Here is a 72089-nt window from a genome sequence, read left to right on the forward strand (position 1 = left end):
GAAGGGTTATCATTTTGGAAGTTTGTTCAGGTGCAATTTTAGTATGTAAATATAAGTGCTGTTTTCAGAGGGTGGCAGCAGGCTCAAGTTAAAGATTTTGAAATGTAGAGTGCCACGTAAAAAGGCGGTCCCTATCAGTCACTGGCAGCTAGAAGTCACTTCTTGCTGTTAAACCAGGGAGTGCATTTGTAGTTATCCTTCCCTTTATCCAAATTACAATTGAAAAAGTAGGAAAAGTACTTTGCTTTATGTGGAGTGGAAGATGGTTCTGCAGAGGTAGACTTCTTTGTGCTATATAACTATCCCTCCAATATGTTCTAGTTATGCTGCAGGAGAGACTGTGATACATTCAGCTGGTGTTTATGCCACCACTGAACTCATGAATGTGCAAACCTTCTAATAGAACAGGGTCTGTTGAGGCTCTATACATGAGGCAGAAGTTGTCTCTAAGTAGCCTGTATGATACTGTGAAGAAGGACAAGACTTTGACATGGTCTGCACATTTTTTAAGGTTTAGGCTGTTATATTTTGTTAATGAGGAATTGTTATGGTCATTACAGTTTGGAGAACTGTATGGTTTATATATATATATATATATATATATATATATATATATATAAATATATAAATGTATTATACTCAATGATCAACCTAATGAGTGCTGAGTACATTGGGATGATTACATCCCAGGACCTGAATGCAATACCTATAGTTATAAGCTGTGCAATGCAAAATACTTCCTATCAATAGCAGATTTTTGGTGATCAAAGGATGGTTTGTTGATCAAAGGGCATTTTGACAGAAATTTGAGGCAAGTAGTCGAGAACAAAATAGCAGTAACTATCCTATTATTACTTGAACATTATACACATGACAGTTTGAAAGTTTTTTCTGATTTTTTTTTATATCACAGAATGATGTGGCAGACATTTGTTATATCTGAATATGTATGTTGGGAGTATGCCTAACATACGACACTATTTTTCTGGAAAAAGAATGAGCCAATGTAAGATTTAATATTAAAATATACTTAAGCAATAAACCTTGCTTGTGTGTTAGGAATACAGCATTTGCCAGTGGATGGAGTGGGTTGGTGATGGGGATGAAGTCTGAGTGAATAAACAAAAGCATTTGCTTTTAAACCTGCACCATCTACACCAAGGCATGAGATATTGCCATGATAAACTGACATTTTTATAGAAAGAAATATACTTTTTTTAAATGTGCCATTGATTGATTTTACTTGATTTCTTTTCCAACACTTGCCACAAATTTGGATACATTTTTCAAAGAAACAAGGGAGAGTTAAAGAGACTCATCAATTTTATTTTATCAAAGGTAGACACAGCATGTGTCCGTACAGCCTATGAAAATAATCAGCTGATGAACACCCCAAAAATAGGCTCATGTAGTGCCCCCAAATAACACTCTCAGCTCTGTCCAAATGAAATAATAATCCAAAAAAAGGAACCGGCTTGCACCATAAAGGATCAAAAAGAATGTATTTAATTAAAAAACACATAAAAAACATAGGTTAAGTGCTTTCGTCCATTAAAATACTGGACTTCATCAAAATCTCGATACTTAAAAATACATACGTTTAAATAATCATTTTAAACAGGATCACATATTTGAATTCATCCTGTCACAGCACACATTTAATTAAAAAGCAAATGATGTTAACATACTGCAAGAGGGTCTCACAGCAACTAATGACTGGTGCCAAAGTCATGGCCTCAAGTTAAAGGCAAAAAATGAATCATCATACCATTTGGCAAAATCATGGCCCCTACTGATTACTACATCAATGGCAACCTCCTAAGGACACAACCTGTGGACAGAGACCTGATTACTCAGATTGACGACAACAATCGCACATTCAACCATCATGTAGCAGCAGTGGTCAGAAAAGCCTTTAACTTGGTTCATCTCATAAGTAAAGGGACTGCATCCAGAAAAAAGGAGGTCATTACCTCTCTATACTCCTCCCTGAATAGACCAATAATTGAGCATAATGCACTGTTTGGCATGTACTTCTCCAAACATCTGTACCAACTGGAAAGGCCACATAAATACCTCACAAAGAGAATACATGGCTCACAACATCTGTCCTATGTGGACAGGCTCAAACCACTATCACTCTATCCGGTATCATACAGATTGCTCTGAGGTGATCTGTGTCTCGCCTACAAGGCAGTCTTGGACCATACCCTACTAGAAATGCTCCATATCTGTAAGTCTAACTCCTCGTGCATTACCCACTTGAAAGGCCTGAATCTAATATGCAACATCAACAAAACTTGCTGCAGAGACAGGTTTGTCTCCCAGGGGATGCCCTGGAATAGACTTCCCATACATGTCAAACAGAGCACCTCACTGACCCTCTTCAAGTGCTACCTTGATGAGTAGATGGGAAACCACAATTTTGTCCCAGGGGTTCCACCTGTGTCCCTCACTGAAAGGGGTGGCAGGTGCTGACTGAGGTATCTTTTTGGGGATAAACTCTCAGTTAGGCTTGTAAGGGCCCCAAGGCCATTAGCCTAGTAACCTCCTATGATCAATGAATTCAACATACTCTGTCATAAAACTGAATCTAACTTGAATGTATAATATAAATATAAATACTAGTGCATAAAAAAAACTAATGAAGTCCAGTATTTTAATGGATTATTATTTCTTTTGGACAGAGCTAAGAGTGTTATTTGGGGACACTATGTGAGCCTATTTTTGTTTTGTTTATCAGATGATTTTATCAAAGGTACATATTAATTCACTAGATGTGTCTTACCTCAAAAATTTGCATTGTATGCTTCCATCAATCATTTCTGCTATTAGAGTCCATACACAGTAAGAAAAACAACACTGAAGTATCTTACATGCCCAAACATCAATGAAAGAAAACACAAATTACTACTATTGCACCTCTAAACTGAATTTCTGGGAATTTATGTGTGAGTGTTTATTGGAAGTACATCAAAGTGTTTTGCATCAATTGTGCTACATTTGTTAATGTTACTTATTCAGCAGGACCTTTCAAGTTGACTCCAGCAACCAGCCGTCCATTAATGGAACACTAAACGCAGCTGTCCTTAAAGGCTCTTTTCTAGGTCCATTACTGTTTTCTCATTCATTAATGACATTACTCTTGACATAACCTAAACTTAACCTTATCCTCTACGTAGATATTTCTTACTCCAAACAAACACACTCCTGCAATCTCAACTACATAACTCCTTCTCTTTGTTAATGGTCTGAACAAAATAAATTCCAAATTAACTGCAAAAAACAATGTTATGTTTTTTCTTGCCCTCAAAGTGTCTTTCCACTTTCTGACTATACTATTTCAGATAATAACAAAATTATTATTCCTTTTCTAACTGATTACAAATATTTAGGCCCAACCTTTCTTTCTAAATCAATTGTTATACCCCACACTGATTATATCATTAATAAAGTCCTCTCACAACTAAAGCTTTGCAATAAGATATCACATGTATTATCTACTACTGCTGGCAAAGTACTACTCAATAATGCCCTTCTTTGTAAACTGGAATATCTGTTCCTATTCTCTCTTTACACTCACTTTAAAATATTCAAAGACTACAAGTCACTGAATAAAACTAAGAGTTTTGCCTTACTGGCTGACAACAGCTTACATCATTGCAACCTTTTTTTCCAACATTTATTTATATTGTTTTTACAATTATTTATTACACAAGCCATAAACCATAAATAACAGTAGGTTGACATTACCATATAAGAGAAAGCACCTTAATAGAACAACAATAGAAGTGTACATGTTAACCTCCTATCATAAAATTACAGATAGTAATTTAAAAAAGAACAAGTGAAGATAAAAGAAGAAAGGAGGTTGTAAACATATTCAATTACTCATTTATAAGGGGTACAGGATTAGAGACAGGTGGTTGATAAAGGATAATTCTAACCACGCTATGTACAATTATTTACATACAGTGCTACGAGTCAAAATTTTAGATATACACAAGACTACTAAAAACCAGTAATAAATTGACATAGTCATTCATTCTTTATTTACCAGGAGGAAACAGAGAGGAAGAGGATTCCAAGCTAAGTAGGGCTAAGTTGATGGATGTGCTCATGCTATACCTTAATTCAAAATGTGTTTGAGAATAAGGTTCCAAATACAATATCTCACATGCTTGATTCTATTGCCTGTGATCACTTTATGGGATGTAATGTATTTAGAGGCCATGTTTGTAAAATCCTTCCATTCAATTTTTGTCCTATCCAGACAGTTTTGGGTAATATAAAGTTTGACTAACTCAAAGAGAGCAATATGGGTGCAAAGGTCAAATTTGGGCATATCAACTGCACTAACATGCAGGATAACAAACTCCAATTGTAAGGGTGGATTTCCTATAGCCCATTTTTTAAGCTTGATCCTTAATGAGTTCCAAAGATTTTTTGCATATTTATAGTACCAAAGTACATGTAAGATGTGAGCCGTCTTTGAAGGACAGAATGGACAAAGAGGTGATATGTTTGGGTTAAATTTGTTTGGACTTTCTGGCATGTAATAGCCATTATTATTTATCATTAGCTGAGTATAAATGAGTTTTTATAGGGAGAGAATCTGATCGTATTATTTATAGCCTGAGATAATTGGACATCAGTTAGTCTGTTATTCTTCACCTTCCAATAATGTGCATATGTGAGAGTAGATTATCTAATAGAAGAAATCAACTTGTATGTAATTATTGTATTTCAATAAGGTTTGTGTAAGATTTACCTCCTCAAATACCTTTTCAGGGATGCCTTTAATCACTGAAACAACTTCTTTAATTTGTCTCAGCATTATAGTATATTTGTTGTCTAGACTGAGATTTTTTTAATATTGTTTACTGAACTGTCTTTTAATTTGTAGAAGTCCCAGATGGTATAATTCTTAATTTTGGGGTATTGGTCTAGGTTAATCAATGTAGTACCTATTTTAAGATATGGCTTTAAATTAATTGGCCACAGTAAAATAAGTGTGTGTGTGTTAATTGTAGGGGAAAAAAAACAGGTTTTGAAATGAATTGATTTTACGTTTGATTAATTTATGTAACTTAAGACTTTTTAATATGGATTTATCCATGAAAGGTAGAGCTTTGGGATTAATATTTGCTGTTTTGACATGAACATACCATAATTTGATCCAAAGTGGAGACCAAGAACTGTTTTTGGGGTCATGCTCTGATATTAAGGTGATTCGACTGGAACAAATTATGTCGTAGTATAATTTAAAATCTGGCAGTCTAAGTCCTCCCCTGTTTTTTGGAAGCATTAGCTTTGAAAAAGCAATTCTAGGAATTTTTGGAAACTAGATGAATTTCGTTAGAGTTCTAATAATTCTTCTAAAGAAGCACAAAGGGATGATAGAATTAGTTGCATTGAGTTGATAAAGTATTTTGGGAAGAATGTTCATTTTTATAACTATTTTGGATAGGACAGAAATGTTCATGTTTTTCTATCGATCCAGATCATGTTCGATATTCATCCAAGACCTAAGAAGATTGTTTTGAAAAGAGTTTTTATGATTGTGTTCCAACTTTATACCCAGGTATTTGAGTGAATAGTTGAGTTTAATTTCAGATTCTGGAAAAAGAGATGAGCTATGTCCCAGCGGATTAATTGGAAAGATGAGAGATTTGAAGGGATTTATTTCTTAATTGGATGTTTTCATGAAAACATCAATAGATTTTAAGATTTTGTTTAAATCTGTGTCAGGTAATTTGAGATAAAGGTTTAGGTCATCTGCATAGGCTTATAGTAAAAGGTTATTGTTCAACATTTTGGGTATATGGTGAAAGGTTTTTTGTGACAGATATAGGAATAAGGGTTCAATGTATATGTTAAAAATATAAAGTGAAAGGGGGCAGCCTTTCCTTGTACCATTAACAAGTTTTATTTGCTTAGAGTATGTTTTATTGATGACCGAGTGGTATAATAAGATTTGTATAATATTTTAATTATGTTTCTGAAATCATTTGGGATTTTAAAATGTAATGTTAGAAATAAGAAATTTAAATCAACTCTATCAAATGCTTTAGTTGCATCCAGTGCCGGAAGATATCTGGGAAATGTATCTTTCACCAGTAGTTGTATAGCTGCATCCAATGTAAGGGTATAGTTCCATGTTTGTCTTCCTTGCTTGAGACCCGACTGCTCTGGGGATATAATTGTAGGTACAATTTGTTTAAGTCTGTTTGTTAGCATTACAGTAACAATTTTAATATCTACATTGATGAGTGACATTTGCCTATAATTTGTTGGATTCCCTTTGTCAATATTGGGTTTTAGAATGAAAATGTTTTTGGAGTTATTTAAATACAAGTCCTTAAATCCAAATTCTCTAATATGGTTAAAGACGAACAGGAATCAGTTTGGGAGCAAAGGTTTTGTAGAAATGTGAGGTAAAACCATCTGGATCAGGGGCTTTGTTCTTTTTTTTAAGCTTCTGACTGCATCCGTAATTTCCTCCAACAAGAAAGGGACCTCCAGGGAATCGGCTTGGTGTTTGTCAATAATTGAAAAATTTAGATTATTAAAGAAATTATTGTAGGTTTCTAGAGAAGGCATACTTTAGGGTCCATACAATTTCCTGTACATTGTTTAAAATATATGAATAATCTCTTGATTGGTAATGAATATTTTGCTGTTATAATTTATCTGTGCAATTGTGGGAGGTTTTTAATAGATGTTTATGAGTCTAGCAGGTAACTGTGAGGGCTGCTGAGCCCATTCTGCATGATTTGCAATGAATTTCATTTCCAGGAATGAAACATTTTATGAGTATAATATGTATAAATCTTTTGGTAGGCTGAGGAGCTGGTTTCTCAAATCTAATGTGAAGTTTTTCTGGAGTGATTTTTCAGCTTCCTGAATTTTATATTCTATATTAGTTTATTTCTCTTTAGACAGTTTTTTTTTTTTATAGTAGGAAGCTTTTTGGATCAGCAACCCTCTTATTTTGACTTTACTTGCTGCCCATATAAAATCAAGTGGAATGTTAGGGTTTAAAAGATTGGTTTCCAGATCATCAGGAGCACTATTAATTTTTTTCACTATTTCTAGTTTATCAAGAACATTTGGGTTTAAGAACCATGATAGGAAATTGTTAGTTTTTTGGGAGGTTTTTAGAGGGAGTGACTTTTAGTGTTATTTTATTATGGTTAGAAAGGAATCTAGGGCTAGTTGAGTACATAATCTTTTCATTTAGGATGACTTCTGTGATTAAAAAAAATAATCAATTCTGGACTACAACTTATAGCAGGGGGAATAATATGTGTATTTTCCAGTAGAATTAGAGTTATCTTTTAAGTAAAATAGGTCAACTAGGGTGAAATTTAACATTACATCTTCCAAAACCAGTGATGCTTGAGCATTGTGTGTATTATGTGAGTTACGTCTGGAGGATCTATCCATTAAAGGTTCAATAACTGTATTCCAATCCCCTCCTATAACATAATCATGATTGGGAAATCTTAAGAGAAAATTATAAATTTGTAAAATAAACTCATGCTGTCTTGCACATGGACCATAAATATTAAAAAAGAGTGTGGGTCTACATGATGTAGAGTTTATACAATGAAAATTGCACCATCTGCCAGGAATATCTGATCCATGGTCAATAATATCCACACTGAATGAGTTTTTAATGAGGATTGCTGTTCCTTTCAGGTTAGTATTGCTAGCAGCGGCAATAATTGAGGTCAGTCATGTTTTATCTCTATCTTTATTCCAATTGTCATTGAGTAAATGAGTTTCTTGGAGAAATATAACATTCGCCTCTGATTGAAAACATGGATGCAAAAGTAGTTTCTTTTTTTTTTAATCCTGTAGCCCTCGGATGTTCCATGAGTCCATCACCCAAATTATCTTTTAATGTTGTATATATGGTTTTAAAAGTGGTTTTGGAAGGCTCTTTCTCCATCAGTTGTTGAAAACAAAGAATAAACATGTATCTTATTTTTTTATTTTCTGTAACACACAATTCTCTCAGAACAACCACTGTGCCTAACCACATAACTACTAAGTCTGAGCGAAAATAAAACTTGGTACCGAGCGTATTTATTAACATAAAGACATTTAATATAAGGGTATCTAAGTAACTTACAAAAACAAACTTTTACAATTAAACACAGCAACATAATATACATTAGTTATCAAACCCAAAACGGGGTTGACCTCAGCATCAAATCTCTCTACAGTCGCACTCCTCACTAGCTAGATGCAAGCAAAGTTTTAGTTTAGAAAGCTTTAGACAGTATATAAAACTAGTATACATAGTACAGCAACTAAATATGTGAAATAACTTGAGTAAAGAAAAACATAAAAGTTAACAGCTTGCGATTATATTTGATCAATTGCTATAAAAGTTAGAGTCTAATAAAATGACTAGGTGAAAACAGGGTTTATATTTAACATTTTTTCCCAGTAAAATAATACATTTCTAGTCTGGGAAGGTACCGATTCAATCTATATTGACTTAAGTTTAATAACAGTTTGGTTAGATTGACTCAGTTGTGTTGTTGTATATAATATTCTATGTCACATTAAGCAGGCATTACTACAACTTCAAGCTGCTGTCATTTTAATAGGTTTTATGTAAAGCAGTCCTAGAGTGCTTAGTATTAATCAAGTAGTCAGTATTAGTAAAGCACAAACCATCCAGTTTTCAGAACCACCGTACTGCCATACAGAAATAGCACTAGTTGAAGATATACAGTCTGCTTCTTAGCTGACACCACAGCATTCATAAAAAAAATGCATATATCTCTATGCAAGCCTATTATCTATCTGCTTAAAAGTTAAGACATTGCTGGAAGAAGACAGCAAGATTATATCACAGACATAATATACAGACATTGACTTGTAAATATGCAAATCAAATCTTATTTTGCAGAGTCTGCTGGCATTTGTGACATGGATACAGTTATTTAGCTTGTACTTGCCTAGGAATACAGTTGAAAAGTCCATTGTCCAAGCCTTCTTCCTTAAATCATTAGAAACAAAATGCATAGAAAACTGTGATTCTGTAGTTTTCTTGGCTAAGGACATGATGCGGATGTATCTAAGCATGGATTGCCACCATATAAGCAGAACTGACAGGAACAGAGACAGGTCGGGCCGAAGGAGCCGACAACACATTTCCCAGATTGCCCACTTTACTGTAAGAATTAGTAAACTTAGAACTTTGAGACGGAGGTCCAGGCCGATTAATGTGGGCTTATACGAAGATATATAATGCAAATTAGGGAACTTTTCACAAAAGAAGACAGCCAAGGAACAGTAGACTACCTGGATTGCCTTTATTTCTGCAATTTGCATCCTGGTGTTCTTCCACATACTCACAAGAAACCCTTATTCTGGGGGATTTCAACCTAGATTGGTTTACCTGCATATCAGAACCACCAAGTAATCTAATCAATCTCCATGGCTACCAGCAGCTAATCCAAATTCCAACTAGATATTATAAAAAAATCTAAAAGGGAATCCATCCTTGACTGGGTCCTAACAACCCCACATTGTACCCCCATGCAGGCAGTCTGCCAGACACCTTAAGTGACCACAACATAATATAACTTATACATAGTAGAACATGCATATGCAAAACCACTAACTATATATATCCACTAGAAACAAAAAAAAATTCTCTCCTGAGGTCTTCAATACTTTTTCTGTGTAACTGTGACTGGACCCCCCCTAAAAACCCTCCCACTTGACCAGGCTGTAGCATATTTCAACAAAACATTTCTACAATACCTAGACACTGTCGCTCCATTGCGCAAAATCAAGGTTAAAACCTCTACAAACCCCTGGCTCAGTAAAGAAACCAAACAAATCCTCAAGTCCAGAGACACTGCCTGGCTTTACTATCAAAAAAACAAAGAAACACAAAGCTTAAGTACAAAGAACTGTGCAACCTTGCAAAAAAATGCATTAGGCTGGACAAAAAATCCTACTACATGACATTACAAACTAAATACCAACACGACCCCCAAATATTTTGGAAAAATGTAAACCAGCTACTAAAACCTACCCAAAAGGCTACCCCCTAACTAACCACCCGACACTAAAGTTCCCATCAAAACAGAATTCAACTCCCACTTTGTGAACTCAATTCTATCCTTAGTATCACAGGACAGTTCCTTCCTCATTATCCCCCCAACACAAATAACACTAATACAAGCGTTACCCTCAAAACAGTTTCCAGCACTTCAATCAAAAGCATGCTCTCCAAACTAAAAACCTCAACAGCTGCCAACTTACTCCCCACCTATTTCTTGAAACTCACAGCAGATGCTATTGCTATCCCAATCTCCACTCTCATAAACAGATCAGTTGTTGAAAACTATGTGCCCAAACTCTGGAATATATCCTATGTTACACCCATACATAAAGGCGGGACCTCCACTGAACTTAATAACTACAGACCCATTGCTTTACTCTCCCCCCTGGCCAAAATCCTAGAAAAATGCATCCATACCCAGGTGCTAAAATATCTCCTAGACAGCAACATCCTGTCACCTACTCAGCATGGTTTCAGACCTGCCCATAGTACCACTACAGCCCTCCTCTGCTTCACAGACACAGTAAATCGTCTCAAAAATGAAGGCCTGCAGGTGTCAACTCTTTTTTTGGATATTTCCAAAGCATTTGAAACAGTCTCCCACCAAATCCTGCTAAACAAACTAAACCAATGTCACCTATCAAATTCCACTCTTACCTGGTTCAAAAGCTACTTAACTGGCAGGTACCAAGCTGTAAAATGGGACAATTCTCTCTCTCTCCTCAGCTGCCCATAACTATAGGAGTCCCACAGGGTTCTAATCTTAGGACCACTACTATTCACAATCTTCACAAATGGCCTCCATACATCCACACAGCATGCATCTATCATTCAGTATGCAGATGACACTACCTTAATCTGTGCTGCACAAAATATTCCCATCCTCCTGCAAACAACTCAACTAGCATTCTCTGACATTGAAAACTACCTTACCAAAGCCCAACTTATCCTTAATCCAAAGAAAACTCAGCTTATGATTATAACCAGTTCTAACAAAAACACTGATAACAGTCAATTCACTATATACTCCACAAATGCTACTCCAATCGCTCCAGTGGCACAGGCTAAGCTATTGGGAATAACCATAGACTCCCACCTAAAATGTGATAGTCATCTCAACTTAACTATTAAAAAAGTACATGCCAAACTGGGATCACTCTACCATATCAAACCATTTCTTACCAACAACACAAGATCAGCCATTGCTCGCTCCCAACTTCTATCCACCCTACTCTATGCATCTCCCATTCTGACTAATCTCAACAAAACTGAACTAAGCAAAACGGAAGCCTGCAATAACAGAATTGCCAGCTTTGCTGCAGATTGTTCATATAGAACTCATCACTGTACTGCTTTGAGACAGCTCCACTGGCTTGAACTGCCCAACCTCCTAACCTACAATCAGCTCTGCCTGTGTCATTTTATTACCTCCCCAATAAGTGTCCTGCCCTCAAAAACCTAGTACAACTTCACTCAGCCAAAAGGCCTCTTAGATCATCAAGCAAACTAATACTAGAAATCACCAACAGCTACAACAGCTTTGGAGACACACTATACAGAAGTTCAGTGGCTAAAAAATGGAACTCTCTCCCCACTAGCATACAAAACACATCATCCAAAGCCTCCTTTAAAGATCTCATCCGGCAACATCTCAAGCAAATTTGGCAGTGCCATGATTGCTCCCCAGGGTAGTAAAAGCGGATAACATATACATACTAAATCTAGAGCACTTGATAATAGTTTTCAGTTTTATTCACAAACACTGGCTAATCTACAATGTATGTACTGTACCTGTGTACTATGTATGTATTCTACCTGTGTTCCAAATTTCAGCTGTACACCACAAATCTATTCATTACCTTTATTTTTAAATTAATATTTTTTGTTTGTTCTCTCCACTGTAACTGTTGGTGTGCTGCATACCACTGTAAAAACATGTCTTTTGTAATTTGTGTGTATACTGATCATGTCTAAACAACTAAATGTATCTGTAATTTTTCTATGTGGAGCTTTTCTCCCTGGGCCTCTGTTGAAAAAGTACCTTTTCGGCTCAGTCAGACACCCCCGGTTAACAAATATAAAATAAATAAATAAAAAGAAGACTGACACTGAACAGTACCCAGGTGAAGATAATGCTTGAATTCACTGCTTTGGTAATTCTCCAAAAAGCTTTGAAAAGGTCATTTTGGCTTCAGTAGGTGTGCTTACTGTGTATTTTTGACTGTTTTGTGTAAAGGACAAGTAACTCGGATATCTCATCTGGAATTTAATTCCTTTGGTAATTAGAAAGGTACAGTGCGGGCCTGCATTGGCAGATCCTGTGCAAATGTGATTTTGTGGCCGCTCCAGGAAATTAATTTTTTTTGTTTTTCCCATAGTAGAATTTCTTGAATGTGCTGATAATTTAATAATTTTGCATACACTTGTCGGGGGGGGGGGTGCTCGGGTTATGAGACTTTTGCAGTGCTCTGCGTGCTCTTTCTATTGTGATTTCCTTGGCAAGAGACTTGTTATCTAGCAGAGAGCTAAAGATCTGTTTTAAAGTATCCTGAAGCTGGGGTTGCTCACATGTTTCAGGGATTCCTTTTACTAGAATGTTAATTCTCCTACTTCGAGCCTCGAGTTTTTTATGTATTTCTTCTAAGGCAGAGTCTTTGGATTTTAATTGTTTTTGCAATTATTCAATCTTGTTGATTTGGCTTCTGCATGATCCAGGCGGAAACTATTTGCTCCAGGGTAATTCCAAAATTTGACAGTTGGTCAGAGAACTTCTGAATGACAGTTTGTATAGGCAGTAGTGCTGTTTTGAGATCATCCATACTGTAGGCCATCTCTGACTTAGTTTTAGGATTAGTCTTGACTATTTCTTGTTGTTTTAGGGTTCATTGCCTTTTCGACTAAGTTTCTTTTCAGGTGAAGCAATTTGTGAAAGGTTAGTTTTTGTTGTTTTTAAGTCCATATTTTCCAGATCATTAGGCATGTCCAGTTTTTGCCAGAGTACTGCTTGTTTACTACCTTTTCTGCTAGTAGAACCAGGCCTCAAAATACCACGTTGTCTGTATTTGTAGTAGTTCCCAGGATACCGATGGATGCTGATTACGAAGTTTCAATTAAAGAGATCAGGAGCTGGAAGGAGAGAGTGTTCACAAGCTATCCTCCATCTTGAAAGTCCCATCATTGTGATCTTCTAAATTAGTTAAATGTGTCCAGTTATCTTCTATGCACCCTACTTTATAAAACTTTAAATGACAGCTACTGCCCCCCCCCCCCCCATGAAAGGAAAACTCCCAAGCAGAGAACAGTCCTATTCTCTAAGGAATCCCCAGGAGAAATTAATATTACTCAGATGTCCCCTATTTAAAACAGTCCTTGGTGGAACAGCCTTCTCACAACCAGGCCCACCATTTTGGAACAAATACCACCATAAACAAGGCACCAAAATACTCTTACCAACTTTAATAAGTTCCTAAGTACCTAGTACATGGGCATTGCTTATAACTACTTTAGGGATAATGGTTAAACTCTTTAAAAGGTTTTAAATGATAAAAATGCTTAATGTTTTCCTTTGCTGTTTAACTTGTCTTATACCGGAGGTCTCTCATTAGTCTCCAGTCCTACCTCTCTGTCTGTATCTATTTTTACTCATTTCCATTTGACATTTTTTTGTTGTGAGGAAATTCAAATTTCAACTTTTAAGAATCAATTTATTGCACCAAACCATGCTGCAACCAGTGTAATCTGATAAAACCTAATGTAAGTCTTTGTAACATTCTACTTTACAATAATGTATAATAACTGTATATGAACTTTCATGTTGTTGTGTCTTTTGGCTTTTCCCAGTTAGGGGTTGCCACAGCAGAACTCCGGTCCGCTAATGATTGGCAGTAGATTTTTACATGCCGAGTTGCCAGCCCTGACGCACAACCTTCAACGAAGGTACGCCCATTCACGCATGCCTCAACACAGAAGATGCTCTAGCTGAGAATCGAACATTGCAAATAAGTAAACATAACACTTTATTATGTCTGAAGTATATAACTTGAGTTTACTTGGTACTGTTTGTGACTCTGAGCCTGAGTTACAGCTGAAAATGGTCTCTTGCCCAGTCTACCTGTCTAGTTACCAGTTAATAAATACATAAAAACATACCTATTTTGAAATCATCAGGTAACTGTAGAGAAAGAAATGTTTCAGTTATGAAATTAACTTGATAAACAGTTTATGATTACTTGTATGTGCTGTCAGTGTTACAGTAAATTATGCCAAATTTTGCAACACGTATATATGGATTTGAACAAGAACTATTCATGTCATGTTGGCAGTATATTTATGTACATACATACATACATACATACATACATGCATGCATAGAGAGCAACACACCCACACACATATATATGTATATTTAAAAATGTATTAGGAAAAGAAATGCCTGATTGCTACATTTATGTTTGTCTCACCTGTCAAGGTCAGTGTTCTGATGATGCATTACTGGTCAGCTATCTTGTTGTTGCCTTTTCTTTCTTTCTGTCCTATACCAAGTTTTAGAGCTACGTATGCCTTCTATTGCATAAAATCACTAAGTTAAGACTATCCTGAAATTCATGTTGCTGTCATAAATGTTCACTCCCCCTCTTCATCTTTTTCAAACTCCTGACAGGCCAAACCATCATAATATATTATAGACGGATGTCCTTTTATCTTTCATTTTCATTCGCCTGTCAGACTGCATGATGCAGAAGTTCTGACTCACAGGCTTTACCATCTCTTATTTATCCACTTCCGTCTGCAATTCCATACAGAAATGAAAAAAAAAAATGTCCAAGCTCAATTTGGTTATTCACCCTTCTACTTCAGGCCTCCAGTTACAATTTTCCAATGCTACTTTCCCCTGAAAAAAAATTAACATACATAGAAACAAAAGTACTTTGAAACATTCTCTGAATTTGATGCACATGGCGACTTTGTGTATTTTTATAGAAACATTACCGTTAAAGTTGCATACTCCAAAACACTTATAAATCACATGATGGCAGACATATATTTCCCTTCAGATAACTAGTATTAAATGCATGCTGAAAAAAATAGAAATGGCTAATAAATACTTCTGTTACTATACTATATATATAAATACTACAATGTTAATGGTTATTTCAAGAAATAAATGCTATTGTTTTAAAATAGGCATTTAAAAACAAGGACATTCATAAATCTAGCTTTGGTCTCTCGCAGGTATCTCCACCCAGTTCAGTATAAAGCTATAGGTGAGTGTTCCTAATTACCACACATTCACTAAGATGTACTTTTAAAAAATACACCTGTTCATACATAATGCAATATGATTTAAATAAGTTCTACCACTCATGGAACCTTTGGGAAATAATGGTGCTACAGTATTTGCTATAAGATGTAGTTTAATTATGCACCTTTATGTATATATGCAATATTACTTAAATACTGTCTACCAGTTATGAAATGTTTGGGAATTTATGTTGATGCAGTAATTTAATTTACTATTTATTCACTGGTGTGGGCTGGTCAATTGATCCTATTGATCCTTTTCAGTCACAACCCAAATATTGACTACATGTTGTTGTTGTTGTGTCTTTCAGCTTTTCCTGGTTAGGGGTCGCCACAGCGGAACTCTGGTCCGCTAATGATTGGCAGTAGATTTTTACGTGCCGAGTTGCCGGCCCTGACGCACAACCTTCAACGAAGGAATGCCCATTCATGCATGTCTCCACATAGAAGACGTTCTAGCTGAGAATCGAATCGGACAAAGTCTTACTGTGAGGTGACAACTCTACCGCAGCATCACCACTACATGGTGTAGCTTTAGAAATGTACTTGTGCATACATAAATATGTCTTAAATAATGTCTGCTACATGTGGAATGTTTGGGAAATTACGCAGATGCAGTACTGATTATGTAATGCAGTTTTAAAAATATACTTGTGCATACATAATTTATATAATGGGTCTAATTCCAAATGAGTTGCTCTTAGTATAACTGACTTATTCAGTGTAAGCCTGTCCCAGTTCCAAAAATTTGCTCTTTATGTAAAGGATTACTGCAATGTAATGCCTATCTACAAACAGACTTACAGCTGGGGACAGATTTTAAAAGATCTGTTGTGAGTGTAACTGACTTGGTCATGGTAGCACAAGGTGTGAGTGCAGTGAGCTTAGACAAAAAAGAATATGTAATACATCGAGGTAAGCTACTTATGCTGAAAGTCCTTTGGAATTGGGTCCAATGTCACCTACTCATGCGGCTGCGTAAGTGACTTATTCTGGTGTATGCCTTTCTTATAGATAGGCCTGATATCAAGTAAGTCTTTTGGAATCAGGGTTGGCTTATACTGGAGTAAGTCCCTTGCACAGAAAGCAAGTCATTTGGAATCTGGCCATTGGAATGTTTGGGAAATAATGCTGATCTTCACCAGAAACCCGACATGGTACTGGAATGTGATGCTGCAGTACCTAGTTAATTGCTTTATGAACTCCTATCACAATTTTATGCAGCATTCCCAAGAAAATGACTGCAAAGTATTTATACAGATAATATGCCAGCATTCTACAACTTAACAGAAGAAAGATGATATATGCATGTTGTACAGAACTATTCACTCAAGCATTTCTGCTGAGGTGTGAAAATGTTAACAACAATTTGATAAGGAATAACAAAATACAACATGCCTTCTGAAAATGTGGGCAACAGGTAAAAAATGAAACAGAAACAGATATACTTGAGCAAGACAGACAATGACTGTTAATATTCATAGACTGTGAAATATGCTTTGTGAAGAGACAGCCTTGAAACTGACCATTGACTGGATACAGCGACAGTCACTGAGTCATAGTACACAGAGAAACATGAATGGGATGTTAACTTATAAAGCAGATAAAGTCTAACATACCATCACTTATCAAGGAAATCACATACAGCATTGTTTTCTTGTTGCCTAGAAAACGTCAGAAGCACAGAAATCAGATGAATTTTAGTGAACATCCTAACTGCTATATACTGTCCTAAAACAATAACAAAGACAATTAAACAAGAGACATGTGAATCCTTACTTATCTGCTGGGGTGCAACAATCAATCTTACAACGCAGCATACATTACTGCAATGTCCATGAACACTTATATCCAGGGATCAATCTAACAAGATCATCAGAGGTAATGACGATATGATAAAAAACTGCTCATTTTCATATCATGACTGTAAGTTGTCTTAGTGCGGAAGTTTCCAAAGCTTTTACAGCAGCCAGGATATCAAGCACATCAGACATCATGGCTTTCAACTAACCGCTATCATTTCTTTGATATTTCTTTTACATGTGACATGTACTACACATGTTCATGCACACATTAGATAAATGGGCAACTTTGCAGTCTCAGGATTCTAAGACAGAAAGTTGTCACAACCTGCAAGTTGTCTCATAAGAGCCTTGGCCTTGACTAGCCATTTCAGTGTGTGTGTGTGTGTGTGTGTGTGTGTGTGTGTGTCTAAGTTCTTCTATGGTCATCTCGTTTTTACAAAAAAAATGAGTGTGTGTCGAAATTGGTGCCATAATGCATCACAGCAGTTGAATTTTTGTGATTTGTTGAGAAGGAAACAAATGTTTATTGGTAAACCTAATCAGTACCAGTAACAGTATAATCCTTAAGGGCAGCCATATTAGAACTGATCCCTCACAAGGAATGACTTCTCAGTATATGGGCTACCACTTTGTGAGCTGATATCTCATAGAAGTAACGCACATCATTGAAATTCTTTAACATATGGTTGCTCTTCCTTTTTCTTTACCTTTCTAAATACACTGTTTTCCTACTTATGTTTTTTAATATTTATACATTTTTATACTCTGTAAATTCTACAATTATACATTTTGTGATTCTTCTGGTAAAGTACATATAACTGAATATGTATATATATATAAACGTCTGTTTGTGGAATGAAAAAGAAAGTGTATTCAGTTAAAGAGCAGAAGCATATTTAAATATCCAGAGAAATGGTGTTGAAAAAAATTGTTAGAATCCAGTATGATTAAACAGAATACAAATCTCTTCTGCTATTTATAACAGTTTGGAAGTGTTTTCCATGTGAATTTTGGTAAGTTACTGTGCAAAAATCATGGGTATGTCATTGTGTCTGTGATTGCAAAGCATACATACACGTATTAAGCAAAACAATTAATGGCACAAGAGATAAAACTTTCTGTAGCAACACATTATTTAAGAAACTCCATTAATAGAAGGGTTAATATTATCATCCATTTCAGCTATCACTAGTATTAATAGTGTTTGATATAAAAATGTCAATGACTTTCATATCCTCAGTAATTATAGATCAAGGGCTAATGCACCTGAAATGCTGAAAAATGTAAGCACATTTTTGTAATCTGTATCAGAGAATTGTCATCTATCAAAGGTTTGAGCATCAACACTTTTTCTCATTATGAGATACCTGATTTCTTCTCATTGTGGCAAAATTCAGCTTATGCTACACAATCACAGTAGGGTTGCCAGGTGTCCGGTTTTTGACTGGACTGTCCGGTTTTTTCAGTCCGTGTCCCAAAAAAAAAAATCAAAAAAAACCGGACTAAGTCCGTTTTTTTTTTTTTTTAAGAGACTCGGAGTGAAAAAAAAAAAAATTAAAAACATAACATACTATACTATATGCAATGCACACTGCACCAATGCCACCGCCCGTGTTGTTCTTGTTCTCTCCTTTTTTCCTTTAAGATCGATCGTCAGTTCGATCCAGATTTATGGGGCGACCTTAGTCCAGTTTTAGCCACAAAGAAATCTGGCAACCCTAAATCACAGGGTAAGAGTGACATCCAAACAGACTGCAAATAGAACTAGGAGTCCTTGCTTTTGGTTCTCTAAATTATGTTAGTGACCATGTCATTACTACTGCTACTAATAATAATTATTATTATAATCATTACTAAATGTACCCTAGTAGTTTAGTTGGCATTCCACTGTGTATATCACCCCATCTCATAAAAGAAAACAAAATAAAAGAGAAAGCTGTCACAGAATCACTTCATAATATCCGTGGGTAATATTCGTACTTGCAACATATCTCACGGTGACGCCCACTGCATTTTTCCTTTCCAGACTCCTTCCTGATGCTACGTATGTAACCGTTACATGCTTATAGTAATCTTGGACATCAGCTCCCCTTTTTGCTTCCTATATTATTTTTCTCCAGTTTTCATCAGCAGTCACTGTCATGTTATCCTAAAGCTCACAAATGTATCCCAAAAATTATTCTCTTTCTGACTTGAGTAAACTATGCCTTCTTACTTTTGTTATACCCTTTGAAAGGGTTTAGAATGTCTACCCTCTAACTTGCTATTAGTACTCTAGTACACTCTGAAGTATTTTACAATTATTAATATAATACTTATTCTTCTCTTTTGCGGTATATTACGCCATGTGTTATGTTCAAGAATCATATAATATGTGTTTCAGTACCACAAGTCTAATTGCAAATAATGGGTCTGGATCAGTAAATTTCTTCTGATTTTTTTTAATGCACGGTTTATTAAAGCCTCTGAATATGAATATATGTGACATGAAGAAATCTGTCCAAAAATTGTAATGCATTCAGTTCCATTAATGGATCTGACTTGTTGAAAGACATATGCTTTACTGCAACATGACTTGGTGCATTAATAATGCTGGCAAGGTACATGCACACACCTGTGTGGGCACACACACACACACACACACACACACACACACACACACACACACACACACACACACACACATACACACACTTATGGTGATGTACACCCAGCTGGAGGTACCGAAGCCAAAACTGAAAGGGCAGAAGGAAAAGAAAGAAAAAAACAGGAATATTGCCAGAAAAATATGTGGTATCCTCATTTTCATGATGTTGCCTCATTCCAGTACATATTTAAAAATCTTTCAGCTGTAGAAATGTTGCCCTTGCATAATAAACAGATCACTCAAATTTTCAGCTGAGTACAGGAGTAGCATAAGCCTATTATGTGTGGGTGTGTGTTTGATTTATATATAGGGATAGACAGATAGATGCGTTTAGAGTAGCTAGTCGAATGGCTGAATATGTCGATGCCTGTATAGTCAACATCATGTTTTCATCTGAACTAGATGGTTGATGGGTGTGCAAGATCAGCAATTCCTGGGTAGTAGAAAATTCCCTTTCCTTACAGATTGTACAATCTCAGAATTAGTATATGTAATTAGCAGAGGGTGTGGCGGGAGCAGGGAGGTGCTTTCCCCTCTACAAATACACCTGGTTTAGCCCAGACATGTAATCCTCAGAATTTGTGCAGAACGTGTGTACATTACATGTTTGAATGTAACAATGTTGATATTATGGTTAACGATGTCAATGTTTGTTCAGCCAGCTGCCCTACACACATACATATATATGTGTATATATATATATATATATATATATATATATATATATATATATATATATATATATATGGGTCTATATTGAATCACTGAATGCTGATTCATCGACCCTATTTGAGCAAATGCTGACAATGCTGAACACCCGGAGCAGTGATTTTTTTCTCAGGGAAAAAAATCGCTGGGCCGGTTTCAGGAGTTTGCCGTTTCCTCCACTGTGGTGCGATCTCGAAGTTGGTATATTTAAGTAGGGGGTGTGGGGGGCAAAGCCCCCCATGTTAAATACTGTTTAATTTTTTTTTTCTTTTCTTTTTTTTTTTTTTGGTGGAACAGCGATTTTTTCCCTGAGAAAAAAAATCGCTGTTCCAAGTGTTCAGGATTGTTAACGTTCGGTGAACTAGGGTTGATGAATCAGTGTTTGCTTTTTTAAGCGTTTGCTGATTTAATATACACCCATATATATGTGTGTGTGTGTGTGTGTGTGTGTGTGTGTGTGTGTGTGTGTGTGTGTATATATATATATATATATATATATATATATATATATATATATATATATATATGCATACACACATACATAATCTTCTCTGTAAGGTTTGTAAACAAGCTGTATACTGATCTATGTTTCAAGTATTTGCCATGACACCTCTAGAAATTTTCATTCTACAAACCTATTTTATGTCTGAAAGATGTTGTAAAAATGAATGCTTGCTTGAGGATACAAAGAATGACCTTGCAGCACTCTTGAAAGCAGATCCTTTACATGCGTACTAACAGATTAAGCAGTATTAAAAAAAAAAATTGAAACCTCTAAATTATAGACAAAGAAGAAAGAACTGTGGAAACCGCTGGCCTATTAATTAGTATGTTATTATTCCTTATTTGCTTATCCATTCCTTAGGACAAGACACTATTAGAAGGCTATATCAAAGAAGTAGGCTGTTACCTGTGACATTCATGACATGAAATTTTTACTAAAGATTATTTGGTCTCTTCACTTTTTCCCCTTCTTCACAATGAAACAGGCACCTTTCCAGAATTCTGACAAAGCTATATTATACTTTTATTTCACTTGTTATGGTCCAACTATGAAGTATATTAGTGCCACAATCAGATTAATGCATCCAAAGACATTCCAGCAGTTTTCTGCATCCAAATCCAAATAGCATTCCTTGACTAGAAACATGGAGCCCATGTTATGTGGCTAAGTGGTTGATGCTAATGCAAAGAGGCGGCACTCCCTCCATCTACTGATACATTTGGTTGACTGAATAAGGAACACTGTCAGTTAGCTATAGCTAGCTTTCCTTGCCAGGGTGGTGTTCTTTACCCTGTAGTGCCTTGAGGGAAGCATCTTCTCCTTTGATCTTCCCCTTATATATTTTGTTTATACTGTCTGCCTCACCCCTTTTCCCTTGCGTCTGCACTGGTGTAGTGGTACTAACTCTGTAAACAAAAGAATGAATGAATGAATGAATGAATTAGTTAATTAATTAATGCAAAATAATCAAAGTCGTCTCCTCTAGCTCATAATGTATGTTTCAGGGAGGGTGTCGTTATCCTTTATCTTAGTAACATTTCTCCCCTAGAAACGTACATTCACATCTCATTCTTGCCAATAAGGGCTTCAACTTGTTCATCAGTCTGAGCCCTGTTAGAGGGAGGGCTTCTTTTCGTCATAGTATCTAATTGCAGAGCTATATAATAACCTCTATATATGCTAGCTGCTCATTCCATTCCCTCCCTGACCCCTTCCCTACTGTGCTGTCTCATCTATGGTTAGAGACTGACAAACAATTACCTATTTTTAGCTCAGTCCCTTTCAACCACAGGCCGGCCAGCATGGCCTATATGAAAGATGGGGACTGGAAATCAGGACAAAGTAACTCTTTCTTCATATCCTTTCTGAACTGACTCACGTCTGCCATCATAACAAAGACAAGAGACACTATGTTGTCATTTCTTACCAAACATAATTATGAATTTATGAGTAATCTTATCAAAGTGCATTCTATTTCACACCTTTTAATCACCTGTTAATCATTTTTGCATTTTATTTCAGTTTATATGCTCAATTTATCAAGTTTATTAGCCTGTATATACATATGTCTGCCTGACCATGTCAGGGTGGGGCTCTGACACCCATACTTGCCAAGAAGAATGGCATCCTTCATTTTGTCCTTCATCGTCAGACCACCATATGATCATCATTGTTTATAACTTTCATTTTAAACCTTGGGGTAGGGGGGAACTGTGCTGCCTGCCTCACATTTTGTTCTGCATGAAATCACCTTTCATCTCCAGGTCTCTTAACATCATCATCATCATCATCAACCCCCTTTTTCCCCATTTTTCTACATAGGGAAGGGGGTGCCATGTCACATGTCACCATCTTTCCCTATTCAATGCCACTCTCATACCTTATTCACCAGTCATGACTGTCACAGGTCATCTCTCACACAATGTATCCATTTCTTTGCTGGACACCCTTCTTTGCTCTTGCCTTCCTCCGGTCTCTCCCAAATCATCTTTGCCAGATTGTCTTCTGCTTTCTTGCATGTGTCTGAAACACCATAATCTGCTCTCTTTGACCTTTTCTGTAATTGTAGCTACTTTGGCTTCTGCTCTTATGCCCGCATTTTTCATCTGTCCCCCAAAGTCTCTTAACCTCCTATGGAATCAGGGGTTTCTTCCCACCAATCAGACTGCCTTTTCTTGAAAACTGAATTGCAGCCTAAATTGCATTTCCCTTAGGCCTATGTTGATGCCCCCCTTCCTATCTTTTTAGTAACTGTTTGACCCTATATGATACTAGCCCAGTTATGTGACCCATGAGTTGTGTTCCCTTCCCATACCCAAGATCCTGTAACACACCTTTTATCACTAAGGCCTGGAAAAGCAACTGCATATATATAATAGAGATAATAGAAAACTACATAATATTTGCAAGGACTAACACACCTTTTATCACTAAGGCCTGGAAAAGCAACTGCATATATATAATAGAGATATAGATAACTACATAATATTTGCAAGGATTAACGCTCCTGAAATGTTGAAAAATGTAAGCACATTTTTGTAATCTGTAGCACAAAATTGTCATCTGTCAAATATTTCAGCATCAACACTTTTTCTCATTATGAGATACCTGATTTCTTCTCATTGTGGCAGAATTCAGCTTATGCTACACAATCACAGGGTAAGAGTGACATCCAAACAGACTGCAAATAGAACTAGGAGTCCTTGCTTTTGGTTCCTAAATTATGTTAGTGACCATGTCATTACTACTGCTACTAATAATAATTATTATTATAATCATTACTAAATGTACCCTAGTACTTTAGTTGGCATTCCACTGTGTATATCACCCCATCTCATAAAAGAAAACAAAATAAAAGAGAAAGCTGTCACAGAATCACTTCATAATATCCGTGGGTAATATTCGTACTTGCAACATATCTCACGGTGACGCCCACTGCATTCTTCCTTTCCAGGCTCCTTCCTGATGCTACGTATGCAACCGTTACATGCTTATAGTAATCTTGGACATCAGCTCCCCTTTTTGCTTCCTATATTATTTTTTTCCAGTTTTCATCAGCAGTCACGGTCATCTTATCCTAAAGCTCACAAATGTATCCCAAAAATGATTCTCTTTCTGACTTGAGTAAACTATGCCTTCTTACTTTTGTTATACCCTTTGAAAGGGTTTAGAATGTCTGCCCTCTAACTTGCTATCAGTACTCTAGTACATTGAAGTTTATAACTTTCATTTTAAACGTTGGAGGAGGGGGGAACTGTGTGGCCTGCCTCACCTTTTGTTCTGCATGAAATCACCTTTCATCTCCAGGTCTCTTAACATCATTAGCATCATCAACCCCCTTTTTTCCCATTTTTCTACACAGGGAAGGGGTGTCATGTTACATGTCACCATCTATCCCTATTCAGTGTCACTCTCCTACCTTCTTCGACAGTCATTCCTGACTGTCACAGGTCATCTCTCACATAATGTATCCATCTCTTTGCTGGATACCACTGTTTCCTCTTGCCTTCTTCCTGTCTCTCCCAAATCTTCTTCATAAGATTGTCTTATGCTTTCCTACATGTGCCAGAAACACTGTCATCTGCTCTTTTTTGACCTTTTCTGTAATTGTAGCTACTTTGGCTTCTGCTCTTATGTCCCCATTTTTCATCTGTCCCACAAGGTCTCAATATCCTATGGAACCAGGGGCTTCTTCCCGCCAACCGGACTGCCTTTTTTGAAATTTGAATTGCAGCCTAAATTACATTTCCTTCAGTCACATGATGATGCCCCCTTCCTACCTCTTTTAGTAACTGATGTGTGGCACTACATGATACCAGCCCAGTTATGAGATCCAGGAATTGTGTTCCCTTCCAATATCCAAGATCACTAAGTCCTGGAAAAGCAACTGCATACATGTAATAAAGAGGTCTAGGCCAATAATGTTTAAATGTAGCCTATATTCCTTATAAAATGCATGGTCCTTATCATAATTCTATGCTCCAGAACCAGGAGCCTTATCCAAACCACTACTATAGCTATTTTATGATTGATTCATTTCTCTCTTCTGTCCACTGTTTACTTAAGGACCTATCCTTATATTAATGTACCAATATTAGCTGACCATACTACCAGAAATTGTGGACATTCTGTTAAGAACATTGTCTTTTTCCACTACAGAAAATCAGTCCTTTTTGGGCATAAAGCCCTTGTCACTTGCACTCCAAATGTAAGATAATAATATGTGGTAGATTGATCTCTTAGGTTCATAGGATGATACTAGATTATTGGCCCAGCGGCACTTATAAGTCTAGCCAAGAATTTCACCCATGTTGCCTCAAAGTCAGCACCTGTTTCCCCTGTCCAGCAGGGACACAGGTGGGATCCCAGGGATATATTTCTTGATCCCATCCAGTCATCCAGGTTCCTCTTAAAGAGGGGTAGAGAGGTACTCTGCTTGACATGGAGAGGGAGTCTATTCCACAGATGGGGTGACCTTGTGACTCAAATCTATCCTGCCAACAACTTCTATTAATGTCACAGACCAGTTAAGGGCTTGCGTGCAGGTTGCATGAGTGGAGTTTGTCTTACAGATATGCAGCAACTCCATCAAGACTGGGTCTGAAATGGCCTTGTATACCACACACAGGTCACCTTTGAGCAGTCTGTATGAGACTGAGTAGAGGGACAGGGCTTTTAGCCTATCTGTATAGGATAGGTGTTTGAGACCCCGGATTTTCCTGATCAGAAACCTCTGTGGTCTCTCCAACTGCTGCATATGCTTGGCAAGGTACATGCTGAAGGGTGCATTGTACTCAATAATGGGTTTGATAAGGGAGGAGTACAAGGATGTTATGACCTCCTTCTTCCTGGATGAAATACCCTTATTTATGAGGTGGGCCATGTGGAAAGCCTTCAATACAATGGAGGCAGTGTGGTGGTCAAAAGTCAAGTTGCTATCAACCTGGGTGCCCAAGTCCCTCATGACTGACTGCATGCTTAGTACATTGTTATTAATGTGATAATTAGTGGGGATGACATTTTCCCCAAAGGGGATAATGATGCATTTCTGGGAATTCAGTTTGAGGCCATGTTTCTGCCACCAGTCATTAGTTTGGGCAAAGCCCTCTTGGAGGATGTTCACATCACTAGGTGTTTAAGACAGCGCCCAGCTTGCACTCATGTGCAAACTTGATCAGTCATAGACCACTGGTTTTGGCTTGCACCTCAGAAAAGTATATCCCAAAAAGTAGAAGCCTGAAGACCGATCCTTGGGGTATACTGCTCATTACAGGTCTACTACTAGAGGTGGCTTCCCCTAGTTTGACTGAGTGGGTTCTATCAGTGAGTCAGTTAGCTACCCATCTGGTAACGTAAGGGTTGATGCCTAGCTGGGAGAGTTTATCTATTATGCATGAATGTAGAATAGTGTCAAAGGCTTTGGATAGGTCAAGGTAGGTGGTGTGCACTGTCTTCCCCTCATACATGGCTTTGGTTTCTGTTTAAAAGAAGCTGACCAAGTTTAACAAGCATGATCTCCCTTTGACAAAACCAAACTTTGTGGGGTCAAGCGTTTGTAGGTTGCCAATGTCCTTGTTTATAAGGTCCATGATAATTCATTCCATGGCCTTGCAGATCAGGCTAGTTAGGCTGATGGGCCTACAATTATCTGGGACAGTGGAAGCTACACCTTTGTGTAGAGGGATGACAGTGGCTGTCCTCCATTCAGCTGGGATGAAGCCAGTGCTCAGGTTTTGGTTGAATAGGGTGCCTAATGGAGATGAGAGCTCATGCCTGAGTTCATATAGGATACAGCCAGGGATGTTATCGGGTCCCATGGAGACTGTATTTTTTGCCTTTGAGCGGGCATTAAGGACCTGCTCCATGGTGATGAGTGGAGGGGGTAAGGTGCTGGGGATATCCTGGTTTACTGATGGGTGGAACAGGGGGGTGAAGTTTTGCCAAGGTCTGCTAGCAGGTTGGCTATATCTATGGCATTTGTGCATCATTCTATCATATTATTTTAAAAGTGGGTGCAGTTTTGCCAAGGTCGTGCTTCTCTGTCCCTTCTAACATTGGATTCAGCTTTGAGGATTCATCCCCAACTGCCTAAATGGAAAGCACTGCTGCCCTCCCTTCTGCTCAGTACAGCTAATAATATCCCATGAAAATTGCTCTCTTAAAAATTGCAAGGGAAACAGAAAATCAGTGTCATTAATGTGAAAGCATGCTTTGCATTCCAGTTCCTGCTTCTGCCATCTGACATCTTTCAAACAGGTTTGATATCTCCTGCTCTCACCAACATCTCCTTCCCTTAGGTCCCCAGGTTTCTGAAATGCCAATGAAGGCCATTGGCCAACCCACATAATCACCTCTGTGGTTGCGCAGTCTTTTTCCAGATCATATGTTCACTCATTATGAAATAAATGTGTGGAATAATTATCTGGATTGATACCTGGGTATCCATCACCCCTTTTAGTAAACTTAAATTGTTGCACCTATGTGCCTCTGCTAGGTAGAAACTTAAATATTTCCTTATTTATATCAACTAGCAATCTAAGAATCTGAAGTGTGATCAGTCAACAAATGGGCTTATTTGTAGGTCTTGGCCTCTGTCAAGCATTCCATTCTGACCCCTGCACAACTGATCAGATTTTGATGACTTGAAACAAAGGAAGGCCCACCTTTCACTAAAAACTTGCTAACTCCGAAGCCCTCTAGTATAAGAGAAGCACCAGCACTAATCACATACTACAACTATTATAATTTGAGATGACCTTGTACAAGTTTTTTTTTTTAATGAAAAAAATCAGTAAATTCTTACTCAGTAGTATCCTTTGGTCTGTCTCATATGTCTGGAGTCTCCACATGCCTTATAACAAACTACTGACTGTCCAGTACTTAGTAAGATCAAGTACTCCTAGAGCCTTAAAGGCAAGGTCCAGTGCTATTATGTACATCCTGATGGTTCTCACTACTTTTCTATACCTTCTCTGTAGACCAAATACCTCAAAAACAAACTCTCAGACAGTGACACGGTCTAAATAGGAAATACATTGACGAAAGTCTTGAGTGCTCTTCAACTTTCCACTATAGCCTGTTTCAGTGCTGGGAGCTCATGACTCCCTCATCAACCAACATGAATGAATTTTTCAAATTTGCAGACTTTATGAGGTATCATTGCCAGCATCAAAAGTGTGCTTGGAGCCAGTGACCAAAATATGGGAGTCTGGAAGTAGGAAAGGCGATCACTTATCTCATTAAATTGCCCAGGTTAACAGTATGCTGAAAAGCATATATTATACCATGATCTTCAAGGTTTAAAATACAAAATATCACAAGTGTGCCAGAACACTTACCAATTTGGAAGTTTTATTGTTTAATGCATAAACTACAGCAACACTATCAGAAAAAAAATAAGGGGTATATTTTTGTTGATGTTGGGAGAGTGGCTTCATGGTTAAGGTGTTTGCCTTACAAACACAAGGTGCAGGGTTTGAGTCTCACAAGGGATAACTGGCTAGGCTTAAAATGGCTCACAAGGGCAGTTAGCTTAGTACTAATCTATGAACCTATGAGCTGCTGTCCCTATAAAATCACATCCAGAAAGGTTATATCCTTATGAACCTCACTGTCTGTCCTTGGTAACACCAAATGCTGAAGCATTGATAACACTGCTCGCACCTATCTCTGTAATCTTCCTGTCAAAAGGAAATTCAGCTGTAATGTTGAAAAACCAAGGCAATAATTCCTAATTCTGTCTGACCTAACTATTCACCCTTTCACAATGATAACTTTTGCCATGCATTTTAATAGCCGATCTACAAACCTGGTGTTAGTGTACTACAAGCAAAGTTAAGTAATTCTATCAGCAATAGCAACATTATGATATGAGACACTCTTGCTTTTCTCTTGCCCTTCAGCTCATTTATCCTCATACTAAGTTTCTGAATCTTATTTATTGGCAAGCTGAATGACTGCAAGACAATGGCAATCTCCAATCTTATGAATATCAGGGGGCTGACAAGGGTACTGCTCCTTGGTCATATAAAAAGATAATGTGACCAATGGTTCTCTGGTTTCCCTGAAACGCCCCACTATCAGAAGTACACAGTGCACAGCCTTGCAGTATGGAGCCCTAACGTCCCATATCCAGTAAAGGGTGTCCTAAAAAGCTCAAACAGTTAACATGCCACTGCAAAGCTCAAGGGCATGACCACATTATAAAAAAGGTTTCACAAAAATGCATAGCTAACATACACTGACCTTCCTTTTGTAATGGCTTCAGGGGAAAGGCTACTTCTACATCCAGCTTACATAGCTTAACCTGCCTGGTGTCCTTTACTGGTTTGACCTATTTCATACATTATCCAGTGCAATATACTGAGCCCTTATTTCCAGTTTGTCACTGCTGTTGTTCACTGATTCTTTCTCTGGGAATGACAAATGTTTAATCATCATGAATTCCCTGATCTTCTTAATGACTAAACCCAAAAGGGATATTTTTAGGTAGGAGGAAGGGGAGGGAAACTCAAATCTCAGGTGGGTCTGTCACTTTATTAGTTTGCATCTCATTGTCCAACAGCTGCCATACTATCACGTCCTTCTACTGGATTGAAAATTCTTACACCTCCTTTCTGATGGGAGGATTTGCCAACAGTGGAAACCTTTCCAGAAACCAATTTATCAAGTCTGTTAATGTGATATCCCGGTAGCAGCTATACTAAAACTTACCATAGGTTCATAGGTTCATAGGTTCATACTAGGCTATCTGCCCGAGGGCATTTATAAGCCTAGCCCATTGTTTTGTGGCTTACGCCACCCCTTTAGTTTGGAGAAACTATGCCCATTATTTTGCTGTGCCTCTGTCGAGCAGTGACACTGAGGTAACCCCTGGGTGTATATAGATCTCTCCCATCCATTGGTCAAGATTCCTCTTGAACAAGGCCAGCGAGGTGCTCTGCCTCACATAAACTGGGATTTTGTTCCACAGCATAGGGAGTCTTTGGGTGATGAATCTATCCCTCCAGCACGTCCTATTAATAACCGTGTCGAGGTTTAAGTAAGTCTCCCTTGGCTCTGAGGGATCTAGATTTTTGAGATGAAGCATGTTCATCAAATCTGGGTTTGACATGGCCTTGTATGTCAGGCATAGGTCACCTCTGAGCAACTGAATATAACTGCATAAGACAGATTTTGAGACCCTTTATCCATTTGGTGAGGAATTTTGTTGCCTCTCCAGCTGCTGCAAGTGTCGGGTCAGATACATTCGAATGGGGCATTGTACTCGATCATTGGTCTGATGAGTGATGAGTATAGGGAGACTATGACTTCCCTTGATCTAGATGTGAATCCCTTCATGATAAGGTGGGCAATGTAGAAGGTCTTCCTAACTACTTTTGCAATATGAGTGTCGAATGAAAGGCTACTGTCAACCTGGGTTCCCAGGTCCCTAATAACTTCTTCTGTGTTCAGGGGATTGCCACCTATATGGTAGCTAGGGGTAACCTTATTTTTCCTGAAGGGTATGACTATGCATTTCTTGGCATTTAACTTTAGGCCATGGCTCTGGCACCAGTTATCCCTTCTGAAGGATATCTGTGTTGGATGTGTTTTCAACTACGGCGCCCAGTTTGCAGTCATCTGCAAACTTTGTCAGCCATAACCCTCCTGTGTTTGCTTGTACTTCAGAAAAGTAGATGCCAAACAAGAGTGGGCCCAGGACTAAAAGCTCCAAAGACACCAGAACCTCTGTGTGACACTCAACTGGCTGGTACAAAGGTCCTACTGCTATGGAAACAAATCATCGCCTTGCCATTGGTGTCTCCCGAGTACAATGGCCTCCCATTATCTTGCAAAGTTCCTTCAAGATATGAAGCTGCAATGCCCTACTTCCTCACACACATAAGATCTGGGGGTATGCCATCATGGTGGGAGTTTAAATATCTGCAAGGCATCAAGATGTTAAGTTGCACTTGTCAGAGGTATAGGACCAAAGGAGTATGTCCCTCATTTTGTGTCAGCTTTCCTCATATAAGGTTACTTTTTTTGTCAAGCAGGATCTTCAACCAAGTATAAGGGTTCCTGGATTTCAATTTCAAGGAATTATCCACCATGATAAAACTTCCTGAAATGTTGATTAAGAGACAGGATAAGCTTCCCTTCAACTTCTGAACTGCTCATATAGTGATGAAGTAAGAAAATATACACCACACTTTCTGTGGGTTTGTTTCAGTTTAACTACCATATTATAGTTGCATCCTAAAACCCACTTCACACAAGATCTGACCTAGAACCTGCCCAGTCTACAGCTGGCCTGAATCATGAGCGCCACCATGAGGTACCCAGAAGTATGGGGTCAGCCTCAGCTATCCTCTGTACCTTGCCAGCACAGCTCTACAAACTCCTGTTTTTAACTGTCTGTGAGATAAAAGGTGTAATAATGATTGCCAGATAAAATGTTTGTTCCCTCACTGCTGTGGTACTCCCCATCTCACTTGTTAAAGCCAACATGACCCTACTCCCCTGCTCCTTCTCCCCAAACCTATCAACAGCATAGCAGGAATTCAAGGGTTGCTTGTTGCTGTTGGGCCTAACCCGCATACATATGTTATCCTGTTCCAGGCTGGCTCTTGCACTGTCCTATTCCTTTTTCTGTCCTCCAACTATAAGCCTGATTGCCTCTCTTCCTTTAACCTGAATCAGTACCACTACCTTAGATGATCCTGCCTCCTTTGGTAACTGTCTGCATTCCCTGTTCTGTAGCAGGAACAAACAAAGAAATAAAGACAGATTCCTGACATAACCAACCTGCTGCAGATTCATTACCTGCCCCATGTAGACTCTAATTTTGTCCCCTCCTTTCAACGAAGATCTCCTCCACCTGCTAATGAAGATGTTTGAATTGTATATCCCAACAGCACTTATACATGCATTTTTTATCCCATATGGATGTTCGCCTTACCCTTTATTCAGTATGCAAACATATTTTTGATGGGTGTTGCCCTCTACTTAATATACTCTTCCTGTCCTTCCACAAAGTGCCTGGCTTTCAACCCACCCAGACTCTGTATCTGGTCAAAAATTATATACCCACTCACTGCACTCCACTGTCACATTTCTGTCATTGTATGCATTACTTGTTTCTTTTATGTATTAACTTATTTGTTTGTTAACTGTATTCAAAATTACAAAGTCCATTATACACTTTAGCAGCAAAGACCTTAGTCCCACCGCATAAGAAGTGTGTACTTTACTAGAAATGAGTCTATTTCCATATACTTCTTTCATTCATTATTTCCCTTCTTTTTTGTTGGTTGGCTTCCCATAAAGAAGGAAATCTACTGTATGACGAACTCAGAGCTTTACATCTGGCCACTTCCCAACAAGCCTCCCCTGTTTTGTGCAACTGGATTTCTTCTTACATGCTGTGCTGTAATCCCTTTAACCCACGTCTATATGTGTGTGTGTGTGTGTGTGTGTGTGTGTGTGTGTGTGTATATATATATATATATATATATATATATATATATATGAATGGTTGAACCTGAATTGGTAGAACACACAATGTTAAATGATTAAAATATTGGACTAAAATTAGTCTAAACTCACAATGTCAAAAGTATCAAATTTGTCCATTTCTGCACTGTAGTGTGATATTGGAGATGGTATATATAAGTAGAAGGGGTGTGGGGGGTGCAGGGGGGTGTAGCCCACAAAGCAAAATAGTAGCAGTGATCTCTTTGCTTTTCAATGAAATGATTTGAGGAATTTTGATAATTCAATGTTTTGGGTTTAGATGTTATTTTTCGACCAAATGAATATTAGACATTATGGCATTCAATATTATGAAGGTAAATCTATATATATATATACATACACACACAAACACACACACACACACATATATATATATATAAATATATATATATATATATATATACACACACACACATATATATATATATATATATATATATATATATATATATATATATATATATATATATATATATATATATATATATATATATATATATATATATATATATATATATATATATATGCTACTGATCTAGGAATCCCCAGTACAGTATATTTAGTTTAGTTCTGCCATGCATTAAGCTCACATTTAATTATAGTTTGTAGGTAAACATGTATCTTTATATTATTATGGAGTTCTGTGATAAGCTTGTAAACAATATGCATATAACAACCCTTTGCATACTTACTTGCAGCGATTTATACCTGTTGATATTTATTGTGGACATATTTGACTCCTACGTGCTGAAGAGTTGGCAATGGGCAAACACGCTCGCCATCCTATAAGATAACATTACATCTACCCTGCATTGTTGAATGTGTTATTCACCTCTATTTATGCTTATTTTAAAATTTCATTAACTATTCCATGTCCACAGCACTTAACCATACTGCCACGCACACTCTTTAACCACAGTGTCCCATTTGGCTATCCTCAATAAGATGGTCACATCCTCAGTCTTGTGACATAACTGGAATATAGTTCATCCTATCTGAGTAATGTTGGTCACTCAAGGAAGATGATGTCATATCGAATATGCTTTAATGTCATATAACCAGAGCAGATTTCAGCTGTAGGGTCTATAATCTGCTTCCTTGCCTTGACTTCTACAAAGCAAAACATACACGATATTCATCACAAAATGAGAGCCTCTTGTCTTACCACTGCTTCACATGTTTGCTGTTTTTTAATGATGTCACATATGTCAGTTTGGCCAAAGGAGTATGGCTCTTCCATCCCCGTTATTAATAGCCAAGAATCAAACTCATGTATACCCGATACAATCAATTTTCCATTATAAGTCATGAATCCTTACTGCAGGTTTCTTCAGCCCATTAACCACAACATGCTTCAAATTATTATTAGCAACCAGGCCTGTGCCAGTGGGATAAAGGATAAGACTCTGACTATGGCACAGGCAACCAGAGTTTGAATAGCAACTCAGGTGTTTACAGCCAGGTAAGATGTGCATCTTTATCCTGGGGGTGGGGATCGAGTGTGCTTGGCAGAGTTCTCACTAGTTTAGACAGATCGGCATGCTGAGGAGGTGGGAGGGTTGGGGAAGTGGGATTTTATAAGGACCTGGAGGTAGACATGCTGTCAGGCGACTTCACATTGCTTATCCAGGCTAATGAGTAATGTCACCCTAAAGGAAGAGGTTAGAGCAATGGAAAAAGCCTCAGAGCAAGTGGCTGTGTGATAGGTCCTCACATATCTCTGTCCTAGTCTATAGTCCTTAAATGGTTTACCCTACAGGCTGTTGTGAAGGTGAATGTCTCCCTGAGGAGGTCTTCCCTTGACAGAGGGATCTCCCCAGTGTAGGTCACACTGTTGAACTTCAAGGCATGGAAGCAGCAGGGACAAGGGTCACTGGCATCAGGTACTGAGGAAGACAGAAATCAGATGAAGCCCTGGGGAACAAAAAATAAGTAGAAATGTACATTACCTAGCAGATTTTGTAATTCACAGCCACTTCTGTGAACACTTACTTATTACTTGTACTACTAGTTACTCTTTCACCACATGATAGGCCAGCAGGCATTTAATTTCCCAGCAGGCCACTTTTCCCATTTTTTAAAATATATGTATCATATCAGTTCTTGCAGCAGTTAACTCTTTTAACATGGATTTTCACTGGATTTTGATAGCCAACAAACGTAGTAATACTCTTACCTGTAACTTTACCCTGTATGCCTCACCTCACACTTTTACCTCATCAAATGAAAACTGCTCACATACTCCTGCTTTGCCTGTTCAAAGAAAGAGGTCACGCTATCTAAGCCACAAGATTTGTAACCCTTGATAACTGCTTACTGTTTATGGACTGCCCATTTCATTACTATGTTACCCATTCATATTCCCACTTTCTGGTGATCGATTGACAACAGGGTACCTACCCCCTAACCCTGCTTCTCCATGCACCCCCCCCCCATAGGCCTGCCAGCAGGTCCTGGTGGAAAAGTGGGGGTGAGACCGACTCAGGACAAAGCAGTTTGCTCCCAAACTTCCTCTGACATGGAAGAGCACAGATGCAATGTATGGTAAATCAGACTACTTTAATTATGCAGTGAGTGCATTTGTCCAGATTCAACACTGGCAGTTATAAACCTCAGTTTTTTTAATGAAGTGGATTACGTTGACCTCAGCTATTCAAAGAAAGGTCTAGTCACAAAAACTTTCATCTGCTTAGAGCACTATTTCTTTATCACAACATATGCAACTGGTCATTGTCAACTACCTAAATAGATGAAGTTACGTTATCAGACAATCACACAAAATGCTGCAACTAAAGGGAAATTTTGATCCCTTTACTTCTACCTCATAATACAGCTGCTTTTTTAAAACAAAACAACTTTCATTTCATTTATAAGTTTCTCTGCTGTCATTCTTCTCTTGCAACAAATCATTCTTTGACAGCGTTCTGCATTATTTATATGAAAACTATTTCCATGGCAACACAGCAGAGTGTTGCAACATGCACAACTTCAGCATTCTTATATTACGGTATAAATAATAAACAAATAGCCCACAAAACATATCAGGAATGTGGATACCACAGTCATAATTCGGGCTGCAAAACTATATCATTATTTAAAAAGTATTGCATTTGTTTTCAGCCTTTGTACTGAATTCTTTAACCATCTGCACCAGTAGACTCTCAAGGTGCTAAACAAAGAACATTTCTGCTTTTATGCACATAATTTGATGTATGCCTGTTGTAATGTTCTCACATCAGCCTACCCTCCTCCCCATGAATAACTGTTAAGAGGTTATTCCAAAGTACTTTACAATAAATAAAAATAAAAAATGAATGTGGCAAATAAACTATGATCAAATAATAAATAGGTAAAAGAAAAATATAAACAAAAATGGCATAAACTAATGTGTAGATGCTATGAATTACAAAAAAATAAAAAGACTTTATGAAAAAATAAGTGTTTAGCCTATGACTACCACAGCCATTAAGCTGGAAATCTTGCTGCTGATTATTCTTTGGTGCAGATTCCAAAAGAGTTGCTCTCAGTGTAAGTCTGCTCTGGTTTTGAAAGGCCTGTTGTCTGCCTATGGGCTGTTTCTCATCACAGACCCCCACTTAGTCAATGATATGGGTCTCCCACCAAAGGCATTATGTCGTCACAAAATAGTGTTTCTGAAAACACATAAAAAAATATGCAGTATTTGTGTTTCTTAAACTTTTTGAGGTATCATTGACAAAAATTTGAGTGCTTAGAAGGTTAAAATACAAGTTCATCAGGTTTAACCAGAGAGTCATAATACTTTTTGGAGCACTAAAACTAGCTTTTACTTTCAACTATTATTTGTTTTAGTTCATTTATCTTTCTTGAATTTGGTTAGATAAAGTTTATCCTGGCCCAGTTTACTGCCCACCTCCCACTTAAGGCCCAATATACTGACCTCTTTCAGCTTAATGTATCAATTTGTAAATTGTCCTTAAATAATTTTTGTCATTTCCTATATGTACTGTATTACACCTGTGCCATTCATTCCAGAATTTCCCTACGATATTTCACCAAATGTGCAAGCTAATAACGTCTGCTCTAATCATTTACTACAATATAAGGAGAATAATATATTTTTGTTTTTCCCCTCTAGTGTCCACTCTGTAATCAATGTAGGCCCATTTATTCTTGCCTGTTCACTTTAATGAAAGGAGACACTGCCTTCTTGCTGTGCTGGCCCTTCGGAGATACCATCTCCCACCAACATAATTATACACAGTTCTTCAACTGTAAACATGGCTTCCTCTACACCTTCAAACCAGGGAAAAGACATTCAGCTTGCCCTAGATATCTTAATGTACAGTGAGCCTTCTAATACAAAGAGGAATATTTGGTATACACACCAAGAAAAATGTAACTATAAAACAACAAATGGGCAAACAGAAATCAAAGAAAAACATTATTTAGCCCTCTGCTCTTTCAGCAAAATCTTCAGAGGGCTTAAAATAAATCTCAGAATAAAACCAACAACCTTAAGTAATGAGTCAAACTACAGAACCACTAATCTCATATCATCATTTATCCAATAAGTCATTCAATAAATCAAGTCGTTCCAACTATATTCCAAATTCATTCCTGCAGATTTTAATATATGTTTTAAAATATATACAGACTCTTTGTATAAGAACATTTTTTCCAAAATCTTGCCCCCTCTTAAAATCACTAGAAATATGTTAAAGTAGTGTAGCCAGCATGATTAACAGGGCTCCCTATCTTACCACTTGTAATATCCTTCATATTTTCTTATTATTATCCTGCTTTGAATCTGATTGTCTCACCTATGTACACATAGTCACATTGGGCGTTTCAAGCCATAGACAACCCCTCAGATGTATATGTGTATTTCCCATTGAATTAAACTTTATTTTGTTAATGCTAGCAGAAGTATTCACTACATACACATTACGGCAACCTCAGGGGCAAGCAGACTTGTTGGATCTAACATTTTTAAATAATTTATATTTGGTATGTTTAAAGAGGCTATGTGCAAGCATATTCCTGGCAACCCATCCCTTTTTTCTATGGTATTACAGAGGACCTTCAAATATTTTATTACTAAAGAAAATCTATTACTTTACTAAAAACATAATATTTAATCACATCAACCATTTTTTAGAAACTGAATTATATTCCATAGCAAATACTTTGAATGTTTTACTTTAGTAACATCATTTCTATTATTTCTAACCCCTACTACCTACCTTAAAAAGGTTTCATCACATGTTCTTCATCATATCCCCTGTTCAAAAACATGTTAACTGTACCTTTACATTCTTTCAAAAATGAGGTATTCTCTGCATAAACTGTGTGTTTGTAAAATCCTCCCATATAGCAGAGAAATTGCCAAATGTGGATTAAATTATCAATATATCTGCAATATTTAATAACATATTCATGCCCATATATATGTGCTCATTTCAAACAGGCCAGTTGCATTAGCATACATAAGAACAAATGAGGTTTCATATAGGTTCCCTTAATCTGCTGATATAGTTATTCATTAAAAGCAACAAAGAAAGGCAATGTATCACTGCAACTCACTAATTTTGTTTTGTTTTTGTTTGTTTTTTCAGTGTAGAATGTCAGATGTTGCTTCAAGTGTTTAAATCACTGGTTCATAGGTTCATAGGTAAGTACTAGGCTATCTGCCCATGGGCATTTATAAGCCTAGCCACAGAGTGATGGCTTTCGCCTCCCATTAGATTAGTAACCTGGGCATCTGTCAACAGGGCTCCTGAAGTGATCCCAGGGTAGAACTTACGATTACCCATCCACTCATCAAGATTTCTCTTGAAGAGGGTCATAGAGGAGCTCTGTCGAATATGGATTGGGATTCTATTCCAGAGTGAGGGGAGTCGCTGGGACAGGAATCTATCCCTCCAGCATGTCCTGTTTATTGTTGTACATAGGTTCAAGTCACTAGAACGAGTGGTTCTGAGGGATCTCGTTTTTTTTGAGGTGAAGCATGTCCATTAGTTCAGTGTTTGACATGGCCCTATAGGTCAGGCATAGTTCACCTCTGAGCAGGCAGTAAGCGACTGAGAAGAGCTGGAGCTTTTTTAGTCGTGCTTCATAGGGTAATTGTTTAAGGCCCTTAATCCTCTTAGTGAGGTACTTCTGTGGTCTTTCTAGTTGTTGTAGATGTCTAGTGAGGTACAACCCAAATGGGGCATTGTACTCTATTATGGGCCTAATGAGTGAGGAGTAAAGGGGCACAATCACCTCCTTGCATCTGGATGAGAAACCCTTTGTGATAAGGTGTGCCACATAGAAGGATTTCCTGACTGTTTTGGCTATGTGGTTATCAAAGGCGAGCATGCTATCTACACTTGGGTACCCAGGTCCCTAATTATGTCTTCTGTACTTAGTGGATTCCCATCTATGTGGTAGTTTGTAGGTACTTTGTTTTTCTCAAATGGGATTACTATGCATTTTTTGGCATTTAGCTTGAGGCCGTGACTTTGACACCAGGTGTTTGTCTCTGTGAGACCCTTTTGCAGGATGTCTGTGTCAGCTGGAGAGTCAATTATTGCACCCAATTTACAGTCATCTGCGAACTTGGTTAGCCACAGTCCCTCCACCTTTGCCTGTACTTCGGAGAAATATATACCAAACAGGAGGGGTCCCAGGACTGAGCCCTGTGGGACTCCGCTTGTGACTGGTTTAGAGTCAGACATGGTGCCTACCACTCTTACCGTGTGGGTTCTGTCTGAGAGCCAATTGGCAACCCATCTCGTGACATGGGGGTTGATATTTAAGCTGGTGAGTTTGTCTATGATTCCTGAGTGTGGGATGGTGTCGAACGCCATAGCGAGGTCCAGATATGCTGTGTGGACCACCCTCCCTTCATCTATGGCCTTGGTGACTGTTTCAAAGAAGTCAACCAAGTTCAGGAGGCAAGATCTGCCTTTAACAAAGCCGAACTGGGTGGGGTCCAGTGTCTGGAGGTTCCCAATGTCCCTGTTAATGAGCTCCATGATAATGCGTTACATGGCTTTGCAGACCAAGCTAGTCAAGCTTATAGGGCGATAGTTCCCAGGGTCAGTTGTGGCACCACCTTTGTGGAGTGGTACAACTGCTGCTGTACACCATTCTTTGGGTACATAGCCTGTAGAGAGGCTGAGTTTGAATAGTAATTTGAGATGGGGGGTTACTTCATTTTGAAGCTCGTGTAAGACACAACCTGGGATAGCATCTGGTCCCATTGATGCTGTGTTTTTGGCCTTTGCAAGGGCTGTCTTTACTTGTGTGTCTGAGATATCTGGAGCACCACATTCTTCTGGGATGGGTGCTAGCCCCTTTGGTGGAGGGGGGGTGAAGTTTGCACTGAACTTGTCAGCCAGGATGTTGGCAATGTCGGTTGGTTCAGTGTATTTATGGCCATTATGCACTAGCTTGGAGCATATCTGAGAGTTTGCCCCTAGAATCTTGACATAGTTAAAGAAGGCCTTGTGGTTATCCTTAGGGTCATTGGCTATTTTTCTTTTGAAGTTGGCCTTGGATGATTTAATGAGGGAGCGCAGTTTTTTACTGATGTTAATCAGAGATGCCTTCTTATTTTGGGATTTTGTTCTATCTTGCAGGAGTTTCCTCCTTCTGTTGTAAGGTTTATTTATGGCTGGGGTCCACCAGACTGGCTTCCTCTTTTTTGAGGAGTTGGTCTTGGTTTTACTTGGGATGGCTCGGTCCATGCATTCTTGAAGGTGTTCATAGAATGCACTTGTAAAGGATTCTGCCATTGGATCATCATTTTCCATTTTATTGGGAGCTTTGAAACTTCCCACCTCAGTCTTGAGAAGTGTGAAGTTGGCTTTAGAGAAGTTTTTTTACCTTGATTTCCTTGACTGGGGGTTGGGATGTGGATGTCCAGTGTGATTAGTTTGTGATCTGATCTTACCAATGACGAGTTTACCTCAGGTGTGGAACATAGGTTCCCCATGTTGGTGATGACCTGGTCCAGTATGTTGTCACCTCTTGTGGGAGTGGTGACCAGCTGTTCAAGGGCGTTTGAGTTTATAAACTCAAGGAAGCATTGGGCTAGGGCGTTTGAGCTTGAGTAGTTTTCCCAGTCAATGTTTGGATAGTTTAAGTCACCCAGTAGCATGGTGTTGGGTAGAATCATCATACTTTCTAATGTTCTCATGTGAGGGTCCTGAGACAAGGTGGGAGATCTGTAGCAAGCTATAAACTGAACAGTCAATTTACCCGCTGTCAATTGCACTTGGATGGTCTCAGATTCCGTGTGCTGTGCTACTAACCTGGACATGTGGGTGTTCTTGATGAATATGGACACATCCCCTCCTTTTTTGTTCCGGTCCTGGTTTTGGGACCTAAAGATATGGCAGGAGTTATAGCCTGGTAGTGCTGGGGTGCTCTCTGGAGCCTTGAACCAGGTTTCTGTCACTGCACATACGTCGATTTCTTCCATACTAAGGAGATCCTTGAGTGAGTGCATTTTGAGGTTTAGACTTCTGGCATTGAGCAGCATTACCCTCAGTTTTTGTTTATTATTGTTGTTTATGGAGGCGGGTTTCTCTTTTGAGCCTTGCCTAAAAAAGGCAGTATTTGGGGCGGCAAGAGTCTTGGCCAGTATTCGAAAGCCCAGGGACGACAGGTGCAAGTAGTCTCTGGCAAAGCAACGTGGCTTGTCAAGCATGTCATCCCAGGCTGACAAGTACTGGATCCCCTTTGAATGACACCAGTAGTTTAACCAATTGTTGAAACTGATCATTTTTTCTTCATATGCTGGCATCATTTTGGGTGAGGGCAGGATGCTGCTCAGAGTCAGAGTCATACCAGCCTGGGGTACATGGTCAGAGAGCTCCTCCATGTCTCTTTTCATGTAGTCCAGGGAGGTACATCTCAGGTAATTTACGCCAACATGTACAATGACAGAGTCATATTTGTACTTGCTGTGGAGTGACCTGAGTGCATGTGTTATGTGGCAGATTCTGGCACCCGACAAGCAGCTTATGGTAACCTTCTCCTTGGTATATGCCATTATCAAATATATGCATAGTGACAATAGCGTATCAATTTATATTGTTTGAAGTCAAGTGTGTTAACACTCCAGCAATGATTCAGTATTAATGTGCTGCCCTACTTGTTAATGATGTAGTCATTGCCATTGCATTGTCTGGTATTGCAATGGCAGTGCTCCACTGTCGCTGTGATTCAAAATTTTATTTAATATCTTGGATCTTGGAGTTAGTATATGTATGTTAGGTGTAAGAGGAAAAATTACCCCATGTATTGGGCTCTGGGCTGGAATCCCCATAAAAGCACATTTAGCTTGCTTGCTGTTCTCTGCCTGCATTTGATTTTGAATTGAAGTTTTTCATAACGGTTTGGTTACTTCTATTGTTTTATTTTTTTCTTATATTGCATTTGTTTTAAGTTTTTCTGTTCTGTTGGAGTTTTAAGAGGTGTTGGCTAGGGTCATTTAGAAAAATTAGAATGAATTCCTTGTGCAGACAGCTAATAACATCCAGCTAATTAGTGTGTGTGTGTGTGTGTGTGTGTGTGTGTGTGTGTGTGTGTGTGTGTGTGTGTGTGTGTGTGTGTGTGTGTGGGGGGCAGAGGAACAGCATTCGTCTTTAGAAATTCCTGGAGGCATCTTTATTTAACTGGAGTGTTTATTTAGCTTGCTGGCTGTTCTCTGCCTGGCTATGATTGATCTCTATCTGCATTTGATTCTGCCAGCCACCTGGCCAACTGCTGTTGTACTCTTAAACTTGTTTGCTCTTGAGTGCCTGCCCCTACTATTAATCTGATTTTGGACACTCCTCACAGTCCCATCTCATCAGTTCATTCTACTGAGTACTGAGAAATCAGTTGGGAAGACCCACCCCCTTACTCTCTTAAACTTGAATTATATTCTGTTTTCTCTATTCCCACTTACTTAAAAAAAATGCACTTTATTCAGCTGTTTTTAGTGTATCTGTACTTCTTCCTACTTTATTTTGCTTTCTGGTGGTTTTTTTCTTAAAAGTGTTCAGTTGTGTTTATTCTGCTGTATTTTTTATTAGTTGTTAGTAGCTTGATTACACTGTAATTGTTCTTCTAAGCCTCTTACTTTTGATTTAAGCACTTAGGCTTCAAACTAGTTATCTTACATAAGGAAGGTTTGTGGGTCTATATTCTTGTGGTAGGAGACGTAGCATATATCCTTCTAAGTTGGGACTAAATTAAGGTTCAATGCATACAGATGTAAGAAACTGCAGTTATGCCACAACAACCCTGATATGAAATAGCAGCAGAGGGAATCGATCTGATGGCAATGTGACACCCGTGCCCTAGCCCAGCAATCAAGGAGCTTCAATCCTCACCACTAACACCACAGAGGGCATCTCATATATGAGGAAAGGATAACAAATACACACAGTAAAGTGCAATTTCCCTTAAGAGCACACAGAGATCACAGTCAGTCTGGAGCTGGTCGCTCCCTTGCTCTCCAGGTTGCCAATAAGACTCCCCACTGGCGCAGCTATAAGATCCAGATCTCAGCCTAGCTAGGCAAGCTAAAATTTCCAGCACCCTCTCTGTCCAACCAGTGCTTTATGTCCCTGCCCAAGTAGCTGACACACACACACTTTGAGATAAGAGTTTATTCAACCACACAGACACTTCTGGGGAAGGCTGGCACAGGTTCTCCAGCTGTGCCACTATACGGTAGCTGCCTGCCACCACCCAGCTAATAACTATCAGCTACTCAAAGGCCCTTAAAAGGGTGTCCAATTATTGCTGTGCAATATTATTATCCAATTGGTAGTGTGACTAATTAGTCAAAGCTTATTTGGAGTGACTTGGGCAGTAAACTCTATAAATATGCAATGTACTCTAGAGCTTAAATTATTTCTACACAAACCAGCCACAGTTAAAAGGTTTTAAAATATTTAATAATAAATATTAAAACCACAAGACAATACTTTATACTACATAGTCAGTGCTAGTCAAGAGTTCAGAGATCACACAGAAATACTTAAAATAATTCAGTAGTACAGTTCTGACATCACAGAAAAACACTTAGTCTAATCTTTCTAGCCTCTATCTATCACTAAAAGAAAACACAAGTCTAAGATAACTTACATGCGAGCAAGAGGCAGTACTGTGAGTTGGATGATCAAGGCAAAAATCCTTAATGCCTTCTGATTCTCTCTGTTTAAATTGCTATTGCAGTTCTGATAAACATTACATCATTCTTTTTCACTTTCCTGGAGTTCCCAGGCACATTAACTGTATTTACATTCTTAACATCTCCCTTTTGTTATCTTGCAGCTGGTCAGCAACAGAGCAATAAAATACATTTGCATGTTTAAATCTAGCCATTTAACTCTTGGTTAAAACAATAAAAAGAATTTCTTCATCTAGACATTTCCGCACCACTGTCTACTTCAAAGGGTCACCCATGCTTTACTTTGGTCAGTAGAGTGCACTGTTGTCACATTTATTTCCAGTTCCACATGTAACAGTATTTCTTTACATTTAAGACAACAAGCCTGTAGTTTACATTCATATTTACAATTGACAGAATTATCTGCAAAATTCTATCTGGCTAGGCTGGCAGCCTTTACAGGCAACAAAGCAAGAAAAAGATCTGGAGTGTTGTTCACACTTGGATTGAATCACCAGGAGTGATGATGAGAGAGAAGCAATAGAAGTAAACAATGTGTTGGAGAGTATCTTCAGGAGGACAGATTCCAGAACCAAAGCTGTAATGCTTCCACTCTTCAGGGCCTTGGCCAGAGCACACCTTGAGCACTTTATACAGATTTGAAGGACATATAAAGAAAATGACATAAGGCAGCTAGAAGAAATCCAGGGGAAAGTTGCTAGAAAGATCTGTTGGATGGTGAGAAAGGATTGGAGACTAGATGCGCAAGTGCTCTTCTCACTTGAAACAAGAACAGACAAAAGGGCAAAATATTATCATGTCAGACAGGAATAACAGAGTTCTTCTGAGGAGGAAAGAAAGAAGGAGAAGGGGCAGCACGTTTAATTTACTATAAGACTGACTACTTCCAGGATATCTGAAAACATGATTTTCACCGAGACGATGGTAAATCTACGGAAAGGTCAAAGGTAATGGTTGTTGGAGAGGGAATCCACAAAGGCATTCAATTGGGCACAGGACAGGTGGACTAAGGGTTAAGAGAACCTTAGGGATAGAGGGAAGCTAGAATATTAAATGCAGTTAAAAGGGTAGACTAAATAGGTTTACTGTTTCCTTCTGCCATTAACCACATAATGTATTTAAGAATACAGGACAGAGAATTATTCCCTAGTTAAACCATTGTGGGCATAAAGGCATCTCTTTAATTTGGCAATTTCACAAGTCTTTCAGAAGCAGGCAGTCACTGACCATACATCAAACCATCCATGCATCAGTTCAGCTCCAGTGCAATCATCTGGCTTTTAGAAATACACGCATGTTTTCAGTACTAATCCCAGACTACATATCTGTCATCAGGGATATGAGAACTAGTGTTCTTTCAGTCATTCGGTGCCCACAATGTTAATGCCTGCTATCACATGTAGTTTGCTCCTACTCAGGTCTTCAGATATCCCATTCTAAACAATAGAGTCTTAATTTCCTTATATAAACCTTTGGAAATATCCTGTTGTGTAATAAACCTTGGTGCTTTGGCCTTCTTGCTCTTCCTTCTTGTCCCACTACGCAGGCAAGGTCTTTAGTTTCTGATGATCTACAGTATTCGATGGCAACATTGTAATCTGAGGCATGAGCTCCTTACATTTTTGTAGTTTATTTTTATATGGTATATATTACTTTCATATCTGTCTGAATCATCTACAGCTCACACTACTGCTGGTATCCTAAAACACATAGTTACTCTTGATTGTGCCACTGCCTTTACTTCCCCTAGACTGCTTAAGTTTCCCTTCTCATATTTTGATAGAAAAATGACTGTTCATTGCAGTAATGCTGTTATTCGTATACGTATATATATATATATATATATATATATATATATATATATATATATATATATATATATATATATATATATATAAAACAGATGTATACATTTAGGTTTCAGTAACATGTTAGGGCAATAGAATGATATTGGAGACATATTTATACATCTGATTACTCACCCCTTATGGAGAAATTATACATCTGTTATCTGGAAACTGATCCTTCAAAACATCTTGTGCCAAAATATACTAGGTGAGTAGATCCATGTTTGTTAAAAATGAACGCTTTTTATTTGAAGTAATGAAAAGCACACAGTGCTAATTATCAATATACTACAAGCAAAATATAAAACTTAAACTGCACATTTATTTCTGCCTTGGTAGTTCAGGAGCAAACTCCTATCCATACGAGTGTGCGTTTTAGTGTAGGATGTTATATAGAATTAATGCTGCTATCCAGCTGAGGTGTTCTGGCAGGAGAACAATTAGGACTTTTGCTTCCAGGCTCAGGATGAAAGGAACAGATGACAGCTCTGTTGCTCAGAGCTGCTGGAACCTCTATGGGAACTGAAAACCAGAGAGGCTTCCAACATTGGACGTTATTACACAAATCGTGTGGGTCCTGAGAACTACTAAAGACTTTATGGCTAAGTGTCTACAATATTTCCAGGGAGTTTTACCTTCTCTCAAAAACTACCTTTTTCCTTAGCTCTTTTTTTTTTTCCTTTTGTGTCTCACAATCACTCCTTTTCTCTCTGCACGTTTCCCTCCTCATGGCTTTATTAGGTCCTGGAAAAACCTCAAAATACTATCCAACAATATGCTATTATCAGTATACCCAGATAACAATACAGGGAACATTCCTTCAATTTATATGTATTTTCTTTAGAAAATTTAAAGAAGTGCTGGTAAAATTTTAATTCCACTATATCCTGTCAAGTATAACAGAGTCAAAGCTTCAACCAGGCAACACAAACCAATGAGAAAAACAAGCATTTTTTGCAAAACAGTAAGACCTCAGCCCCCCCTCCCATATGATACACACTGAAGAAGGGTTTACTACTCAAAAGCTTTGTGGATAATAATAAAACGTTCTTTTGTATACTCTTTGACACTCACAGTATGCTTCTTTTGATGGATTAATTTGTTTTGCTGATGACTGTTTGCACATTCCCTTACTTTCTTGTGGTTGATCTGTTCTTGGTGTCCCCCCCCCTGCACTTTTATCTTTCCTCAAATTGCTTCCCAAGGAACTTCTGAAGCATCTGTGGTGACTGACTTCTTTGGAGCAGGGAGGGAGAAGGGGAGACCTTGATTTAAACATATCTGTTGTTAATACCAAGTGATTTCTGCTTCCTCAAACCCCAGTACTGAGATCTGAAAAGATAAAGGGTGTTGATGCTGGGACCAAAGATATTTCATATACCAATGTTTCTTTCTCATGTGGAGTCTTGCCAAGTGTATCATGAGAATCACAGATGCCATGAGATCTAAAATCCTGAGGTATTCTCTTGCGGTGACCAAAGTCTGAGTGGAAAACCTTAGAAACAAACCTATATAAATATCTGTTATTTCCTGTAGAAGAAAAGGTCTTTGAGCTGAGGTGTCTAGTTAGCAACCCAGGAACACAATCCTGTGTGAAGGAGTTAAAGAAGACTTTTTAAACGTTCGCTTAGAATCTGAGCTTGTGCAAGAGATCTCTCATCCAAGAGAGAGATCCCTTACATTTTGAAAAAAGACTCTGCAAAGATAAGAGTCATACAAATATGAAAAATGTGGATACCTGGTACTCTACATCCTGAAATAAGCTATAACTGGAGCTAGACTTGATGCAGTGGATAGTCCAAAGGGTGTGCCAGAGCTCTGTTGAGACTGTTTATTCTGTTTCTTGCCAAAATTGGATGAGAAGAAAGAAAATCTCTCGGACAAACTGGAAAAGGAGGGGTAAAACATCTTAAGAGATTCCCTGGATTAACTTGGCCCTTTCATTATACTTTTTGATCACCTCTGCAGCAGGGTGGCCAGACACTAAATCTCAATCCAAGGAAGAATTTAAAATCTTATTTTTAACATCATCCAGAAGGTTCTGAAAATGCAGCCAAGTAAACCTCCTTAGAAGACTACCAGTGGTCATAGTCCTGCAAGAAGTAACAACAGTCATACACAGACCACAAACAGTGAATAGTGACCTGTGCAATATAAACAATCATACACAGACCACAAACAGTGAATAATGATCTGTGCAATATCAACAGTCATATGCAGACCACAAACAGTCAATAGTGACCTGTGCAATAGGAGAAACTAACTTATTCCAAGTAGATTTTTCTTCACATTCCTCAGATTTTCACAGTATGTCAGAATAAACTTTAACATATGAGCCTGACAATTTAAAATTCTGAAATTCAAAGTTGCAGAAATATATATATATTTTTCCATACATATAAATAATTTCCCATTCTTATTTAAAAGAGTAGGATTGGAATTAGCTAAGTGCTTTGCAGGAGATGAGTCAACTAAGGCTATAGCTGCTAGGTTTGGGAAATGGCATACAAATTTAAAAGACTAAAGAACTTTATACATTCTATATGCCTTTTTAGGGACATCTGGCTGCTATCAACAACACTGCAGGCAGTAAGAAACGCATCCTCTAAAGCAGCCAAGACAGAAGGAATGACTGTAGGTTCTGGAAAATTGTTCTGTAGCAAGTCATAGTGTTTTCTAAGGGACTGAAAAACCTCAGTGTTTTCCCAATGAAAACACTAGGAGATTCTAGCAATAGTCTCAGAGAAAAAAAAACTCATGGAAATTCAGAAAGTGAGCTGTCCTCTTGAGTCTGAATCAGAAATCTGAGGGGCAAAGCCCTGAATCCATCCCCACATCTTCATGTTCAGATTTAGATTCTTTAATCTCTTCAGGAATGGATGCGTCCCTCTTTCTTTTACTGAAAGCTGCCCTACAAGAAGGATCAATTTCCCAAATCAAACCCTGAGCCAGTCCCAATAAACTACTCCTATGCAAAGCAATTTGAGGAAGAATAGATACATGCTTGGTTTTCTATTTCTTTGTGACAGGAAAAATACGGCCAGCCGTATTGCTAATGGCAGCCACTGCTTCCCTATGGATGGGCACAGCATTCTGAAGAACAGGCAAACCTTCCTGTTCCCTCTCCCAGGACAGACAGGAGTGGGTCTCCCTTACCCACTGAGGGAACCCCGACAGCTGCAGAGCATGTGGCTAACCCCTGGTCCATAGTGGCTGTAGGTGCTACATCAGAGGAATCCAGGGTAAGAGATGACTGGTTTAAGCTACAACAAATGTTCATAGTACAGTTAGCCACCTGCAGCTGAGGCAAATTGCTAGTCTGCTGTGTTGGCTAAGACTGTTTACTTAACTTTTTTTTTTTTTTTGTGACTGGAAGACCATGGAACTAACGATCTGTTGTCAAGCCAAAAATGATATGTCTACCATAAGGAAAACAATCAACAAATGTCAGTAAAACTACTAGTGCACAAAAGTCTTCATTTATTTGTTTTTGATAGAAAACCACAGTAAAAAGCATTTTCAAACAATATGGCAGCCTCACAATGGAAAAATAAACAATTTCTCCACAGAAAATAGTTTATTAATCAGTTAGTACTACGTTTAAACTGACAGAAACAATGAGTGCTTTGTTTTGAAGAGGAAAGTAATACTCCATCAGTAAAAATTAGAAAATGGAAGTTTTTCCCCAAAGGGAACTTATCTGCCCAGCTAAGGAAAGCACAAGCTGATCATTGATCCTTGGAAGCTACAGAGGAGCATACTCTTCAGCAGCAAGAAAGATTTGAATAGCTTGGTGCCAAACTTGTCTTTTATTCAGCTCAGCTCAAGCTGCATGACAGTTTGGGCATGTGGAAGGTGCTCTGAAGCCCTGGAATCTGGCCAGCTGTTTATCCTTGCCGGATAGAACCCATATAGCTAAGGCAGTGAGAAATATGAAGAACATAAATAAGCTTCAGAATATCAACAAAAGCTCTGTTTTGACAGTCTCAACAAGGAAATAAATAATTTCACAAAAGAATGCACATATAATAGTTGCCACTGCTGTAAGTAATACTGCTACTGCAACTCATGCAAGACATTAAAAATATGATAACATGTCTATGTACTATCCAATGATTCATAAGTTATCTGGGAAATATAACTTCCATAGGCACTATGCTGGAATACTCCAGGAATCAATTGTTGGCCCTTTTGCTGTTCTCATTATTTAAAATGACTTGCCTTATGAGCTAATAGCAATATGATTATGTGTGCAGATTATCTGCTAGTTTTATCAGCAAATCAAACCCTTTGTGGGCTTTAGCACACACTGCAAGACAATTTCACTAATAGATGATGAAATCATTGCCCATCTGACAAGATATTAATAATTACTCCTACAAACCTAATGTTACACAGCAAAAACATCTAGGAGTCCTTCTTTAACCTGCCTTACTATTCTCAAGGCATGCAGTCAGCAAAGTCAACAAAGGTCATTCACAACGAAAACTTTGCTACAAAATCTCACACCTACTATCCTCAACTGCAAGGTAGTCTATAGATAGAAATGTCCTCATTCCCCAAAATGAATATTCCCTACCTTTACTAACACTTCACTCTAGCATCAACTCATGCGGGCGTGCGTGCACACACACACACACACACACACACACACACACACACACACACACACACACACACACTCAATACAAATATGGGAAAATAAAACATGTTGTTTTGTTCTTTTAACTGGCAAGCATACCCAGTGCTATGATCCCTTAAGGACACTTACTTGGCTACCAGTTATTAGTTTAAGTGTTACACTGCTCAACACTCAGTTCAAAGGTCTCATGCTGGCTCAATGTGTCCCAGTAAAACAGCCTTATAAATACAAGGGCCATCACACTCCTTGAGAGGAAGTCATGGTAATGGCATTACTTTGATGAGACCAGGTCTTGCCACTACCATAGGGGAAAGGGCCTTTGGTAAATCGGGCCAGCAAAACAGAATCAGCTGCATGGAGAAATACATTTTCAAATGGCAATGGTTGGCTTCAAGGCTAAACTGAATGAAGGTATGTTAGAAAGAATTACCAGTGGTTGCATTTACAACACTGCTTAAGTTGCTTGTAGACTTACTGTAATTAGATTATTTGCAAATACTACATATTACAAATTTTTGCAGTCAGCAAAGTCAACAAAGGTCATTCACAACGAAAACTTTGCTACAAAATCTCACACCTACTATCCTCAACTGCAAGGTAGTCTATAGATAGAAATGTCCTCATTCCCCAAAATGAATATTCCCTACCTTTACTAACACTTCACTCTAGCATCAACACATGCAAACACTTTGTCAGAGATGAGATACTAAGGGTGTGCGTGTATGTGTGTATATGTTTGTGTGGATATATATATATATATATATATATATATATATATATATATATATATATAGATATTTATTTTATTTATTTGCAAATACTACATATACAAACAGAGTAGCTATTTTGTATAAATCGGAACTCCAACTTTCACTGTTCAGTTTGCTTCTTCCCACAGTTCCCAACTCAGCAACCCTCACTGCAAAACTACAAATCAATAACTCCAAATCTATCTATCTAATTTGCACTTATCTCCCACCTGGAAATAACATCAATACTCTTGAAAACATACTTAGCTACCTCTCTTCCCACCTACCTCAAGAAACCATTGTCTTAGGTGACTTTAACATAGCCTGGACAACCTGTTATTCTCCCAATCCTACCAACCATATAAATCTCCATGGATTCACACAAATAATGACCACTCCCACTAGAATACATAAACCAAACAACAAAGAAACCATCCTAGACTGGATCCTTCTTAACAGTCATCTTGATTCTTATAAACAAGGGACACTCCCAGATGATATCAGTGACCACATGCTAACTTATGTAATCAAACAAAAAACTTATAGCCCCAACACAAATATCTTTAAAACGTCCCACTCCAAAAAATACTTTAACGCAGAGAGCTTCCAAAACAAACTCAAAGCATGTGACTGGTCACCTATGCTTCATCTTGAACTTGATGAAGCAGTAATCTACTTTAATACTAGATTTCTCCAAATACTAGACTACCATGCCCCCTATTGCTCTTCCCGTATAAGAACCAAAACTGCCTCCTGGCTCACAAAGGCAACTAGGCAAAAGATCCTTCTCAGAAATAAAATATGGGCCAAGTGGAGAACCTCCAGAAATCCAACAGATCAGCTCTACTTTAAACAGTTAAGAAATGCCACCAAGAAGGACATTCTCAAAGACAAAAAAAAACTATTACCTCCTCCTACAACAAACCCACCAACAACATCCTCAAAAATTCTGGTCTGGCATTAACAAACTTCTTCAACCAGGACACTCTAACACTCCTGACCCTACAGGTTTCAACCACAATAACTCTAACCAGATTCCTGATGCCTTTAACAACTATTTTACTGAAGCCATTCTATCCCTAGCTAACACATTACCATCCACCTCCACTCTCCCATTAAAAACACCTAATATCCCTTCACCCACCTTCCATATACATCCTGTACCTACATCCCTCATTTGTAGCCTCCTTGAAAAGCTCAAACCATGCACCCCTTCTGCAGACTGTCTTCCAGCTGAATACCTGCAAATTGCAGCTAAAGCCATAGCCTACCCATCTCCATACTTATAAATAGAACAATTTCAGAAAGCAAAATCCCTTCGCTTTGGAAGATCTCCCATATAATTCCTTTACACAAAGGTGGCTCATCAACTGAGCTCTCCAACTATCGGCCTATTGCCTTACTCTCTTCATTGGCTAAAATAATAGAGAAATGTATACACAGGCAACTGCTTGACCACCTACTACAAAATAATCTACTTGCAGATTGCCAACATGGTTTTAGGCCTTACCATAGCACAACAACTGCCCTGCTATCCTTCTCTGATTCTATAAACAAAAATCGTAACAATAACACCTTTTCCTCTGCTCTATTTATTGATCTTTCTAAAGCTTCTGATATGGTGAACCATCCCATACTTATTGACATTCTAAAAGCCCAATCACTAGACCCACAAGCATTACAATGGTTTAAATCCTATTTAGAAAATAGACAGCAAGCAGTTCTCTGGAATAATAATATTTCTTCATCCCTCCCTGTAAACATTGGGGTACCACAAGGTTCTATTTTAGGACCGCTTCTATTTTCTTTGTTTATTAATGATCTACATACTAGTATTTCTCAAGCCACCTGTATACAGTATGCAGATGACTCCACTTTAATTTGTTCAGCCAAGTCCATAACCTCTCTCCAGTGCCTCACCCAAACAGTATTTAACAGTGTTGAGAACTGGTTCATGAAACACTGCCTTCTTCTCAACCCCAAGAAAACTAAACTATTGATCTTTTCTCCTACTCACAAGTCACCTCAACCACACTTCACATTAACCTCTAACAATGGAACTATCATATCCCCTGACACTACAACCCGCCTGCTGGGTGTTACAATTGACAACAACCTTAGCTACAATGACCATATTAATTCCACTACAAAGACTGTTAACAAAAAACTAGGGACCTTATACAGAATCAAATCCTTTCTTACCCCTGCAGCCAGAATCAATATAGCCCAAACCCACCTAATCTCCACCCTGTTCTATGCCTCTGCTATCTATACTAATCTCGCTAAAACCAACCTTTCCAAACTCTCCACCAGCTATAATAACATAGCCAGATTTGCCACAGGTACCCCATTTAGAACTCATCATTGTCACAACCTCAAACAGCTGGAATGGCTAGAACTACAGAACCAATTACTTTTTCAACAACTTGTTATCATCCATAAGATCCTCTACTACCCTAAGAATACCCTAATCCTCACTAATCTCATTTCCTTTTACAAAAATCTTGCAACTCTACGCTCAGCAAATAAACTTCAAATCTCTCCCATTAAATCCAACAACAAAGCTGGGGACTCACTCTTTTCTAACACCGTAGGAAAGAGCTGGAACCATCTTCCTTCTGAACTTTCCAAACTTACTTCTACTGTACTTTATAAGAAGCATCTTAAAGAATATCTTAAATCCCACTGGCTTTGTCCCTGCTCCAACCCTGACTGATATCTCTTGCCCCCTCCTGCTCTTTCTCAAAAAATATATATATATTTTCTTTAGATTATCTATCTTCTGTTTAATTTTTGTTTTTCTCATGGTATTTGCTTCTAGCCTAGACTTGCTAAATAACTCTGTATAACTCTATGTTAATATTGTACCAAATTTCATTTTAATTATACTTTATTGTATATCTTTGTTCGTTGTTGCTACTTGGAACTTTTCTCCTCGGGCCTCTACTGAAAATGGACATGCATCCAGTTAGACTAGCCCGGACAACAAATGTAAAATAAATAAATAAATAAATATTGTACTAAAGGAGCCCCCATTTAAATGCTGTAAACATTGTACGTTTTTCTACATTGCTTTAAATACTGTGTATATTGTTTCCTGCTATTTTGTAAATGTATTTTCTTTTGATTTGCATATTTGTTATTGTATGATGTATTTCATTTTTGTTATTAATTTTGTTGTCTTATATACCTCCCCACTCTTGAAGCCTGTCTGAAAAGTGTCACTTGACCTGTCCACTTACCCAGTTAACAAATTCAAATAAATACAAAAGGAGTTGAAGGAACAGAAAAAAACTAATTCTTACAGGAATTATAAATATCAAGTCTGATCAAGAACTTGATTTATATGATATTAGTATACCAGAGGAGATTCAAGAATTACACAAATAAATGCATTAAGAATATTATGTATGGAAGATGAATATAGAATACAGAGGTTTAGGGGTAGATAGTAGTTAAGGCTTAGTAAGTATTTGTAGAGGGGTAATTTCAGGAATAAAACTTAGGAGAAGTAATCTGAAAAAAAAAAAAAAGAAAACAAAATATACTACCTTCTACTAGGTATTCTAAATATCTGTTTTTACTTTTTATCCACTGTGGGTATATGTATCCAGAATGATAGGAAGACATATAAATAAATAAATATACACAACTACATCAGTCATGCTGACATAATGTTAATGACTGATAAAGAGATGACCTTGATTATATTTAAACAGAATGGGAGAAAAAGACTGACATTGGGTTTCTTCATCCTCAGTTAGTATGTCTGCTAGACAGCTGCCGTGACCCAAGGCCAAAGCTGAGCAAGCTATGGACTGATAAAGGTAGTAAACTGATGATGTTGACAATAATACAGTGAATGAATTGAAGCACAATATGAAATAAATGTGGCAGTTATGTCAGTCATGTTTTAGAAGATATATAATTTGATAGCAATGTGAGATGTTATTTTGGTCAAAGCAATAACATGACAGCAGAAATATCAAATCAATAAAGTAGCAATATCTATGAAATGATGGTATGTGTGTGTGTGTGCATGCGTGTGTCTGTGTGTAATGCAGTAATAGTAGTAGTAGTAGTTAATGTCAAAATGTGTTGTCCTACCAGAGGGCTTTTAAAATCTGGTAAGAATTAAAGGAAATAATAAATTGAATGAGAGGCGGTATGCTGCATTTTTGACAGAATGTACATAATGCGAAAGATCAGAATTAAAGAACAGAAGTTACTGATAGTGGTAATGATTAAGCTTCAGCATAACACTATAATATGACAATGTGATGGGCGTGGCAGCTTGTTGGATGATGATGATGAGCTTTGGGATGAGATGCTAAAAGCATATTAGAATGGAGAAACCGTACATTAAACCCTGATTGCAGAATAAATGTTCTCCAGCAGGATGTTAACGTACAGGTAACGCCAGCTAAAAAATGAGTTGGATGCTTCAAGGCAGCATATTAAGCTGCTGTGGAGCTCAGACTATAAGGAAGCTAATGGTCACCATTATTTTATACTTGCTAGGCAGCACTTTTGATGCTTAGCAAGTGTAAAATTACAACAAGCAGAAAGTTTGAATAAAAAGTAGAAAATTTCATATGTATGTGTGTGTGTGTGTGTGTTTGTCTGTGAGTGTGTGTGTGTGTGTGTTTATGTCTGTGTGCGTGTGTGTATGTCTGTGTGAGTGTATGTATGCATGAGAATGTGTGAGACTGAGCCATTATTTTATGCTTACTAAGCTGCACTTTTGCTATTTAGTAAGTGTTAAATTAAAGGGAATATTAAGAAAAAGAATTAAAAATGTGTTTGTGTTTCTGCCTGCATGTGTGACTATATGCGTGCTTGTATGCATAAAAATGGAAGTTTATGTGAGAGAGATTGATTGAGCAGTGGCTGCAATGGTTAAAATTAAGAGTTATCCATACCTCTCATCTTCCTCACTCAAGAAATCTAGATAAATCCTAAAAAAAAGGGGGCAACAAAGGCTCAAAAACAGGAGTGGATTTTTAACCATCGCTGTCATTAAATTCGAGAGTTCTTAGAATAATAGGATTTGTTTTAGCATGCATTTTCTGAAGGAAATCAAGTCTGAAACTCAAATGTATGTGATTATTTAATGGCTTAAATCCCCAATGAATTGCCAGCAAACCTCAAATTTTAACAGATCAAAATAATTAGGTAAAAACCTGGACATTCATTGAAAATCGTATATTTTGGATGAAAAATACTTTAACACCATTTACATATACTACAGCAAGTTTGAAACATTAGGCCAAGGAAATATTTTACATTGAAAAATATAAAAAAATCACAATATACTAATAAAAACTAACTAAATAAATACATAACTCAAACAAAACTATTTTACAGACAGCCCATTCCCTACAGTGAGTATGTTACTCTTTAAAGAATGCCCATTCAGGCATAACACACACCCTGTTGCGTATTATTGCTTGCATATTATAAGTGGAGATTAAGGATATCAGTAAGGAAAGACAAATTGTTATAAACTGAGAAATTTTAATGATACAAACTGATATGAATGAACTGTGGAATATAATGAAATGTAACTATTAAAAATGAGGTAGCTGGTAAAAGTTATTTGCTCTACAGAAGACATAGACAGCTTTCAGCACTAATGAGAAAGGAATGTGACACAGAAGCAAGACATGATGTAGTACTGATATGAGAGTTCTCACAATAAAAACATAATGATGACTGAGACATATACACACAGAGATAGCTGTATTATACTTCTCTACGATTTAAGCCCAGAAACAAAATGAGTGCTATTATAATCCAGATTATATCGAAGTATAAGCTATGGGTGAAGGGATATGTATACTAATATAAAATGTATATAGCATGCAAGTGATTTGCTAATGACAGAAATAAAGATACTTTCTAAAATTATGATAGTAATTGTATTTCATACAACAGTAACAATTAGAAAATAAATACCAACATCCCAAAAATTTAAACAGCAACAAATATATGTTAATGTGCACAAACTAATTTACTACCCTGAAAAATGGTATGTATTGCAAAATACTCTAAATATTCCTGTTAATAACAAGTAAGTCTAATAACTCACCAGCTGACTCTCTGCACTTTTGTTATCTCGCCATCCTCCACTATCCACTCTCTGGATTGCCATCTTTCCACATATAAAAATGACTGGAAAACTCCCTGTCTTCAAAGTCCTACTCAAACAGAACCTTGCTCAGCCATGGCCATTTCATACAGTACTTTGCTCAGCCATGGCCATCTCATGCAGTACCTTGTTCAGCCATGACCATCTCACACGGCACCTTCTTCAGCCATGGCCATCTCACACAGCACCTTGCTCAGGCATGGCCATCTCACACAGCACCTTGCTCAGCCATGGCCATCTCACACAGTACCTTGTTCAGCCATGGCCATCTCACACAGTACCTTGCTCAGCCATGGCCATCTCACACAGCACCTTGTTCAGCCATGGCCATCTCACACAGCACCTTGTTCAGCCATGGCCATCTCGCACAGTACCTTGCTCAGCCATGGCCATCTCACACAGTACCTTGTTCGGTCATGGCCATCTCACACAGCACCTTGTTCGGTCATGGCCATCTCACACAGCACCTTGTTCGGCCATGGCCATCTCACACAGCACCTTATTCGGCCATAGCCATCCCACACAGCACCTGGTTCAGGCATGGCCATCTCACACAGCACCTTGCTCAGGCATGGCCATCTCACACAGCACCTTGCTCAGCCATGGCCATCTCACACAGTACCTTGCTCAGCCATGGCTATCTCACACAGAACCTTGCTCAGCCATGGCCATCTGACACAGTACCTTGCTCAGCCATGGCCATCTCACACAGCACCTTGCTCAGCCATGGCCATCTCAGACAGCACCTTATTCAGCCATGACCATCTCACACAGCACCTTGTTCAGCCATGGCCATCTCACACAGCACCTTGTTCAGCCATGGCCATCTCACACAGCACCTTGTTTAGCCATGGCCATCTCATACAGCACCTTGTACAGCCATGGCCATCTCACACAACACCTTGTTCAGGCATGGCCATCTCACACAGTAACTTGCTCAGCCATGGCCATCTCACACAGCACCTTGCTCAGCCATGGCCATCTCACACAGCACCTTGTTCAGGCATGGCCATCTCACACAGTACCTTGCTCAGCCATGGCCATCTCACACAGTACCTTGCTCAGCCATGGCCATCTGACACAGTACCTTGCTCAGCCATGGCCATCTCACACAGCACCTTGTTCAGCCATGGCCATCTCACACAGCACCTTGTTCAGGCATGGCCATCTCACACAGTACCTTGCTCAGCCATGGCCATCTCACACAGTGCCTTGCTCAGCCATGGCCATCTCACACAGTAGCTTGCTCTGCCATGGCCATCTCACACAGCACCTTGTTTAGCCATGGCCATCTCACACAGCACCTTGTTTAGCCATGGCCATCTCACACAATACCTTGCTCAGCCATAGCCATCTCACACAGCACTGTGTTCAGCCATGGCCATCTCATAGAGCACCGTGTTCAGCCATGGCCATCTCACACAGTACCTTGCTCAGCCATGGCCATCTCACACAGTACCTTGCTCAGCCATGACCATCTCACACAGCACCTTGTTCAGCCATGGCCATCTCACACAGCACCTTGTTCAGGCATGGCCATCTCACACAGCACCTTGTTTAGCCATGGCCATCTCATACAGCACCTTGTACAGCCATGGCTATCTCACACAACACCTTGTTCAGGCATGGCCATCTCACACAGTACCTTGCTCAGCCATGGCCATCTCACACAGCACCTTGCTCAGCCATGGCCATCTCACACAGCACCTTGTTCAGGCATGGCCATCTCACACAGTACCTTGCTTAGCCATGGCCATCTCATACAGCACCTTGTACAGCCATGGCTATCTCACACAACACCTTGTTCAGGCATGGCCATCTCACACAGTACCTTGCTCAGCCATGGCCATCTGACACAGTACCTTGCTCAGCCATGGCCATCTCACACAGCACCTTGTTCAGGCATGGCCATCTCACACAGTACCTTGCTCAGCCATGGCCATCTCACACAGTACCTTGCTCAGCCATGGCCATCTCACACAGTACCTTGCTCAGCCATGGCCATCTCACACAGCACCGTGTTCAGCCATGGCCATCTCACACAGTACCTTGTTTAGCCATGGGCATCTCATACAGCACCTTGTTTAGCCATGGCCATCTCACACAATACCTTGCTCAGCTATGGCCATCTCACACAGCACAATGTTCAGCCATGGCCATCTCACACAGCACCATATTCAGCCATGGCCATCTCACACAATACCTTGCTCAGCCATGGCCATCTCACACAGCACCGTGTTCAGCCATGGCCATCTCACACAATACCTTGCTCAGCCATGGCCATCTCACACAGCACCGTGTTCAGCCATGGCCATCTCACACAGCACTGTGTTCAGCCATGGCCATCTCACACAGCACCTTGTTCAGGCATGGCCATCTCACACAGCACCTTGTTTAGCCATGGCCATCTCACACAGCACCTTGTTTAGCCATGGCCATCTCATACAGCACCTTGTTTAGCCATGGCCATCTCACACAGTACCTTGTTCAGACATGGCCATTTCACACAGTACCTTGCTCAGGCATGGCCATCTCACACAGCACCTTGTTTAGCCATGGCCATCTCACACAGCACCGTGTTCAGCCATGGCCATCTCACACAATACCTTGCTCAGCCATGGCCATCTCACACAGCACCATGTTCAGCCATGGCCATCTCACACAGCACTGTGTTCAGCCATGGCCATCTCACACAGTACCTTGCTCAGGCATGGCCATCTCACACAGCACCTTGTTTAGCCATGGCCATCTCATACAGCACCTTGTTTAGCCATGGCCATCTCACACAATACCTTGCTCAGCCATGGCCATCTCACACAGCACCATGTTCACCCATGGCCATCTCACACAGTACTGTGTTCAGCCATGGCCATCTCACACAGCACCTTGCTCAGGCATGGCCATCTCACACAGCACCTTGCTCAGGCATGGCCATCTCATACAGCACCTTGTTTAGCCATGGCCATCTCACACAATACCTTGCTCAGCCATGGCCATCTCACACAGCACCTTGCTCAGGCATGGCCATCTCACACAGCACCTTGTTTAGCCATGGCCATCTCACACAGTACCTTGTTTAGCCATGGCCATCTCACACAGCACCTTGCTCAGCCATTTTCATGTTCTTGCTCTTCACCAGATAGAGTCTCATCTCAAATTCATGTTTCTCATCATTCATCTGTAATCATCTCTCCTTAGATGTATCAACATACTCTCCTCTACATTTTCTAATGTATTTTCCTCTCTCATCTAGCCTGTTTTCTTAGAGTAATCCTACCATGCTGTTCGACCTATAATCTTGGACTTGTGTTCTGATAAACAAAACCCACATCTCTACTACCATATGCTATATCTTGCCTACATCTACCATTCCTCCTGATACCTATCTGTTCATCAGTAATTACAACTAGATCTCAATTTCACAGGATACTGTAGCTCATATTATACCATGACACCCCATTAATATTCCAAAACGTGCAAGCTGATTGGCCAGCGTGCACGTTGTAAATCGACTTATACTAATGGAAAAAGATCCGGTCACCCGGAGTTTTTCCATTAGTATAAGTCTCTTTTAAAACACTGTCTCGCTATGTTAAAAGAGTTTAACATAGCGACACAGGTTTAAAAAAAGCAACGGAGATCTCCGTTGCTTTTTTTAAAGCTGTCTCGCTATGTTAAACTCCTTTAACATAGCGACACAGTGTGTAAAAAGCAACGGAGATCTTGCTTTCTCCGTTGCTTTTTTTTAAACCTGTCTCGCTATGTTAAATGGGTTTAACATAGCGAGACAGCTTTAAAATAAGCAACGGACTGCTATGTTAAACCCATTTAACATAGCGAAACAGTAAAAAGCAACGGAGATCTTGCTTTCTCCGTTGCTTTTGGCCACAGCTCTGATGTACTGCGTAGGCATGCGCAGTACATCAGAACTGCCGCGGATACCAGACAGCTGCGGAAGAGCAGCAAAGAGGCATTATACAATGCCATTATTTAAGAAAAGTAATTATTTATTTTCTTAAATAATGTCATAGTATAATAGCAATAACCCACTTTTGGGTGTGGGTAATGGGATTTACCCACGGTTGTCTTTGTTTGGTCCCGAGGGTGAACCATGCCAACTGTGGGTAAATCCCGCATTACCCACACCCAGGCGTGGGTTATTGCTATAGTATCTGACTCACTGCTGATGTCGTGCGTCTTAATAAAATATAATACATTGAGACTAAACTGTAGTGAAATAAACAACTCATAGTCACAGTTAATACATTTCTTCTGTTACAAAAACATTTCAAACCATTTACCAGTATAAACAATACTTTCTGCAGTTCTATTGTACAATGATAGTATTTCTGAATCTTTCAATGTATAATGAAAATTCAATTACAATACACCTTTTAACTATCTTGTTTCATAACATACTAAGTGATTCCATCAACAATAGAAATGATGAAACATGGGCAAATGGAAACCTCAAAAACAGTATTTAAATTCTGATTTTGTGCAATATTATTTTTAATACATTGAAAGAGCGAATGCTCAACATCAGTTTATAATACTGTAAAAAAGAATTTATACATGATAAGAACACAAACAGGTTTCTCCCCACTCTATAACCAATTCTCCTGTAACACCTTAGGTTAGTCTGTAACTGAATCACTATACCTTCTGCAGTACAACCATGTACCCAAATACCATCATACATAAACTTTTCCTATTATACAATGCCTACCCTAAAAACGTGCATGCTGATTGGCCAGCCCAACCAGCGTGCCCGTGGTAAATCCTTCAATATACTAACGGAAAAAGGTCCGGTCGCCCGGACTTTTTCCGTTAGTATAAAACACTGTCTCGCTATGTTAAAAGAGTTTAACATAGCGAGACAGCTTTAAAAAAAGCAACGGAGATCTCCGTTGCTTTTAAAGCTGTCTCGCTATGTTAAACTCCTTTAACATAGCGACACAATGTAAAAGCAACGGAGATCTTGCGATCTCCGTTGCTTTAAACTTGTCTCGCTATGTTAAATGAGTTTAACATGGCGAGACACTTTAAAATAAGCAACGGAGATCTCCGTTGCTTATTTTAAACTGTCTCGCTATGTTAAACCCATTTAACATAGCGAGATAAAGCAACGGAGAACTTGCGTTCTCCGTTGCTTTTGCCAAAGCTCTGATGTACTGCGAGGCATGCGCAGTACATCAGAACTGCCATGAACACCAGACAGGTGCGGAAGGGCAGCAAAGAGGCATTATACAATGCCATTATTTAAGAAAAGTAATTATTTCTTTTCTTAAATAATGGCATTGTATAATAGCAATAACCCACTTCTGGGTGTGGGTAATGCTGGATTTACCCACGGTTGTCTTTGTTTGGTCCCTCGGGCTTCGCCCTCGGGACCAAACCACGCCAACCGTGGGTAAATCCAGCATTACCCACACCCAGGCGTGGGTTATTGCTATAATAACACATGCTCATGTTCCAATCTATACAGTGTTGTAACCCCCTTTAATTTTCTATTTCCCATCTATGTTCTTCACTAGTCAGCATACAATGTAGCAAGTGGTTGATCACCTATATATTTAACAGGTTCAAAAATGGTTTGTTTCATGACATATTGGATCTCAGTTGTTTGTGAACATAAAACTCATAATGCATATCTACCAGACTTTGCATCATGCTGTTTTATTCACTTTCTATTACTTTCCATTTTGTATCATAAATCTGAACTGAAAAGAGGAAAAAAAAAACATTTAATTTGTTCCCTTTCAGAATGATACAGGATCAGGCACACAGACACTTTCCCATACTCTTGACAATATCAGTTTATACAAATATACTCTAGATTTGCTAATTTCCCAAACACAATCATGCATTGTATGCCTTACTAATCTAAGAAATCAGCAGTATCTCCGATGGAACCATTTGAAATATGTATAACAAGGTAGCATAGAAGCAATTCAACTTCACTTTCTACTTTAGTAAAGAAATTATCTTCCATCTTCAAAGATTTTTCAATTTGTTCTTCAGACCCCCATATGTCTTACTTATTCACTACTCTACAGAGTTTTTCAACAAGATTCTTTGCAAGTTAATTACTTATCTTTCCATAAATACTCATAGTCTTTCAGCTACTCAAAATAAACACAGTTCATTCTACTGCCCATTTTTGATTGTTTCATTCTCCTTATAAACCCAACATACTACCCAGTTTGTATAACAGGTAAAACAATCTCTCGAGATCAGATTTAGAATGCATCAGAAAAATCAATGCATCATCAAATGTTAAACTACTGATTATTTCACTGCAGAACAGACCTATTAATCAGCACTGCTAGTGAGTCTAAACACAAAGCCAATAATAATGGAGACTGTGGGCATTCTTGTCTCATTCATACCAAAGATTACATACCCATGTATATTTTAATATCAGGCTTTTTAGTTCAATATAAATAGCTTTTAACAACTCAGCAGACTCTTATGAGAATCCAAATAAACCATAACAAAAAACTCCACTCTCCAACAAATACAACAAATACGATCCAAATAAGGAAGTAAAATATGGATGTTGTAGCACTTCAAAAAGCAACCACCCAGTAAAATAACTGTTATATTTTAGCGCCTCAGTGTCACCACCTTCTTGGAATCTTAGTTGTTGTATTCTTATGAGAATCCAACTTGCTATAAGATCTGCATCAAATAATGCAATTCCACTCAGTCAAGTTTTTTTTTTTTTTGCATCAACACTCAGCACTAGCAAAGTGTTATCTGTCTGCTGTGCATCTCTTATTGACAAAGCAGTCATTAATATATTGTTGCCTGTCATCTAGCAGCAAATTCAGACTGATCACTGTTTAGCAATTCCACTATTAACATAGCCACCATTCTGGCCAAAATTTCCATATATTAATTAATCATGACTTTATACTGATATTGGCCAGTAATAGGATAGTAAACTTACAACAGTCTTCTAATTTGGTACTACAGGTACCATATTTTTCCTCTATAACTTAAGAAGTTTTTTAGTTTCTAATGTTATATTGTACACCTGCAATAATTTAATCAACAGTCAGATTAATTGAGGACTTCCAAGATGGCTGCACATTGAGTAACAGGTTGATTCTAGCTCTCCCAGTGTACAAACAGAAAATTAGCAGAGAAAGTCAGTGGACCTAGATGTCTGGGTAAATTTCAGTAACTGGCTAATGTTACTTTGTGTGTTCACTGTATATAGTTGTAAGACACCTGATGCTCTTTTTGTGCAAGGAACTTTTCTCCCCAGCCCTCCACAGAAAATGGGCCGTTGTCCAGTCTGACTTATTCCTGGTTAACAAAATATCAAATAAATAAGTGCACTGCCTGGATGCCAGGAAAAAATAAATACAGAAGACCTCAAGGAAAATGAGCTACAAAGGGTGATGAAAAAACACTGACCGAGAAACGTACTGCAGCTGTTCATCAAAAAGAAGTGCAAGCTCCAGACGTGACTTCTAGTAATCTAGATGAAGGTATAAGGCAACTGCACACAGACCTGACTAAAATAAATGAAACACTAATGGACTATATCAACTCAAACAATAAAAGGCTGGAAAAATGGAAGAAGTTTTAAACAGATATTCAGATAAGGTGATAAAACTGCAAAACTCAGAGGAAGAAATGAAGAAAAGGCTGGCTGAGTATGAAAATGCACAAGAAAAGATGTTTCAAAAATAATAGAATTAGAGGATAGAGCAGTAGGGAAAACCTGAGATTTTCTGCTGTGCCAGAGAAGCTGGAAGGAACAGACTATATTAATTTTATAAAAGCACAAATAAGCAACTGGACTGGTATTCCAGAACAGGAATTATTAGTTGAAAGGGCACATTGTGTGTATGCTCTAAACCTGGCTATGAGAAAACAACCAAGAACTCTAATAGTAAAGATACAATCTTACCAGCAGAAGGAGTTGATTCTGACAAAACTGAATACTTACTTGCTATGAAGAAATCTCATAGCTGTTTGTTCTTAATCTGGGGAGGTTTTCTCCCCGGGCCTCGGCTGAAAATGGACATGTATCCAGTCAGACTCTCCCGGTCAACAAATGCAAACTATAAAATAACATAAATAAATAATTAAACTGTGTCAAAAGGACAAAGTACTAAAAGTGGGAGACAGCAGTGTGTTTGTGGAGAATGATTACTCATTGTACACCAGGCAGAAGAGGAGTCATTTTGTTCCATTATTCAAATAATGTTGAGAAGCAGGCTTGAGATTCAAATTGCTCTACCCAGCTATCTTCAAAATATTTTTTCCTGATAGGACAAAATTTTTTTTTGATGAAGTACATGCTAAGGAAGAAATGCAAAAGTCTGTCCAACAAAAAGTGAGCTGTGAAACAGGAGGTGATTCTGCTTCTTGTTCTGGTAATAAACACCACAGAGCAGCTGTGCCAGTGAAACATTTTCCAGTGTTTCAACAGAAAACGCTGGAGAGAAGGAAAAACACAAGAGTCAATTAGAAGAAATGAGATTGCATTGGAAATAAAGCAGAGACGGGATTTGGGAGATGGAGATGAACAGGAATACAAAAGAATCTGGAAATACTGGACCTTCTTGGACTTTATTAAACTTGTAGGAGACTAAAGCATATGCCCTACTTCATGTCATTAACGTTTGGAGAATAAAATCAGTAACTTGATAAGTGACAAATGTGGGATTACAAAGCAATAATTATACTTATGAAACAGGACAGAACAAGAAAATCTGGAAATATTGCACTTTTTTGGACTTTGTAAATCTTGTAGGGGATTCTAAAGCATATGCCCTACTTCATGTTTTTAATGCTCAGAAAAATACTCAAGAGGGGGAGAGACGAGGGAAAAAGTTAACTGTAAATAAAACAATTTTTCTTAATAGTACTATTTTAATGGTGCATGATTTTCTTTGCATATTATAAAGTAACATTTTCTCAGTTATTTTTAAGTGTAACAGGAAAAAGAAATGTCAATAGGTGTTCCATTCTTTTCCTCCATTCTCTCTTTTTCCTTGCTCAGTTTTAAGAAATGTATGCACTGCAATGTTAAAAAAAAGGAGGAGAAGAAAAATCTGGTTAAAAGAGCATGATGAAAAGGTAGTGTGCTGTTTCTCATTCTTGCATAGGGAAACGACTCGGTTAAAGTTATTAGCATAATTAAGTAACATGTTTTAAGAGAAAGCAAGTAAATGAAAAATAATATTGAATATTATAAGGCCTTTTTTCTAGTAAACAATTTTCTGTCTGGTTCTCATGTCTCTAGCAGGTGATCTGATAAAGAGAAATGGCTTGGAGAAAATGTTTTCTGAAAGCATTCAAGTGTTTTTCTAGCTAAAAGATAAGGTAAAGCCAGACAGCACTTAACAGAAACACAGGTTGTACCATGTGTCTAAGCATGAGTAACTTTTCTTTTAAGTTATCCCAATTCTGTGTGCATGGTTGTCAGTTTGGAACTTTTATTCCTGGGGGGGTTAAACTTCAATATTTGAAGATGTACATACTTTTGTGTGCCATTATTAGGTTAATAGGTTCTAAGGGGTATCAGGGGGTGTTTGTACTTTTGTTTGATGTTTTTCAATAAAACTAAATGTTTTGTAGGATGTGACATAGGCTCCAATGGAGATGACAAGAAAGCTAGTATAGTCCAGTTTTCAGGCTAGTGCTGAATTCAGGGCTGTGTTACAAGTTTCTGAGTTGTCCATACCTTACTTGGATAGAAGGAAGTTTCTCTGTTCATCTGTAAGAGAGGGGAGCTTTGAGCAGCCTATCTGTCCCTGGTGGAGTGGTTCCAGCCCAGAAGTTAATAGTTTATTGGCCATTTTGGGCTAATTTCTATCTCCTTCATTTCCCTGCTATAAAAACCGTGTTTGCATGGTTTTGTGTGCCGGGCAGTGCTGGTTAGCTAGGGTTAAATTATTCCTGGCTCCACTAAGTCTCTTCAGTTTTTCCCTTGAAACTAGTCTAACACTCAACCTAAGCACTCAAAAAGCATCCTACAGCCCAGCACTTGCTCAGACCTAATAGCGAGCACTAATATACCCTGACACTTGATTGCCCAGCAGGGCAAGGCTCTTTATTCACCCCTCACCAACCAGGTGACTAAGCAGCTCACCCTACTATTCAGGCATGACCAAAGGGAAATTTCAGGTGTATTCACCAGTCCAGCTGGTGAATATGGATATCCTGAGGCAATGTTACAACTGCCTCATGTACACAGGCAACCCTCTCCTCCTACCACGAAACATTAACATATGCGAGAGATGCAATTATACAGCCAAACTGGAGGCTAAGCTGTCCCCACCCAAGACTGGAACAGACAGTCAAGAGGAGAAGGTTAACACTTACACTACTCCTCCAGCCACACACTGGCAAAAAATACACATAAATACACAAAATCATACTCAGAGGCTCTAAATAAAAACCTGCAAAAGCATCAGAGACCTCCAAAGCAGACAACCAAACAACCTGCACCTCCCGTCACAAACCAGACAACACATAAAACACAAAATCATTATGCCGCACAATCACAGCCCTTAAGGTGAAATAACATACCTAACACACTAGTAATATGTGACTCTATAGACAGGCACACTGATGTCCCACTCACTAGGCTGGACAAGCAGAAGGTTACTGTTAGCTGCCTGTCAGAAGCCAGAACCCACCACATAACACAAGCACTCAGGTCACTCCAGAACAAGTACAATTATGACTCTGTCATTGTTCATGTTGGTGTGAATGACCTGAGATGTACCTCCATGGACTACATGAAAAGAGACATGGAAGAGCTCTCTAATCATGTAGCCCAGGCTGGTATGACCCTAATCCTGAGTAGCATCCTGCCCTCACCAAGAATGATACCTCAGTATATAGAAAAATGATCAGTTTCAACAATTGGCTAAACTTCTGGTGTCATTCAAAGGGAATCCAGTGTCTGTCAGCCTGGGATGACATGCTCGACAAGCCACATTGCTTTGCAAGAGATGGCTTGTACCTGTCACCCCTAGGCTTTGGAATACTGGCCAAGGCTCTTGCTGCCCCCATAGTGCCTTCTTTAGGCAAGTCTCAAAAGTCAAACCCACCTCCATAAACAGCACAATTAATAAAAAACTGATGGTTATGCTCCTTAATGCCAGGAGTTTAAATCTCAAAATGCACATGCTGGAAGAACTCCACAGTATGGAGAACGTCGACATCTGTGCAGTAACTGAAACCTGGTTTAAGGCTCCGGAGATCACTTCAGCACTACCGGGCTACAACTCGTATCACAAGTTTCGGCCACAGAATACGGACCGAAACACAAAAGGAAGGGGTGTATCCATATTCATCAAGGATACCTACACTGCCAGGTTAGTGGAGCAGCATGATACTTCTGAGATCATCCATGTGCAACTAACATCGGGCAAATCTGCAATGCAAATTGTGGCCTGCTACAGATCACCCTCCATGACCCAGCACCACCACTCCACCTTTCTGGAGACACTGGAAAACATAAAGGTCCTACCAAACACCCTGATATTGGACAATTTCAATTACCCTACCATTAACTGGGAAAACTGCTCAAGTGCAAACTCCCAGGCCCAGCGCTTCCTGGAATTCATCCCTGGATCTGCTGGTATACTCCCTTACCAGAGGTGAAAACATATTGCACCTGGTCATCACAAACATGGGTGACAGGTGTTCCACACCAGAGATCAACCTGTCACTGGTTAGATCAGACCATAAACTAATCACTCTGGATGTCCACACCCCACCACCACCCCCAACTAAGGAAACCACAGTAAAAAACATTTCTAAAGCAAACTTCACCTTACTTAAGACAGAGGCGGTAAGTTTCACAGCCCCCACGCTAAAGGATAACGCTGCCCAAGATGCAGAAACCTTTACAAATGCACTCTATGAGCACCTACAAGGATGCATGGATCATGCCATCCCTAGCAAAACCAAGACTCACTCCTCTAAGAGAAGGAAACCAGTCTGGTGGACCCCTGCCATAAACAGGCTATACAATAGAAGGAGGAAACTAGTTCAGAAAAAAGCAAATCCCAAGAAGGAAAGACATCCCTGATCAGTATCAGTAAGTAACTAAGGTCCCTCATAAAATCATCCAAGGCTAACTTTGAAAGAAAAATAGCCAAGGATTCAAAAGATAACCACAAAGCCTTCTTTAACTATGTTAGGAATCTAAGTGGCAACTCGCAGATATGCACTGAACTAGTGCAAAATAGCACAAAATATACTGAACCTACTGATACTGCCAACATCCTGGCAGATAGATTCAGTGCAAACTTTACCCCCCTCTCACCCCCAAAAGGGCCCACAACAATACCAATAAAGTGTGGTGTCCCGGAAATCACAGACACACAGGTGAAAATAGGCCTTTCAAAAGCCAAAAACACAGCGTCATTGGGGCCAGATGGTGTCCCAGGCTGCGTCTTGCATGAACTACAGAATGAACTAACCCCCCCACCTAAACACGCTGTTCAACCTCAACCTTTCCACAGGCTACATGCCCATAGAATGGTGGACAGCAACGGTTATTCCATTCCATAAAGGAGGGGCCAAAACTGACCCTGGTAACTATCGCCCCATAAGCCTGACTAGCTTGGTCTGGAAGGCCATGGCACGCATCATCATAGAACTCATTAACAAAGATATTGGGAACCACCAAACACTTGACCCAACCCAGTTTGGCTTTGTTAAGGGCAGATCATGCCTACTAAACCTGGTTGATTTCTTCGAGACAGTCACCAAGGCCACAGACGAGGGAAAGGTTGCTCACACAGCCTACCTTGACCTCGCCAAGGCTTTTGATACCATTCCCCACTCTGGTATTACAGAAAAACTCACCAGCCTGAACATAAATCCCTACATCACGAGATGAGTTGCCAACTGGCTTACAGCCAGAACTCACATGGTAAGAATAGTGGGCTCCAGGTCTGACTCTAAACCAGTCACAAGTGGTGTCCCGCAAGGTTCGGTCCTGGGACCCCTACTGTTTGGCATATACTTCTCAGATGGCTAACCAAGTTCGCCGATGACTGCAAATTGGGAGCCAAAACTGACTCTCCTGTTGACATGGACATCCTCCAAAAGGGCCTTACTGAGACGGACACCTGGTGTCAAAGTCATGGCCTCAAGCTAAATGCCAAAAAATGCATAATCATCTCGTTTGGGAAAAACAAAACACCCACAAATTACCACATAGGTGGCAACCCCCTTAATACAGAAGAGGTAATAAGAGATTTGGGACCCAGGTAAATAGTAATTTCTCCTTTGACAATCATATTGCCAAAGTAGTTAGGAAATCCTTCTATGTGGCCCATCTAATTACTGAAGTGTTCGCATCTTGAAATAAAGAGGTTATAGTGCCCCTCTACTTGTCACTCTTCAGACCCATCATAGAGTACAATGCCCCATTTGGGATGTACCTCACAAGACACTTCTAACAGGTGGAGTGACCACAAAAGTGCCTAACCCAGAGGATTACTGGCCTCAAACATATGTCCTATGCAGTCTGACTGAAAAAACTCCGGCTGTACTCAGTGGCATATCGCTTAATCAGAGGTGATCTCTGCCTGACTTACAAAGCCATGTCCAACTCAGAATTGATGGACATGCTCCACCTAAAGAAATCCAAGTCACTGTGAGCCACGTGCTCTAGTGAGCTAAACCTTGCCATAACAATAAACAGAACATGCTGGAGGGATAGATTCTGGTCACAGAGACTCCCCATGCTTTGGAACAAAATTCCAAACTACATTAGGCAGAGCCCCTCACTAACACTCTTCAAGAGAAACCTTGACGAGTGGATGGGTAACAGAAAATACACCCCTGGGATCACTTCATTGGCTCTGCTTGACAGAGGATCAGTTATATAATCAATGGGGTGGCGAAAGCAGACACACTCTGGCTGGTCTTATAAATGCCCTCAGGCAGATAGCCTAGTACCTACCTATGAACCTTAAAGATTAAGCTGCCAAACAGTGTATGCATGTAACAGAGAAGCTGGAACTAGACATTTAACAAAAAAGTTGTTATTCACAAAAGGTGAGAATAATAACTTTTCAAGAATATGATGCTTTCTGTAATATCTTTAAACATCAATGGTCTCAGATAAATACAAAAAAGAAAGAGTTGTGAACTATATTAAAAAATGTAGCATGCTAGATTCCCCTTAAGGATGTAGTACATATATCATTAGTGAGGTAAAGTTTAGACGAGGGTGAGGTTTTGGGGAAAATGCCTCCTTCCCATATGTCAGCATGATACAGGCCAGTGATGATAGGGACTGCCTGCTTGCTGAGGCTATAGAGACAGGTCTCTCTTTGAGTCTTAGTTGTGGAGAAAGTTGGACATGTTTGGACATTGTGGAAGGCACAAAGCCTCCATGGGCTGCTAGCTGAAACTGAAGTATGATATTATTGGCAACAATCAAATTATGGAACATAATAAAAAAGAGAAATGGAAAGAATTCTGACTGTAAGAAGAAATGATCAATCATTGTTAGTAGAATGGAATTAATTAAAGGTGAAGCGTAAAGTGAAGTGTGGAGGCATACATTATAAATTATACATGACTCCAAGCTAGGAATAATGTGATTAGAAGAATCACAGCAAATTAGATGTTTTTGAGGATGAGGAGTCCATTCAAGGAGAGATGGGACTCTCAGGGTGGCCTCCCTCTGGACAGCTGTCTCCCTGAGACAAGGTAAAACTCCTAGGTAGAGGAGCCAATAGGTGTGTCTGATTTTCAGTATGCTGCAGGATCAGGGGACACAGGGACAAAAAGCACATAGAAAACATTTGATCTCCTCCTTTTATCTGAGTCTGATATAAAAATGTACAATCCTGTCAGAAATGTGCAGCTACAATCACCAGAACCATGATGCACGATAAATCTGCTTTACTTTTCATACTGCCTATCACTGTTCTCTGTTGTCTTAATCTGTAAGCATTCTT

Source organism: Protopterus annectens, chromosome 1.part2 (assembly GCF_019279795.1).
Source record: "Protopterus annectens isolate FY-2018-M chromosome 1.part2, PAN1.0, whole genome shotgun sequence".
Classification (NCBI taxonomy): Eukaryota; Metazoa; Chordata; order Ceratodontiformes; family Protopteridae; genus Protopterus; species Protopterus annectens.